At 30.8% G+C, this 68,751-nt stretch overlaps 5 protein-coding genes across 5 annotated transcripts; all 5 read right to left on the reverse strand.

Annotated features, from left to right (window-relative positions):
* Positions 1–9,064: 9,064 nt before the first annotated feature.
* On the reverse strand, positions 9,065–10,032 carry LOC123217784 (plant UBX domain-containing protein 2-like; the record flags this gene model as incomplete). The annotated part of the gene is given in 3 exon segments (XM_044638911.1): positions 9,065–9,454; positions 9,456–9,535; positions 9,748–10,032. Coding segments are annotated over 3 exon segments (477 nt in total), but the record flags the coding sequence as incomplete, so codon positions are not given.
* Positions 10,030–14,845, reverse strand: LOC123217228 (plant UBX domain-containing protein 2-like). The gene is made up of 2 exons (XM_044638072.1): positions 12,496–14,845; positions 10,030–12,377 (listed from the first exon to the last, which is right to left on the reverse strand). The coding sequence occupies exons 1-2, from the start codon at positions 12,769–12,771 to the stop codon at positions 12,336–12,338; spliced, it is 318 nt and encodes a 105-aa protein (XP_044494007.1). The 5' UTR covers positions 12,772–14,845; the 3' UTR covers positions 10,030–12,335.
* Positions 14,846–14,980: 135 nt separating this feature from the next.
* On the reverse strand, positions 14,981–15,733 carry LOC123217227. Its single transcript, XM_044638071.1, has one exon. It carries the CDS (start codon positions 15,610–15,612, stop codon positions 15,220–15,222), a length of 393 nt encoding a protein of 130 aa, XP_044494006.1. The 5' UTR covers positions 15,613–15,733; the 3' UTR covers positions 14,981–15,219.
* A 14,565-nt stretch (positions 15,734–30,298) lies between these two features.
* On the reverse strand, positions 30,299–33,825 carry LOC123216249 (plasmodesmata-located protein 6-like). The gene is made up of 3 exons (XM_044636652.1): positions 32,965–33,825; positions 30,896–31,024; positions 30,299–30,634 (listed from the first exon to the last, which is right to left on the reverse strand). The coding sequence occupies exons 1-3, from the start codon at positions 33,695–33,697 to the stop codon at positions 30,615–30,617; spliced, it is 882 nt and encodes a 293-aa protein (XP_044492587.1). The 5' UTR covers positions 33,698–33,825; the 3' UTR covers positions 30,299–30,614.
* An 11,363-nt stretch (positions 33,826–45,188) lies between these two features.
* On the reverse strand, positions 45,189–46,479 carry LOC123217712 (probable peroxygenase 5). Its single transcript, XM_044638816.1, has 5 exons — positions 46,155–46,479; positions 45,986–46,071; positions 45,721–45,815; positions 45,514–45,639; positions 45,189–45,388 (listed from the first exon to the last, which is right to left on the reverse strand). Exons 1-5 carry the CDS (start codon positions 46,321–46,323, stop codon positions 45,256–45,258), a joined length of 609 nt encoding a protein of 202 aa, XP_044494751.1. The 5' UTR covers positions 46,324–46,479; the 3' UTR covers positions 45,189–45,255.
* Positions 46,480–68,751: the final 22,272 nt, after the last annotated feature.

Below are 68,751 nucleotides of genomic sequence, written 5' to 3' on the forward strand. Positions count from 1 at the left end.
CAAATGTATAAAACTTTTCCATTGTCACTTAGGCAACTTTTTGGAGGCAATAAAAACCAACTTTACTCCAAATTTGATTTAACCTAAATTTAAATTGAAATATTTAAATTAACTCGAATTCAACCTTTGATTTGAGTTCATATGAGGGGTATGTATAGTATGGTTTAGTGCGATTTAAAACTTTTTTCAAATTAAACTGAAAAAAAAAAAAGGTTTAGAAAACCAATCTATTTAGAGTTTCAAATCAAACTAAACTAAATTGAAAAAGATATATTTTGGTGTGTCTTGGATTACAATTTGAAATTATTAAATCATTTATTTTTAAATATATATAATTTAATAAAATTAATTAAATTATAGTTTTATAGGATATAATATAAACATATATATATATATATATAAATAATATGCATGAAAAGATAATGACAAAATAAATATGAAAAAAATAAGTTATACATTTAATTATTTATTGAAAAATCATGTCAAATATAGTTTTATATATATATATATTTTAAGCAATTCAATCATATTTTACCATTTGAATCAAATTATATATATCTCTAATTCATTTTAAACTGGTTAACTTTAACTAAACATGATAATCTTGGCTCGAATTTAAGGTCTCTGACCTTAATAAAAAGAGGATTTCTCTATAAAAATAAGAGAATGAGAATAATGATGAAAAATATCTCCGTAATTGGGAATGGGTCGAGGAAAGGGATAATGTGTCATTGCCCTGCCCTCGTCTTCATCTTCACTTTTTTATATTATTATTTTTACTTAAAATATTAACATATTCTTATAGTTTTAAATTATTTATTTTTCTAAATTTATTTATATTTTTATTATACAAATTAAAGTGGTTAAAATATGCTACTTTTAATATTTGAAATAATAAATTGATTTTAATTTCAGTTAATTTTATTATTTTATATATTCATATTATTTTTAGAAAATATGAAAATGAGATTTTTTTTTCTGTTGGTGGTAGAAGATAAGAAGGAGATACTTCTCCATAAGGAGAGGATTGGAAATTCTTTATCATTTCCATAATAAAAATGAATTCGAGATAAAAATTGATATTCTTTATAGAAACGAAAATGGAGAATAGAGTATCCAACCGCAACCCTCTTCATCCATTTCTAACTCTGGCCTATCTAATATTATAATAAAACAAGAGAAAATGAAATTTTTACCTTTTTTTTTTTTACCGTGTATACAAATGTATCGCTCATCTCAAAGCTTAAACAAAAATACCATGACAGTATTTTATTTTCCTAAAATACCCTCATTGATGTAACTTATGCTAAAAAAGATTGATTCGAATTAAACTGAGTTTAAAATTGGGTCAATATGAGTTCATAAACTTGATTTTACTTATATTTTTCAATTATAAGGCTTTGGAAAGAGAACTAAAAAAAATAAATCCAGAAGGGGGGTTGGCGACGCCACACCCGCCAACTTGTTCTTCGTCTGAAAATTTTCTAAATTTAAAATTTTGTATTTTATAACCATTAATACAAGTTTATAACAACTTTAAACAATAAAAACAACATTAAATAACAACATTAAATAATCTAACAACATGAAATCACAACAAAATTAAATTTCATATAAACTCATGAATATGAATCTACCATACATAATTTGATTTTTAATTGTTTATAAAGAAAAATATATAATATACAAGTTTTATTATTCAATCACGTGTCTTCTTTGTTGAAGATTCTTTTTTTATACTGTAGTGATTCTTTCCTCATTAAAAGACTGAGAAAAAAAAGATAGATGATACTCTATCTTTTTATATGAGTTATATCAATAAAAATATTTTTAAAAAATATAATACTATTATAATATTTTTATTTAAGTTTTAGAATGGGTGATGTAAATATATATACAATAAAAAAAAAGATAAAAACTTCGATAAATCAATCCGGAAACCAAAAATCGTCAAATGTGGGTATAAAAGATCAGAAGCGTGTTACCAGCCTGTAAAGCTTCTTAAATAACAGACAACACGTGTTTTAATTTAGAATAATCTATTGCTTTCACTACTCTCCTGAGTCCTGACACATGTAAGCACGCAGTAGGTGGATAATTAATTGTCCACAATTTTTTTATCTCACGTGTTTTTTTTTCCATAAAATAAATAAATTTTATGATTGATAGTTCCAAGGCCAGCCCGGTAAGGTTAAATATTATGAGTTTTCTTTAATTTATTTTAAAATCATTATCATATGATTTTAGTCTTTTCACTATTTCTTAATCGTAGAAGTTATATCCACATGCTAAATCATCGTATATAGATGACAATATTAATAATATGTAATTCCTTATTAATGTTTATGGTGGTGTAATATAATTGATAGAGTTTTAAGTAATTTTTTTTATATTTAAATAATTTTACCAGAATAATTTATTAGTTTATAAAGATTAAAAAAATAATAAATAAATAAATTTTAATGACATATAAATAAAAATTAAAGCAATATAATATCTTTGAAAGCTTAAGAGAATTGGGTTTGAGGGTAAAACGGGGTGTAAGATTTATTTAGTTGTTAATCCAAATAAATTTAATAAAAAATTATGAATAAAAATGAGAAATATAAATAAATTTTGTAATAGTTTGAGAAATCTTAATTGATATTTTGTGTTATACTGTATTCTCGTACATGTAGAATGTCTCTCTGAGATAAACGAGTTCAAGAAAATTTGTTTGAGCAATCAAAATAATTTTATTATCGTAAATATTCTCTTTTAATTAAATTAAAATAATCAATAATATTTTTGTCGATGTTACTATAGCCTAATTTGCACAATGTCTACAATTATGTATTTCAATCGGCAATACAAAAATCTCATCAACGATTTGATTATCAATTAAGTAAAATTACAAATTTACACGTAAAGTAAATAATAATATTATGTCTCTTAATCAGCAATAATTAATATTATAATATCTTAATCAATAACCTAAACACATTAATTAGTAAAGCAAGTTTTGGTAAGAAAATATAAACAATTCATGTAAAGTGGCAATTGACAATGATAAATAATTATTTTATAATAATTATTATTGATAAAATTTTGAATAATTCCCAAGACAATGACATGGTTAACATGTGCAATCAATCAAGCTAGTGTTAAAATATTAAATTTATTAAAAGATGCTTTAGGACCAAGTAATGGTGTATGCAATAAACAAAGTTTTATTTAATAATAATAATAATAATTATACTATTAATGAAGATTATTATAAGTTTAATTAGTAGGTACAATCAAGGTGATTAATTTATTAATTTATATGTGATTAATTTATTAAATTATATGATTAAATTATAGTAATTGACAAAGACAATGCCAAAGCAACAATTTATTAATTATTTTATTGCAGCTTTTAGGATTAGACATTAATTAGATTAGAAATCATGATTAATTAATGTTAATTGATTCTGATTTTTTATCTTACATCTCAAAATAATATTTTTCAATGTAAAAATGTTTGAAATTGTAGTTTTCAAAACTATTACTTGACTAAATTAACATGTGTGGTGTGGGTAATCAATAATTTCTTTATCTGTCAATCATAATTTTATATATATCTATAGCAAGAAGAATTTAGCAAAATAGCATTTATCTTTAACATCAAATTTATTTTCCTATTTATCTCTATGTTTACGAGGGAAAACTATTAATTTTTATCAAATCACGTTCATGTTGTTAAATGTAATTATTTTATTTTAGTTTAATTAGAATAAAAATAAAATTTTTTATTTTTTATTGTTTAATAAAAATATAATATTAAAACTATGGAAAACATAACGGGATGAATCTAAATATGATGAAAAGAAAATATGTTGAAATTAAAAAAAATTGGAGGACCAAAGAAGGTGTAAAAAACCTTAATTAAGTTTAACTTGGAAAAAGAAATGTAAAACAAAAAACCTAATTACATTTGATTTGGGGAAAAGAGAATAAAACCAAAAACCTAATTATGTATGAAATTGGCGAAAATAAACCTAATTATATTTATATTTAATTTAATGAATATGGGTAGAATTGAGTAACCCATTACTATATGATTATGTTTATTTTATTATTAATTTAAAATTATTTAATTATGGTATATGTATGATGTTAACTGATAACCTTAGTTGATCATATAATATGAACTGTTTTAATAATAGGCAAATAAATTAATTATATATATCTATTTTGAATATATAAAAATTATATATTTGATATATATTATTATATAATTAAATAATTTTAAATTAAAAATGAAATAATATTTAATCATTTAATAATATATATAAATATATACCAAGAACAAATATGCATAATATTATTTTATGGTAAATTTATCTTATTATTTCAAAAAGAAAACTGAAGATTGTGAAGTCTAGGATTTAGCTTGTATGTTCCAGCGTCTCCACCTGCCCTTTGATATTCCTTGCCAAATCAACTACAAAAAATAAATGATAATCATTAATTAATTAATACTTTTTATTTATATGAAAATTAATACTTTATTAGATAATCATTAATTAATTAATTAATTAATTAAAGATATTGTGATAATGACTTTGACTGAGCCTGATATATGTATGATAATAACAATAAAACTTGCTTTTTATAATCATCTTAAATATATTAAATGCTTCATTCATACTTAAGAGCGAGCTAATTTGTTGTTTTACATGTCTGACTGACTATACTTGCAAAGTTGATGAGGGAGTGCTCAGCTTGACCTCACAATAAAATCAAAAGCACAATAATTTCATAGGGGACTTAGTTTTTGCAATGAGTAACCCATTTGAAAATTAACCAACTTTTAATACCATAAGGGTCAAATCATGCTTCACCATTTGCCAACATGTAATTATTGTACCCTAAATGTTTTGGAAACTAACTTTTTACTTACATTATTATGACCCTTTTTTTTTTTTTTCTTTTTTTTAAGTGGATGGTATGTGGTATTTATGATCTTGATCTTTGTATGTTACAATAAAATTATATACATAATAATAATAATATTCTATTTAAATACAAAATTCTTTCAATATATGTTTATCAAAATTCTTTCGTAGATGGGTAGTTGAGAGACTTATGCATGAGTTTTCTTGTATACATTCATCCTTCTTCCCATCCCATCCCATCCCATCAAAGAGCGTAATTGCAAGGGAAGTGGAGAGATGAATACAAATCATCTTATCTTATGTGTTGGAGAGCAATTAAAGAAGAAGACGAAAAGTCAAAAAATACTCTCTCGCTTTATTAATTGCTTATACAGAGAAGAAAACAAAACCATCCGAGGTAGGTCGTAAGCCCATAAATAGTTTGACCTTAAGCCATGAAAAAGTCTATTAAAGCTGCTTGTATAGACTTTAAAGATATGAGATGAGACGTAGTTAGGTCTAATAGGAATTCGGCATGGCATTACTACTGGTTTCACCCATCAATATCCAGTAAAACTTAATTAATCTACACTTTTATTATATCAACCCAAACACGTAATGTTTTCAAAATTAAATTAGATGTTGATATAATAAAGGGGCGGGTTGATTTGGTCTAACTGATAATCACACCTTTTGATCAATGATTGAATAAATTAACTGTTAAAAAATAATATTTAAAATAATTTTACATAATTTATTATTTAATATATAATATGAATTATTTTAATATCAAAATAAACTTAAATTAACTTAATGATATACATGCTTAAAATTGATAAATAAGTTCAAATTCTAATAATGAAATTTAAAAAAAAAATTGACTTTTATATTGACTGAGTCAAATCTAATTTTTTACTTAGTTCAATCGTTTAAACTATCCAGTTCAATCTAATCTAACTCTAAAAGTAGTTTCCAAACAAATTAAAACCATTTTTACTAGTGGGTGATGACTCAATCTATCAGATCGATTAATTCAATTCGATTTTTAAATCAATGTAAACAACTAAATAAATAGGTGAATTGTGTTTATTTTGCTAATAAGGTAGAACCCAATTTCATCATTGGGCTAAATTACTATCCCTTTATATTAAATAAAAATATAATTAATGAAGTAAATTTTCCAAGAACAATATTACAAGTATATATTTTGAATATACAAAATAAATATATAAATAATATATTATTATATAATTAAATATTATTTTATTTTTAATTTAAATTATTAAATTATATAATAATATATATTATTTATATATTCAGTTTCCAACACCCATACCAAAATATTTTTATATTGAAAGCCTTGGCATAGAGAACTTCACACGCTTTGCAAATGTCAACTTCGTTGTTTAATTTTTTAAACTATTACTATAATTAACAAATTAAATTATGTTATTAATTAATTAATTAATTAATTAATCTCTTGTGGTCCACACTGAGTTGACCAGGCACCTGAATTTTTTATTCTATAGGCAAATGGGGAATTGAAATGACAAGGAAATTCAAGCTCAATTCTTTTATATTATCAAGGTGATTATAAAATTTGTAAATTCATTAATTTATTTTGGGTGGGTGAATGAAATTTTATAATTAATTTGCTACTTCTATAATTTAATCCGGGGTGGAAGGTGACATTTTTCAAAGTTAAATAACCATAGAAATTTAGTGTAATATTTTAATAAATAATATTATATTTATAATTTATAATACAAACAAATTAGTTATGGTGTAATTAAATATTATAATTATTAATTTAAAATTATTTAATTATATAAAATATATTAATTTATTTATATTTATAAATGTCGATAGACTGTTTATATATGAGATACTATTGTATTCTAATGAAGTTAAGAGGGAGGAAATTTTTAATAATATTTTTCGTTTCCAAAAATTAGGGCAAGTTAACCACTCCAATTAAAAATATATAGATTGTTGAAAGAGGGGGTTTAATTAAATTAGTTAATTACATTATTACCCCTGAGGCTTGCTTGGGAGAAAACTTTTCTCCCTCTGATTATGGAAAATTTACTCTAACATCTTTAGATAATGGTCCTGACCATTAAATATGAGTAATTTTTCGAGTAAATATTATTAATGGGTTTATATAAATTGATATATTATCATATAATTTAATAATTTAATTAATTATTTATTTATCATTAAAAAATATTTAATTATGTAATAATATATTATATATTTATAATAAGTAACCATTTGAATATAAATAATGATATATTATAATATTATTAAATAATTTTAAATTAAATACAAAGAAATATTTAATTATATAATAATTTATCAATATTAATATTCAAATTAATACTTATTATAAATCCAGTTAACGGATAAAAACATAGTTAGACAGTGGTAGCATTCGTTTTTCATATTGGATTTTTTTTTGGTCAAATTAGGAATAAAGAAAGATTATGGCAAATTAAATAAATAATTAAAATGTGAAATAAAAGAAGCTTGCTAATAATATTTAATGTCACATATATAAGGTGGGTGACAGCAAGATGAAAGAAATAAAGAAATAAAGTGGTATAAATTATCTACTATTAGAATTCTTGTTGGCAACTTTTTCCATATGATAACGATCTCAACATGTCATTGCTTGAACTTTTAAGATTCATATCTCTCTTTTCAAGGGGTTGGAGTTAAACCAAACTAGTTGGGTCTAAACTCAAATTTGGATTGAGCTAGTCAATTTTGAACTAAAAATTTGACTACTTTTCATATGTGGGTCGAGTTTTAGACTCAATTTATTGATTTTAAATTAATGTTATGTTAACTCTTTTAAATTTCAATCATTCTCAAATTAAATTTCATTTGAGGTACACTCAGATGTTGTCAACATTCTTGATTGTTCTACCATTATATTTGAAGAGTTACTAAGTTGGTATTATATATTTTGTGATGATATCATATCTAGAAGTAATATAAACCAAACTAAGTTTGAATACCTACAACTTAAGTTTGACACAAATAAAATAATTTAGTTTAGGTTCATTGAACCAAAAATTAAAAATAGTTTAAGTTTAATTCGAATAAAAAATGATTTGGCTTGATTCAATTCGAGGTTAACTTAAATTTATGATTGAAATTCGTAACTCATATTCATAGTTTGAGTTCGTAATTTATTGATAAAACGATATTGTTTTATCTAATAATAAACAATATAACATTGTTTTGTAAACGAATTACAAATTCAAACTATGAATTTGAACTGAAGTGAATTGAACACCCCTTGACTTGAGTTCTATTTGATTAAAAAACGAATCAACTCTTTTGAATTAAATGAATTTAAATCAAATTAAATTGAACCAAATTGACTTAATATAGCTCTAATTATATCATTTTCATATAAAATTTCTTGGGAAACAAACATGTTTTTCAATGTGCATTGTTGAAGCAAAGCTAGCTGGTTTCATGAACTGTCCACCTAAACCTTTTCTTCAATTGCTTTGACAAGGCAAAGAAAGAGTATTGGCTTGAAAAGGCAGAAAAGCAAAATAATTCAAAAGCAAATTGAGCTTCCCTTTTGCTACAATTGAAAGAAAAGAAAATGTTATCATAGAAAAAGGATAATCTCACTGAACTCAACCCATAAAATTCAAAGTATTTTTGGCAGATTCCCTTATTTTTTGGGTCTCGAGGAAATCAAATTCAAGAAGATTTGGCATGTGATTCGACCATTTTATGATTCAATGTTTTATCATTTCTAGTTTGTCAATTTTGCGCTTGTGGGTCTCTATGATTTCTGCTTATAATATTATTTTGATTTGTGGTCTTGAAATTCTAAAGAAAAAGGAATTTTAAATTATTAATTTGGTTGGATTGGTTGTTATGTCATATTTGTCATGATTATTTTGGATACTTACTAATATTTAGAATTCCATTTTTAATTAATTAATTCACAAATAATCCAAACATCATCTAGCTTGATTTTGATTTTGAAACTAAATATAATTTTGGGAAGCAGTGGATTCAATCCAATCCAATCCGTGTTTAGATTAACTTAAACTCAAATTGAAATCATAATAACCAATTTGATAATGAATACATACGCTTTGAGTTTATTCATGATATCGTTGAAAGTCTATTGATGAAAAATGAATAATATTATTAAATAAACAAATATATTAATTTTGAATGGAACTAAAATTCCAATTCAGTTTTTGGTCCTGGTGAAGGACATATAAATGATACAAATGCACAAATAATGAGAATTTACAGTCTAGATTCTATATCTACAGGGTCCAACAAAAGATCAGACACAAGCAAAATCTGCTGAAGATATGTGAGATCAGTGCCGGGAGGCTATAGTAATGTGATGTGCCCCATTTGAGCAACAGCGAAGAATAATACCGGAGCGATTTCCACATCATTCCAGGGGTTCAATAATTTCCACAAGTTCATTACAGAGCCCTGTGAAGACAACTGAATCTGTCTCGACAGGTTTGAATTTGATCAGTGCTGAAGGGACCAAATCCTGTATCAATCACTCGCCGTTTGATTAATACAGGATGTAACAGTTCAAATTCTAAACCGGGTTCTTTCAGTGTCAAGCTCACAAACTGAAAAAGAAAGAGAACCATTTATATCATTTTAGCATTATCATGCAAAATCGTATTGTCTATTCTTGAATTTAGTAAAATAGAAAACAAAGCTCTATTGTTAAGCAAGCTCCAGTCTGAAATTTTTATCCCAGTACCAGTTAAGTACATGAGACTCGGTTAAAAAAAATGTGCACTAATAAAATTTCTATCGCATAACTGTATTTACAGACCTCATAGAGAGCGGTTGTTTGCTCCCAAGGGCCAAAAACACCTTGGAGCACCCCTCTGTCAGGAAACTGGACAAGGATAATAGTTCTGCTGTATCTCTTCTCTGCAGCTTTCACCTGCTTCTCCCTGTAACACCTAGGAATCAAAAGCTGCAATTCTTCAATCATGTTTTTCCTCGCATTAGCTTCTCTCTTCATCTCCAAAGCTGATAGGTTGTAGAAGGAATCTGGCAGCTTGATTCTTGCTGCCATGCTTTCAGGTACAGAGAAAAAGACTCGGATCCAAAATAACCATATAAATGATTATTTCATATACTTTCACGATACATCGTTACAGGACATGTTGACAGATAATTTAAAAGAAAACACAAATAATTTAAAGGGGATTTTATTAAATATAAAAAAAACCTACTACACTCACAGAGCAATAATATAGGGAACACTGTTAGATTTACATGTGCATCACAAAGCACATATCGCAGATAATATCACGGCCATGCACATTATATTCAAGACTAATCTCGGAGATCAAAGAGCAGGCAATGAGTGGTTTAAAGAGTCTGCTAAAAAATAAGATAGATTATAATATAGTTTGATGAAGTTTTGGAAACTCTTCTAGACAATGCTTGAGCCAATGAAATTTATAGCCAATTTCGGCGAAAATGATGGTCCAAAAATGCACTGGGAAAGCAATTTGATAAATTCAACCAAAAATCAAATAATTGACTTTGATGTTACAAACTGAGCAATTCACCCCACATAATCATATCAAAAACATTAGTGGTAGGTAGCTCTCCAGCAAATCCTCTTGTCTCGTTTTATGGATTTTTTTACAAGACAAGATCTCAGGCATTACTTAAACATCGAGCACGAATACTCAAGAAAATTCTCTAAATTGGAATTTCATTCAATTGAAGAATCTGTTGGTTATAGGAATAATGATATGCCCAGTTCTGTTCAAATATTAGCATTAAACTTCAGTGTCAGGAAGACGTCATCTCTTTGTCTTAGCAAGAGAGTATACATATATTTAAGGTCAATGGTGGTGGAAAATCCTCAAAATTGACACATTCATTTAATTGGAAATGTAAAGAGATATTTCAGGGGCAATGATACTGCAAATTCTGTTCAGATTCTAGGCATCACAATCCCTCAAGCCAACCTCTATGGAAATCCTTCCAAATGATCTCTTCAAAACAACTTTGAATTTGGTACTCCTAGTCGTATTCAGTTCCTAGTCTAAGCCTTAGATTTCCTGATGTATATAACTTCAAACCAAATGTATGATTAAGATATCCAATAATAGCACGTTGCATTTTCTTATTTAGTTTTCCTGAAAATCATCAGAATTTGTCTTCAATTTCCATGCATGGATAAACCATGAAATATGAGTTCTTTGGGTTAAAAATGTCAATGGAGTAAATTATGCTGTCCCCTTGTCCAAACTTGTTTTCACAAATGGTAATTGAAGGGGAAAGTGGGTTTGGAAAAAATAAGATAAATATACTCCACTATATTCAAGTATCTTTTAGACAAGGCAGGTGGACAAACTTTCAAATCTTTAAAGCATATTTTAATTTGTATCTAATTTGGTTCACTCCTTTTCTACTTGAAAAAGCAATCTTCCTTCATCTTGTGAGCAGCCAATCCCATGTTCGATTGTTTAAGTAAATGTTTGACCATTACCCTTATATTTGATCTTAGACTACAAACAGCAATTCTACATCATTCCTAGACAAGTGCATAAAAACTTATTTTGAAGTCTAGAATGATGCAGGAGGGCAATAGTTGGACATTTACTTGAACAATTGAATTTTGATTGGATTTGATTCAAAAGATATAAGAATATTTCTAGTTCAAATAGAAGAGAAGGAACCAAATAAGGCACACATTAAATTGACTTTAATCTACTTTCAAACTTTTAAAGAACTGTCTCGTGGCAAAATTTGAAACACATACAGAAATTTTAATCTACTCTAAAATTTTGAAAATCGATTAAAGCCAACTTATTGTGTGCCTAATCCAGTTAAATTACAAATCTTTCTTTATCTTGTGGGCCAAATCCAATTAAAGTTAGATTGTTCTATTATATATTTGATCACTGCCCTCTTACATGTCTAAAAATGATTTAGGAGAGTAGTGATCAGACATTTACTTTTAAATAGTCAAACTTTGATAGAAATTTTCCCTCAAGACAAAGAAGGATTTCTAATTCATACTATGTGTGACTTCTCTTAAATGGTAAATAGCCATTTATTTTACAATATGTTAATCTGCCACTCATCACACACTGTGTGGCTTCTCTTAAATGGTAGAACAATCAACAAACACATGTAACATGTAAGACAAAAATTGAACTGTAAAACATTGAACTGTACAACATTGTTTCTTATCTTTGTAATTGAACTGTAAAACATATATTCTATTTGGTTTAATCAGCTGTTTAGGAATTTTTTTTTTTGTAAAATTTGACTTAGCAAGCTTCAAAAGACAAAAATGTGGGATACAAAAACCTGCTGAAAATTTCAATTTGTCATACGATTATTGTGCTACCATGTTTAAAACCTCATATAAAATCAGACAACAAACACTCAAGTAAACATCCTTCCTAAATCATTAACCTGCGGTGTTCCCTGTTATAAATTCAAGAATAAATCAGACTCAGCACTATATGAAATCATAGACTCATTTGAATATTGAAGCTAATAAACATCAATTCATCATCTACAAAGTACAAAACAAGCCATGTACCTGTCTATCAACCTTGATCGGCTCAATGTGTTCCACGGTCTCATCCTTAGCTTCCTCCTCCTTCAACTTCTCAAATTTGCGAGGCACTTCAACCTTTTTTGGAACCAACAACAACTCCACTACCTTACCAATCAAACCAATCCTCTCCTCATCAGGAACCTCCATTACTGCCCACATTTCCCCGCTTTCTTCCTTCAATTCAAACCCAAGAAACTTCAGTAACTCAACTGCTCCAGGAACGTTGCCAACTGCCTTCCTGATCTTTGGATCACTCATCTGAAGTCTCCTAAACTTGGTATTCTCCGGCTCCTTCACTACATTACCCAACAATTTCCGCACCACTTCAACTGACCCTTCCTTTGGCTTCCCAGACAAAAACACACCAACACAAGTCTCCAATTAACTCCTAGACTCACCCAAAACACCATCAGTATGACCATTATTATTTCTATCATCAGTTGAACTGCTATTATTACTATTATTCACACAACTCTCAACATGTAAAGAAACCTCTTCTTCAGTCCTAAAAGCCTGCCCACAAATCGGACATTCAAACAAATTTAAAGAATACCCATGTTGTGATCGCTTCCCTGAAGTGATCAACGAACCATACGGGTCAAACCCATTAGAGGGTCACAAAGCCAGACCTACCACTCTCTTCAGAAATGAGCGATTTCTGAGAAACAGGAGAAGAAGGGTTTGGCAGAGGTTTTGGCTTTGTGGCTCTAAACCAAACTGACCCATGACTCAACTTAGTTTGAGTCACATTCATTAAGTTCAAATTTGAACGGCTTCAAATTAAAAGATTTGATTTATTTTTTAAATCAAACTAAACTTCAATTTTTAACATGACTCCACTCAAATTTATGACTAAAATTAGTGATTCAAATTCGTAATTTTGATTTATGGTTTGAGTTCACAACTTATGTATAAAAACATCACCGTTTTTGTCAATTATTTGATTAAAATAATTTTATCAATAAACCATGAACTCAAATCATGAATTCAAATCAAGTCATAAACCAAACTCGAACATAATCAAGTCAAACCATTTTTTATTCAAACAGAACTCGAATCAGAAGATGTTTAGGCTCAATCCGGTTCATATACTCCGTAGTGTGCATATTCCTTGTAATTGCAGGATCTTCAGAAATTTTCATAGCAAAGCAGTACATAATATGCGCATTAAGAATGTAATTTAAAATATAGGCTTTCATTAAGTCGTTAATAACTTACCTATGAAAACTTTCAACTATAAATTGGTTCAAATTATAATTTACACAACAAGATTCATGGAAAAAAAAAAAATGGGGTCTGGCTTCAACGAGAAAATGACTGCAACAGACGATGTGAAGCCAAGTTGCCAGAATGAACTACTCCAATACTTCATCTGTAAGTTCACAATAAACATGATAATGATGGGGCGACTCCAGACCTTTTTAATAACCTGAATAGAAGTAATCCATTCAATATTTATTTTTGGCACAGACCCTGCTTTGCTTAAGAGTTAAGATCATAAGCAGACTGAAAACAATGCTAGTGAACCACCTTGATTATATTTAACCAATGTCCAACATACCATCAAAGTATCTGCCACAATCAGCTAAGAGCTAATAATATTCTTCTTCCTTGTGGTATTTAACTATCCTAGACCTAGACGAAACTCAGAGAGTCATCGAGAAACTTACGAAATTGAAGTGGCAGGCGTGACAAATGTTCATACAACTTAGCAGACAAGGAAAAATGAAGATTCTCATATGTTGAGACTCTTTTAAATGTTGCATCGACAAAGCAGCAACAATGAAGTAATCTAACAATCCATTCAGAAGTTTAGAAAAAAAAAAGCATAAAGAGGATGCAAAAGAAATCTTACTAGCATGAATTTATAACAATAACAAGATACCTTAACATCAAAAACCAGAGTACCACCCAGAATTTTCAGCTGATCTTGGCATCAAATATTCAATTGAAAATATCTAACTCGGCACACCAAGAAACCATAGCAGTAATACCCACTATACTCCAACAATTTTTTGACTATGTTGTTTGATCATGCCTAAAAGACATAAGTGGGAGTGTAGCCCTCGCAGCCAAGGGTCAAGGGGGTGAGCCCCTCGGACCTAAGTTTAATGAGAGTTTATTTAGAACTACATATATAAATATGTATATCTCTTGTATCTTATAACCCTAAAAATTAATAAGAAACCTATATCAGTGTGAACATATGCATTGTTTATTGAACCACATAAATCAGTCATTTTCTGTGTGCATTATTTTGATTTCCAATTTTTTTTTTTTTTTTTGCTTGATTTGTTTCCTAACAACAACAGCTCTCTATACTAAGCAGAGATTATGAACAAACTTCTCACTATCAATCAACTCCCAATCATAAATATTAAACTAAACACTTAGCCTTATCAAATCAATACATAAAACACTAGACTGTAGCAACTTAACTTTGCAACATACAGTCAATAATGCCCACTATCAAAAATCTATTGCAGTGCATTTTTTAAAATTCTAAACTCCATTGAATAATACATAACAAACAATCCGAAGACTGAAGATTGCCCTGAAACAAGCGAGCACTGAAACAAAGTTATCACACAGAACGTCTAGAAATGAAACACCATTCAGTAAATAAAAGTGAATTCGCTGAGCTTATCTGAAAGCCTCAATGTAACTTTTAAGCAAAGACAAAGGAAAACAACCTCAATTAATCACTCAATCCTTGTTCTTGAGCCTCTCGATCCTCTGATTCAACAGCTGGATCCTTTCCACAAGATGCGTGACGGAATACAGCAGCCAATAGAACAGCAAAGCCGACGCGATCAAGAGCGCGTTGCGCTGACTCTTCATGATGGACTTCTGGTGGCGCAAGTGCTCCGACGGACTACATGATTCCTCCTCGCACGTCGGGCGCGTCTCATACTTCCAGTAGATATCCATAAGCAGAAAGAGACAAAACGGGACCACCGAAAGGAACGGCTTCAGGAGATTACGCGTCACCGCGAGAAGTCCTCTGCGTAGGCCGTCGAGGCCGGGGATGGTGAGAAGAAGCACCATGACCGCTTCTGCAGCCGCGGCGTACCCGAGCACAACCCATTCGAGAGCCATGGAGGAAACCTAGAATAGATCTGCAAAACGGAGCGTTTCTTGGTCGGTACGGGAGGAAATTTTCATTTGGCGATGAAAAAGATGAGCGTGAGATGTTTGGGTTTATATCGTCGAGGAAAAGTGTGGTGACACAAGGCGTGAAGAACCTGGAAGGGGCCAAAGAAGTTTAAGAAACATTTGGGGGTTGTATGAAAAATGACACAACTTATGGGTTGGGCTAAGATACAAGTTTTGATGGCCTAACAGCCCAATCGGGCAGTGTTATTGAAATGGCCTAAAAGCCTAATTAATTTCTTTTTTTTCCCCTAATCTGAGGCATCGGGCTTTCTGTTTCTTTGTTTGAAAAGAGTCAGGGAGTTTTGGGCCTATGTTGTGAAACCCGGACTTGATTGACCGATTGAACCGGCCCATCCGAACCGTGGACAGTCTGGTCTGAGCTGAACGTGGAGACAATTCATTGATCCGACTTCGGGCCGAAAAAGACTCAGACTAGGTCTTGCTTAGGTAAAAACCTGGTTCAGGTTTTAATATACTAATGTTAAGATGTGTAACCATTAAATTAAATTAAATTAAATTATGATTAATTATAATATAAATATAGACAAAAACTGTTATAAATATTATTTAAAAGTTTCATTTAACAATACATCAATTGGTTTTTGACTGGGTCAAAGCCCGGTTTAGGTTTTAAAACATTGTTTTTAGCTATGGAAATGAAACCCAAATTGAATTGGTTATTTGAAAAAAAAAATGTAATTGTTAATTGTTGATGGTTGATATTTGAACCATCACCTTGAAAATGAAGGTTGAATTAGACAAAATGTAATTTTGATTAATCTTAGTATAGATATTATACTTAATTTGTTGGATATAAATAAATAATTTTATCTATGTACAATCACAAATATACAAAATAGAAGCCAAAATATTTATAATTTCGGAATATAAACATGAACCTCCTGTCATTGTTAGATAATTTGTTGTAGAATATACCACTGAAACGGGCTTATATGTTGTGTCTTCTGGATGATCTAATTTTATAGAATATGATGTATGTATATTTTTTTAAAATCATTCACCTAGGGATCTTGAAAATGATTTAATATACATCATACTGTAAAGGATGTAAACTAAAGAATATGAAAAGAAAGGAGTTACGCACCACTCAACCATTAACTGCTTTAAGCAGTTACCAAAATGATAAGGGTAGTTATCAAAATGAAGGGAAATCGACATAATTATCAAATAATAAATTTGTTTTGAATATTATTTTAAAATTTATTTAGACAATTAATCAATTGGGTCATTGGTTGAGTCGAATCCCGATCTAGGTTTTAAAACATTGTTTTTGGCTAATAAAATTTTGTAATTTTTGAAATTTGAACTTACAAATGAAAGTTGACATAGGCTTAAAATTAAATTATTTTTAATTCAAAATTTATATTTAATGATTAAATAGTAAATTTTTTAAAATATTATTTTAAAGTTTATTTAGACCACCAGTCTAACCACTTGAATCGAGAAACATGGAACCCTTGACTAGATTAAAACCTGATTTGGGTTTTAAAAAATGTAAAAAGCTTGAACCAATTTGAATATTAATAATGATGTGCTATCATCTGATTATACAATCTTTTATACTTAATTAAAAATTACTGTATCACGTAGTGATGCATCATTATTAACATTCAATTTAGTTATCATTTTAAGTGTACAAAGTTTGACTGCAAATATAAAGTTTATTTTTTATATTTTGTTAAAATGAAATATAAATGGTGTATTTTCATTTCATTGGAATATTGAGAAATTATATCATGTGAATGAAAAACATATATATTTAAAATACAAATATAATCAATTAATTGAAATAAAATTATAGATTTAAAGTGAATTGAGAAATATGAAAAGGAAAAGCAAGAAGAATTGCAATACTTGCGATACGACAAAAATGCAATAGTCACAATATAACAAAAGTAAGATATTATTCATTTTAAACTTTTTAATTTGCCCCTATAATGGATTTACTATTTGATAGTAGGGGTGGATATGATATGGGTTAAATCGAGCTTGGATTGATATTTAGCTCAAGATCAACCATTCATTGATGTTATTTTATCAAAACTTGCTTTATTAATGATTTTTCTTATTCTTCTATGACGATATTGTTTAATAGTCAAGCTCGATGTTGAGCTAGTTATTCAATCAGTTTGGGTCAAATTTGAAGTAACACTTCTTTAAGATCAATTTAGTTTAAATTTGCTTAATTTGATATTCAATTTGGAATGAGTCTTACCATGCTGCAAGCCTGAGCATCTTCTTCTTCTTTTTTTTGGGGTACCATCTTTTATAAAAGAAATTCGGTCAACCACTTTGCCTAACTCATTCAAACCACATATACTTTTTTCTACATCCATCTAATGTTTTTTAACACTTTCAACACCAGAAAGATGATTTAAAAAAGAGAAATACTATGTATATTAAATTTTGAGTACTTAATTAAGTACCTAGATGATATATCATTATGTGATTTACTGTTATTTTATTTTTAATTCAAAATCATCCAATCATATAATGACATATTATTTGAATACTTAATTGGGTATTCAAAACTGATACACGTCATTTGAATATATTTCCTCTATCTTATTTTGGAAGCCATCATATTTATCTTATATTTTAAAAAATATATTTATACTCATAATAATTTTAATATAACATTTATGCCTTTAATTTGTTACATTCTATTTATTTTTTGGGGTTTAATTGTGATTTTTGAAACTTTTGAGGGGCATATTAAAAATTTAAAATTTTCAAAGAAAACCCCAAACTTTTCTAACATTTCTAAAATTCCTTTAAAAATTTAAAAAGTGTTGGTGTGACGAACTGAAGAGGAAGAAGCGTCGATAGTTCGAATCGAAGAGGGTCATCGTTATTTCCTCTAGTACTGACTTCGTTTTCCATTGATTTGCATGATGAAAGCTTCTTATGGAGTTGATTCGACAAAAATCAAAGCCGATGCTAGAGGAAAACACAACAACCCTCTTCGATTCGTGTTGCTAGAGTTTCTTCCTCTGTCATGGGTCATCGTTGGTGGTGGTAGTAAGAAGGAAGGATAATGGTGGTCGTCACCGTCATAGTCGCCATTGTCGTTGTCGTTGCCGTCACTGTCACCAGAGAGCAAAAAACCCTAAAGGTTTCTGGGGGTGAAATATTACTTTTCCAAAGTTGAGATGGGGTGAAATGTTACTTTTCAATACCTGAGCGGAAAAAATGAAATCAAAATTATATATTTTTAGTACAAAAGATAAAATAACGATTTTACTTTTACATTTAACTGAAAATTTTAATAGCAGTTAACCCATAAGTGGGTGTTTAGGTTTTTTAACTGTCGTGAGTATATTTTTGAGATTTTACTAAAACTTAGATGAGAAATAGTTATTTGGCCTCCATTATAATAAGAATAAAACTATATATAAAAATAAATCATACTAATTTATTAATATAATATCTAATTAAGTGATGTGTGATGATTTATTTTTTCTCTTTCTTTAAAATCAATTTTAATTATTTATTGTTATGTCAGTTTGTATAAATAGATTAGTAAATTTTGTTTTTATATATAATATTACTTTTATAATTATACTAACTTTTTATTTTATTTTTTTTATTATTATCAAAAGTATATACAAATATGTTATAGTTTCATTTTAGCTAGTAAATTTTGTAATATGAAGCAATATTTTCATACTCTGACCAACCCGTTGAATGGTCCGATTTGGATTTTTTTCCGATTCGACGAGTCAAATTGAGACATCAACATTGTTTATATATATATATATATATATATATATATATATATATATATATATATATATATATATATATATAAAATTAGATTTGTGACTTGATGATATGGTGATTAACTCCCAATTGTCGGTTCCAATAATTACAAAATTTTTCATTTTCCTAATCGCAAAATGGATTAAATAAAAATTAAAACTGTGTAACCAAGTGCGGTGTATTTTCTGCCTTGCAATAGTCTATTGAAAATTTTCATATTTTCATCTTAAAATAGATTAAATAAAAATTAGAATAACATGGTGTTCTTCTTGCCTTGCAATTGTGCATTGGACCTAGATTAAATCGGCGGTTGAATTGCATCGATTCAACCATCATTTGAAGTAATCCAACAACTTAAATATTTTAAAACTTCAATGGATTGAATTGACCACACGTCCATTAGACCCAAAGTGAATCAACAATTAAACTACAACCCAATGAGATTTGACTGATTCAATTGCATTTTGAAGCGGTCAGATTATTTAAACACTTTAAAACTAGAGCAATGAGAAGTACATTGAATAGATGAAATTCAGTGCAAACAATTATGAATAGTATAAAGTTTTTAACACGTTTTAGTTTGTTACTTGAAAGCCTACATTCATAAATATGGTATTGATTGGATTGAGAAAATTCTAGTATGAATGCAAAAAATTTCATCCTTAAGCCTCTTTACAATCTTGCATTTATCGGGGAGAAGAGACTAGAGTTACATGTGTTATTGAATACAAAATCTGTAATACAATGGATTTTGATAATTTTCATTATTTTCGAGAGATCATGTGCTTTTGATATGGTAAAGTAATTATAATCCAATTATAATTGACGGTTGTGAGAAGATTGTGATAATAATAGTGATTATTAAGTTTTATTCTTCCAACTATTTTTGAATGTGAAAGTTACACACAACCAACTTGCATATAGGCGATATGTTTGGTCATTGATCATGCAATTTATTACGATCTGATGAGTAATCGTCTCATGGGTGTCAAATCTATAAATTTGATTAAGAACGAGGTTTGAACATAAAACAAAAATCTTTTGTTTATTGTAGGTGCTTTTTAAGGGATCTCTGAGCGTGTTTTGTAGGACGAGCTTTAGTTGTTTCCCATGGCCTCTCATTGTTGCATTTGTTTAGTTAATATATATTTTAGAGAAGAGATTAAAATGTAAATGTAATGGTACAAAAGATAATATAATTGAATATTATTTTATTTATAATTAAAAATTATTTAATTACTATAAATATATAAATTAATACTATTTATCAATAATTTTATTGAACCCAAAACGACAAAAAGGATGTGGACAAGGACCGGATTAGGACAGATTGAGAATACCAAGCTAAAAAGAAATTAAAGCTAAAAAGCAAAAGAATAATTGATGAGAGAGAACATTTCCCCCAAAAAAAATTAATATAACCCACTTAGTATCAGGATTCTGTTTACCGGTGGCTTAGTTCCATTCTAATTATCCCCTTGAATTTATTATTTAATCATGGTTGAACGACTATTTCTCACCCTTTAAATTTATATTTGATTTGATTTGGATAATATTTTATTATAAAAATAAAAAATTATTAAAAACATAGTTTATTTAAAAAATTATTTGATGTAAATTATTATTATATTTGATAAAAATTGATAAAAGATAATAGATATAAATAATTATTGTGTTTAATTGGATGTAATAAAAGAATATCAATATATTATTTTATTTAAAATATTATTAAATATAATTATTTTTAAATATTCTTTATCATATATTAATTGAAAATGAAAATATTTTTGTCTTAAAAAATTAATAAATAAAAATAAAATTATAATAAATTCAAAAATATATTGAAAATATTTTAATACATAAGATAAAGTTAGTAATCAGATTACCTTTTATATTACTTATCACATCACTATTAGTAATATATTACTATAATATTTTATTATTTATAAATCAAATAAAATAATTTTAATAATAAAAAATATGTTAATAAAGTAAACTTTCGTTAGCTTAAGGGAGACAACCCCTAAGTTTTAAAAGTCACCCAACTTCTCCTCTACTTCTCATCTCTGCTTTCCAAGTGGCATTGAATTCAGTCATTTTTAGGCCAAACAGTTATTGCCACTTGTCGAGACCTTGTCACACTTTTGAAGAAAACTTTGATTTGAGGTTTAAGGGTGGAGGTAGGTGATTTGATGAAAATTATTGGAAATTCAATCCAATTATTGTAAAATCAACACAGGTTTGAATTTACACACCCGAAATATAATTTGAGCAAATTGATGATGATTCAAAGCCTAATGATTAAATTTCTAGAACCCATCAATTCTGTGTGTGATATTTCTTCTGTGAAAATGCTAGAGAGGAGAAGCAGGAAAATTCTTGGTTTGTGTGTAAGGTTAGATTCGAGCCGAACCGAGTTCAGCTCTCAACCAGTTTGGGCTCGGCTCGATTTATTTATGGGCGGCTCGAGTTCGGCTCGACTCAGCTCGAATTCAGCTCATTTTTGGTTCGATTCGGTTCGGCTCATTTTTCATTATTAAAACGACATCATTTTTAATATATATAGAGCAAAATGATGTCGTTTTGTATAAAAAATTTAAAAACAAATTACCGAGCCAACCTGAGCCAGCGCCAAGCTCAAACCGAGCTCAAGCTCGAGCTGACTCGGCTCGAGTCTAACCCTATTTGTGTGTGTTTATTGCATTGGCAGTTGAGCGATAGTTTTGGAACTTTAAACAATGTCTCATTTGCCCTTCACCTCCCTTAACTATTATGGCAATAATGTAAAGTAACACACATTGCCATAGGTCAAGTTATCTATCATGAGTGGACTAAACCTAATATCTCTCATTTATATGTGATGGGTGATCTAAATTAAATACTTAAACACAGAAATATCATACAATAGTATAGTTTATATTTACAAATATATCGTACGACTTTACAAATAACTTGTATTTGAGAGCTAATTACTATACATATATTAGGAATAACATAGTCATTTTAACCTAGAAAAATATAATAAAATGTTTGTCTTACTATACTTAGACTTAGTCGATAACATTAACTTTTCTAATCCTTCAAAAAATAATTGTGTTATCTTTTTATGTATCCATGATCAAGTCATATCTCTCATATGATCGACAAGATCGACCAACCAATGGATACACGTAATTCATAAGTTTTTCTCTTTGGCTCGAAATTCTCAATTTAAACTTAATTGTTTTTATAATCATGTTCCATAGATTGAATCATACGTAGTTATAGGTATCAAGCTAAAATAGCAAACACTAAGAATAAATATTGAACAACAATAAAGAGTTTAAGGGTACCAATATGAGATAAACATCACAAAGTCTCACACAGTGAGAAAACAGAGATTCATTCACTTACTACTTCTATTGGTTGACTTATGCACACATGGTATGAAACATATGCTATAGTGTATATTTTCCATAAATGTTATACATCAACACTATGTAGATCTAAGTTCAATTGCTACATCCAACATATAACTTGAGTTCTTAAACATCTTCAAACTTGCAGGTATTTATTAAAAATTCACATATGACATTCACAAGTTATTTGGATGTGAGGAATCCAAACGATCATTGTCAAATATATCTATTTATGACCTCATCTGAACTAATCATTAAGGTGACATTTGAGTTTAATAATTCTTTCATAAGAAATATGTCTCATCTTTACTCGTTTTTTCAGTGTTAAAGACGATTGCTTATGTGAGTAAGTTGATCTATAACTTGTGTGACTTATAATCTTATTGAGCTTTCAAACAAAACAATGTGTATACAATGAAACACTAAAAATTTTCGAGATACAAGTTTAAAACAAAATGAAGTTGAATTCATGATTTTTAACGTTGTATCATAAGTATAATAAATATGCTTAACAACTTATAAATCATAATCTATGCAATCCAAGAGAATTAACATATGCAAGATATAAAAATCTCGAAACATATTTGGTTAAAGGATCAATAACCATATGATACATAGAAATATACTGTACACTTACTTCTTTTTTGGAAATGATGTCCCTTACAAAATTATATCTAGTGTCGATATATTTGGTTCTACTATAAAATTTGGAATCCTTTATAAAAACTATCTCAACTTGTTATGACATTGGACATCTATTGCTTCAATAATATCGTTTTGTATATCCAAATTTATAAAAAAATTTTTTAACCAAATAATTTCTTACACAATCACCGAACAAACTATATACTGAGCCTTCATTGTGGATAAGACTATGCAAGTTTGTTTTTTACTACTCCTAAGACATGTCGCCCTTTTGGAGTAAAAATGCATAACCAAAAACGAATTTGTGTGGTCTAAATCACCTCACCAGTTGACATCTAACTAGCCACACAAATTTGATCCTTGATAGCACAAACAATAATCCATAGTGTTTTTAAATATCACAATATCCTCTTTATAACCTTTTAGTAGTCTTTTCCAAGATTTGACTAATTTCGACTAACCAACCCAACAACAAAACAAATGTCTGTGCACGTTCACACTATAACATACATAAGATATCTAATGACATTTGAATAAGATACTTTTGACTTTTCTCTTCTTTCAATTTGAGTTTTGGGACACATTTCTTGGCTTAACCATTCGCCTTTTAACACAACATTATCAATGGGTCTATAGTTTGTCATATTGAATCGTTTCAGAATCTTTTGAATATAATACTTTTGTGACAGAGTTAAAAGTTTCTTAAAATGATCTTTCTTGATTTTAATACCCAATAGGTAATATGTTTCACTGATATCCTTCATATCAAAATTCATAAATAACCATCTTTTAATGACAATCACATACTTCAATTTGTACCCAACTATTAACACATCATTTATGTATAGAGATAGAATTACAAGTTTGTTATTGAACTTTTTCAAATAAACACAGTGGTCTTGATTGATCATTTTAAAGTCATAAGATATTATAGTCTTTTAAAATTTCAAATATCATTGTTTGGATAACTGTTTTAGATCATATATTGATTTTTGAAGCTTGCACACTTTATGCTTTTGACTCTTAACAACGAAACCTATAGGTTATTCCATGTAAATTTTTTTTGTCAAGCTCTCTATTAAGGAAATCTACCTTGACATCTATTGATACAACTTTAAGTCCAAATGTGTTATGATAGCTAGAATCAAATAAATTGAAGTAAATCTCACAATTGACAAAAATGTTTCTTTGTAATTTATACCTTCTTGTTAGATATAGCCTTTCACCATAAGAAAAGCTTTGTATATATCTATTGAACCATCCGTCTTACATTTAATTTTTTAGAACCATTTATTCCCAATGGGTTTTTGACCTAGTGGTAAGTCAATCAAACACTAGACTTGGTTTATTTCATGGATTTCATATCATCTTTTAATGCTGCCTGCCATTTTTCCTTATCAAGGGAGGACAAAACTTAATATATTAGGTTTGGTCCACCCATGATGGGTTGACCTGACCCATGGCCAATATATGTCTTTTGACATTGTGATGGCAGTTAAGGGAGTTTGAAGGTAGTTGGGACTTTATTTAAAGTCCCAAAGTTGTCGCTGAACTCCCAATGCAGTAAACACATGCAAAAGCCAAAAACTCTCCTGCTTCTTCTTTCTGGCATTTTCATAGAAGAAAAAACACACATATAGAATTGATTTCTATGGATCATTGAAGCAAACTGGGTTGTGGAAATTTAATCATCTAGCTTCGAATAATCATCAATTTGCTCATATTATAATTTGAGTACATAATTTCAATCCTATGTTAATTTTACAGTAAATCAGAGTTTGGATAGTTGATGATTAAACTAAAATCATGTTTGTGTTTTTGTAGAAATTATATTCTGGATTAAGTTAATTTTTGGCTTAAATTTAATTAAATTCGGACTTAGGGTTAATATTCAATTAGTATAAATTATGTGAAATTAATACTTAAAATCATGTTAAGATAAAGTCTGAATGATTTTTTCATGATTTGCATTGAAAATTGGGTCAAATTTAGCCTTGAATTGAGAAAGTCAGAGGCCAAAATTTATTGAAAAATCATGACCTTTGATGCCTTGGTTCCACTGGATTTTGAGGAGTTATTATTAGTAATTGGTCTGAATAGGACTATCAGACAGAACTCTTCAAAAGCCTAACCTTTAGTCACTGATTGATGGCCAAAAGATGACCAATTTAACTAATCGAAAGTTAGGGTTCTTCATGCGCACAGGTGGCAATCAAGTTGAAAAAAATCGATTGTCTGACCCGTTTGATTAATTGGATCTTGTTGGTCAATTGGTCAACCCACATAGTCAATTGGATGACCTGACCTGAGTCAACACCCACAGGTCAGTTGACTGGTCAATAGTCAATGTTTGATTGATCAACAGTCAACAATTGATTGATCAACAATCAACAGTTGATTGACAACGATCAAAAGTTTGGCAACGACACGCGATAGTGTGTCTAGGGAGCATGTAACATTGTTCCAATGCATGAAAGTGCGTAGAGACATTGTTTCAAAGCATGCAAGTGTGAGAGAGTTTATTCTGACATGTGGAACCATCCCATTGACGTGTAACAATGCATTCAAGCTTAGATCGGTGTGTTGGCTCAAATCTAGTAGGTCTTATTGCATCTGAAAGTTTGTGTGACCTTTTTTTCGTCTTAAGCAAACACATAACAATGTTTCTAGGCACATGTTTTAAATGATACAATGCTAAATAACATGTTAACTTATCTTTGTTTGTGTTATTATGCATGTGTAATTTAGTTTGTCTATTCATGTATAGGATGGATATGTTGACTAAGAACTATTATTTGAACTATAAGCTAAGGCCATCTCACAATCTATTGGCACAAATTGGGACTATAAATAATAGATATAAAGAATTAAAACATGATTGCGTATTCTTATTCAAAAAGGAGAGGATAGTTAGTCTATTTGAGTCCTTGCCGGATCATTGGACTCTCGTAATAATTAATCTTGTCTAGGACAAGAATGTGAAGACCTTTTGGGATTATGTGAAAGGATTGCAACTTGCTGAAAAGTGAAGCATTGTAAGGACTGTAAGAAAATCCACAACTCTATCTATTTTCCCAAATTAATAGAGTGTGAGGCATGCAGATTATTGCAAACAACATAGGAACTTTATCATGGATAAAATAGCTCCAAAAATTGTGGGGGAAGATGAAATGGCCTTTCTTGATTTCGAGTCGAGATCAAACAATAGATCTGAAGAATAGTTGACATGTAAAATGCCTTGTTTAAATGATTATAAGTCTCGGATTAAGAATAGTTCAGAAATTATTCCTAGTCATAACTGAAATGATTATATTTCATATATATAATCCTATATATTAGAAATGCTATTTGCCTAGTTAGTAAAAATACGAATAATTCATCTTCTCGTTTAGTTCATGTATTAAACAAGACATTTCGAATTTTTAAACCCAAAGTTTATTAAATATGTATTAAACAACTGTTTTATTAGTTCTCCCTTTTCTTGAATTTTTGAAGAAATCCAAAATGATGCCATTTCGATGCCCAAATCTAAAGTATGAAAGTGTTCCCTTAATTTTCAATTAATTATAATGCCAAAAAAAAAAAAAAAACCATTTGTTTACCCTAACCTCTCCATTTATCGCATTAGATTCATATTCATAACATTAGTAAAAATTTTTTTACATAATTTTTTTACACCAAATTGGTGCATTTCTTTTTGTCAGGCTTAACTCTTTATCTTCATTATTCTCCAAAAAGGTTAATTTTCATTATTTTTTCCTTTGTTTATTTGTAACTTCGCCATATTTGTAATTTCTTTAATGTTTGATATACAAATTGATTTGAGGCATCAATTTTTTATTACTCTTGTTTGAATTAAGAATAAAATAACACAGTCATATAATGACACATATAAATGTGCGTTTATTTATATATTAAAAGTATGTACGCATAGTATTGCTTTATGTTGTACAATACAATTATGAGTATCCACTTTAATAGTAATTAAATACTTTATATATAATTTATTATATTAATTTTAACTAAGAGATATATGAAAAGTACTAAAATTATTATTGATATTATCATTTAAAAAAAAATATTATTAACGATATGTTATATTAAACTTATCTATACATATTATGTATTTTTTTTACCTGAATTTTATGAGTATTTTTTTACAAATGCATTTTTCACCATTCGTCGTATTATGTCTGTACAATTCTGATACTATTTATTTCTCATTCCCATATTTATTAACTGAAACTATTTGTAATGAATGTTATTAAATAATACACACACACAGAGTTATTATTATTATTATTATTATTTTGTTTGTTCATCCAACAATTGATATGTTGCTTTGTGAGAATTCCGATATTGGGGAATTTAAAAAAATTCTTATTTAAAATTAATATTGCTGTAATTAGATTAAATTTTAAAATATCAAATATTTGAATCATAAAAGATGATTAGAAATATAGTGAACTTTTGATTTTATATCTTATATAAGATATTTTTAATTTTAATGCATGATTATGACAATAAATTTGTATATATCTTCAGTAGTTGATGTTGTGTTTAATATGTTTTTGTTTTATAAATAATGACATCCAAAAATATTATTGCTGATTTGAACAAGGGAGAGAAATTGAACAAGGACAATTATAACATTTGACATTTGAAAATGCATTATGTCCTTGACAAACAAGAGGCGTTTAAGGTTGTGAATCAGGAAATGGGGGAGCCTTAGCTAGCTGAGGGGCAACATCCTAACAATGCCCAATGCAAACGTGATATGAACATATATCATACATGGAAAAAGAAAAACTCGATTGCTCAAGGAATCTTGATAAGCTCTATGAACGATGACCTAACATATGAGTACCCACGATATAAGACTACTCAAGCCATGTGGATGGCTTTAAAGAGAAAGTTTGGAGGAACAATTGTCTCCAAGCTCAGACAGTTAACTATCAAATTTGACAATTATGAAAAGGTCTCTAACTAAACGATGACATAACATTTGAGAAAAATGTCGAATGTGATAGTAAAGTTGAAAATGGTTGGACATAATCTAACGGATGAACAACAAGTTCAAATTGTTCTATGATCTATTTCTGATAGTTGAGAACATACGAAAGTCAACATGACTTACAATGAAAATATTAGGACATTCCCAGACAAAAATATTGTGAGATATTTAGATATATAAATGAATGAGATTTCGTTTAGAGGGCAAAAATTATAGGGTTGGTGAAGAAGACAAAGGCAAAATAGAAATATATGGAACGGACAGGGAGAAAAGCAAAGTACTTAAAATATATTTTTAAATCTCTCTTTTTAAAGTTTGTGCAAAATAGGCAAGAGTGCAAAATGACCTTATTGACCCACATAATGATTTTTATTAACACAAATAGTCAATAGATGAATAAATAGATTTTTTAAAGTTAAATGATATGAAATATTATTTCATCAAAGCTCGGGTGAAAATACTCTTTTGGTCTTTGATCATTTGTCACTTCATGCAAATATATTTCACCAAATAAAGAAAATAATTTTGTCTTGGCCATAGATGAAATTTCAATAGATATCTCTAAATAGAGTAATAGCATGTGTATTTAATTTTGAATATCTAAATGATGTATTATTATATAATTGAATGTTATTTTATCATTAATTTTAAAATCGTCCAATCACTTATTGACATAACATTAAGGTATTTAATTGAGTATGGTTTTATTCTTCGAATACGTTTCCTTTGTATGGTTTTTCCTTGTGTAATAACTTTATTCTTCAGTTAAAACATCCATCAGTGGAAACTCAAACTAGGATTATGGTATGCCATTTTAACCATTTCCAAATGACATCATGTTAACCATTCCAAGACAATGTCGTTTTGACCATAATTTATCATTGAATTGATCTGAGCTTAGATCAAGTTGATCCGTCAATGAGTTTGTGAACTGTATCGAGTTTAGAAACTCCCAACTTGAGTTCAAATTGGTAACACATATGAATCCAAGACATGGATTGAGCTCAAATTCATCTGAGCTTGATTCAAGCTCGGTCGAATCGAACTGAGATCCAAGCTAGAGCCAACTCAACTGGAAACCACCCCTAATGTAATTATTATTAAAATATTTACTCACGGGCTTTTCTCTATCTATCACATTTCTAATTTTATTCAGAATGGAAGTGAAAAACTGAGCTACAGGAACCAAATTTCTGTAACACTTAACACTATATCAAGCTATATGTCAACAATTGAAGTATCTGATCAATTTGTTTCAGGATAAAAACTGCTTAAATTGGTCGATAACTGTGTATAAATTTTCTCAATCCGAAACCTTCTCAATCTAGTTTGATTCAGTATTGATACTGAATCAAATCACAAATAATATGAACAAGATTCTGAACTCAAGTGGATATTGAATTGACAAGACAAGAAATTGAACAATCAATGCATATAGGGGTGAGCAAAAGTCCCAAGAGAAATAGAATTCATCGCGTACCTAGTATTTCAATTCTGGTTTCTATTTGAAACTGACCTTTCCGAGTAAGTTTCAATTCCATATATATGAAATTGGCCGATTTAAGTCACCATTCCGACTTTTTAATAGGGTATTTAGAATCACTTACCCACACCCACACACACACACACACACACACACACACACACACACACACACATATATATATATCATAAAACTTTTGGATGAAATAAAATTTTGCCAACTCTTAAAGGGAAGTAAGCAAAAAGCTAAAATTACGCCAACATCAAAAGCACTAGAAGTATCTAAAAGACATCACAAAAAGAAAAAGCACTTCCAAGAAAAGTGATTAATTTCACTGCTTATTATTAGTAGTAATAGTACAAGTAACTAGAGACAAGCCCACTTAACCTGGGTTAAGAGATGTGAAACCTACTTGTCTTTTTTCATCACCTTATTGCAACTTTTGTTTTACTTATTTGTTTTGAGTATCCAATTACGTACTTGGAAGGCATTAAAAAAAAAAAAACTTATGAAGGAGAAAAGAAACAAAAGAGAAAGTGGAAAATGGACCACCGAAAGTAAAAAACAATTTGATTTACCAAGAGAGTTGTGAGAGTTTTCCTTTGTGTATCTACAAATTGTATCATTTTCCATCTGCACAATCTAAAGAGTTGAAGGAAAAATAATTAGTCTCTTTACAATTTTAATGTTAAAAGGAAAAAGGGTAACTTTCTTAGTTTAATAACGGTATTGAATCAATAACATTAAAACTAATACGAATACCAGTAGAAATTTTAACATATCATCATATAATTAAATGTATTTTATTTTTAATTTATAATAATTCAATCATATAATGACACATTAATAGTTTTACTTATTGTTTAGTCTTTACTTTGAATAAGAAAAGGTGGTGGGCATTACCTTTTTCTCCGTCGCATACTTCTATCAAGAAAAAAAGAAGGACAATGAGAAGGGCAACCCCAGCAAAGGCTCCAATTAATATTGCGAGTGTCTTCTCACTTTCGTCATCGTTGTTGTCGTGGTTGTTATCTACAATGAAAATTAATAATTAAATAAAGAGAATACTAATATCCAACAATGGACAACCAATTTAAAAAAATGGCCATGGAAATATATTGTGTTAACTCAAGAATTTTCCAATGAATAATCTAACGACACTTTCTAAACAAACAACAAGAGATTTCGATGTCAATTTTGGTCTTGAGCATGTTCACTTGGGTGTTAATAGAGATTGAATTCAATCTAAGTTGAACATAAGCAATGATCGGCTTGATATTGGCTTGCTTAATTAGTAATAGAACGTAATAGTAAAGAAGAAGAATAATAGACAAGACGAGCTCCGATGTAAACACACTGGTGAGATATGAACTTGAGATCAATGATATGAAATTTCTTAGTTTAAACTTTATTTATTCAGGTTTGAATAACTTGAATCGAATCTATCCCTACTCGTTACCATTACTTGGAGAGTGCAAAATTAGCATTGGATACTTTCATTTGATTTCTAAGAAGACATTAATTCAAAGTGGGCCTTATAATTTCTTTCTCATTTCATGTATGATTATAATTTTGGTGTTTTACAGGCAACTTTGAGTACTATAATTTAGGGTTTAAATACAAGAAAGTATAAACTACTTTGACTCTTTTTTTAAAGAGTTTTCCCCAAATACCCAAATGGTCAAAATTATGGCTTTATAGTTTCAACAATGTAATGTGCACTTAATTTTGAATAATCGATTAAATATTTAAATGATATATTATCATATAATTATGTGTATTTTATTATAAATTTAAAATCATTCAATCACATAATATCACATAATTTGAATATTTAATTGGGTATTAAAAAAGAGTAATACTATGTGTACTCATTTTTGGTATATAATTTATGTATACAGTGATGTGTCATCATGTAATTAGGAGATTTTAAAATATGTCACTATATGATAAAGAAATATCCAATCATATGATGACACCTCATATGTGTACACAAATTATGTACTAAAAATAGGTACATATAATTTTATTAATTAAAAAATAAATACACATAATTTTATTGTTATAATACTAAAACATTCATTCGTTGACACCGGATTCAATTTGAAACATAGAACTCAACCTTTTTATCAAACAATAAAACTATGTATATATTTTTAGTATAAAATTTAAGTACACAGATAATGTATCTTCATATGATTGAATGATTAAATTAAAAATAAAATAACATTTAATCACATAATGATATATCATCTAGATATCTAAAATATATACATATAATATTATTTTTTTGTCAAATTAAGGAAAAAATTTAACCCAATAAAGTGGAAATTTTCAGCCGTTCAAATTACACTCAACTTTGTTTCATACGACCGGTACGTATATCCACTGCCCTTTAGAACCATATAATTTTAACACGTCACTAAATATGTATGCAAATTCATAAAACAAATCTGACCCGTGATGAGGGTCAAAGGGGTCAATTGACTTTTTTACTTTCAAAATTTTTTTACTTATTATATATAAAATATGGATAATTTTTTTTAAATTTTAAATTTTATAGATTTTATTATTTTTTATTAACATTTTTATATTTTAATATTATTCAATTTTAACCTCATAAATTTTATTTATGATTTTGCCAATGTTCACAATATCATATATATGCGAGAAAATCAATTTTCTTTCTATGAGAGGGGATTTGAATTTAACACAAAGGGATGGTTAATTTTTAAGCAAAGTAACTAATGAGAAATTTCATTTTAGTCCCCCACACTCTAAAACTTTACACAAGAGACCAAACCACCATGCAAACTCAATATTAAATAATTATGAACAAAAATTAAATTAACACATATTACCAGAAGCATTTAAAAAAATTCTTAAAATCCCACTAATTTAAATGAAAAATAAAAATAAAATATTACCGAAAACCAGAAACCACCACCCAACAAGGTGGTGAAACCGCTTACCGTCACCGCCGTTCGACTGATCTCCACCTTTGGAGTATAGCGCGTAGCATTTGGCCAAGTACATGTTACCCCATTTGGAGGCCCCACAGTCAGTTTTCAGCCGTCCGATTGCGTCTGACAAACAATCCTGACACTGGCTCGCACTCAAATCTCCTACGCACTGCGCCACACCGGCCACATCCCCCGACCCGGCAACTCTGTACGGCTTGTAACTCCCATCACTCGCCGCCAAAAAACCCAACAACGCATCACGCCGAGTCAACGCGTCAGAGTCATACGCAATCGACGGCCCACATTTGTTCACCAGTACGGTCTTGTCCTCCACCCCTAAAAACGTCGTATTATCGTACTTTACGAAACAGCCATCCAGCTGCAACGCGCCGCCGCACGAGTTGGCACACATGTTGCCCAGTTGGCTGACGGCGTTGGCGACACAGCGGCCGCAGTCGGCGTTGTTGAGGTCGCCGCGGCATTGGAAGAGGCCGTAGAGGGCATCTTGTGAGGTGGAGGAAGGGATTGTGAAGTTGTTGTAGGTTGTGAAGGTGGCTGAGTTGACTAAGGAGGTAAGCATCGAGTTGACGCTGTTCTCGTAGGGGGAGCCCTGGGCATATTTAAGCTGGGAGCAGCCGCCGAAGACCAAAGTGTCGACCGCGGAGGAAGATGAAGTGGGGAGGAGAGAGAAAGTGAGGCAAAGAATGGGAAGAAGAAGGAGAAGTAGAGGGATTAAAGACATGCTTGTTAAGTGTGATGGAAGGTTGAAGAAGTTGCAGAATTCTAATGGAGGAATTGAAGAAAAGAAGAAAGCTTTCTGCAGAAGAGAGAAGTGGAGTGGAGTTGCTTTAAGCCTTTCCTTTATGGAGAATTTACGTATGGAACGGAATAAATTGGGGATAAATTTTAAAAAACAATGTTTTAATAAAAATATTAGTGATATTATATGGGTAAATAATATATATAAATAAATAAATAATAAAATAATATTTAATTATATTATAACTTATTATTATTTATGTATAAAATTATAATATACATAATTTTATTGTAAGAACACATGATAATAAATATATATCAATTTATATTTGTTATCGTATGTTGGTTATATGATTATTTTTTTAATTTTTTATTATTATTTTAGTAATTAAAAGATAGTGTGACTATTAGATTTATAATTTTAATATGGTATAATTTGAATCAGATAAATTTAAACTCAAATTAATGTTTAAATTGAATAAATTAAATTCAAATTGAAATTTTATTTTGATTGATAGTGTAATCGAATCAAGTTAAACTTAAATTCAAATTTAAGCTTGTCAAACTAAAAATTTTTTGACTTGGACTTGCTAGAAGAATTATTGACCAAAGCTTTATTTAAAAATTTTGTAAGCCCCTTATAATTTAAAAAATTACATTGAAACCCTATAAACTTATTTTTTTTTTTTCAATTAACTCTTGAAATTCAAAATTTATAAAAGAAAAAATTTTAAGGATGTAAGTGCAAGATTTCAAATTTGTAATAGATTATTAATATTTTACTTGAGTCAAGTTGCATGCTTACTAAACCAACCTACATAAAACTTAAGCTCAGCTTGAGAGTCAAATTTAAATGGTTTGAACTTTAACTCAAATAAACATTAATTAAAGCGAACCAAACTATGAGCAACTCAAGTTTGAGGGACAATTATTTATCGAAACTCTTCTTTTTAAAATATTCTTCTTTTATAATGATTATTCATTATTTTTTTTTTAACAATTTGTCGTCTTCTCTAATATAATTGATTATCAATTGATATGGTGCTTTATTAAATTTTAATCAAGTTCAATTCAGTTGAATTTATCTATAATTTTAATTAGGATAATGGATTTATTACAAGTAATTGAGAGATTATGTAGGAATCTAATCTATATACATTAATTAGAAGTTGATAATCTTTTCTCATTTTATGATTCTATTAGCAAATAACAAATTGAATAATGGACACATGTATCATTTTAGTAAATTAAAAATATGGGATTATTAGGTAATTTAATAAAAAATCAAGGAAAATCTGTTCGGAAAAATATAAAAAGTAATTTGACTCAAATAAGCTTTTAAACTCAATTATATACTGATTTGAGATTCTTAATGGTTTATCACAGTAGTCTCTAATCAAAAGGCCAAATAACCATTTCCCACTCAAGGTTTGATCGAACAGCAATAAACCCTAAAAACTAATAGTTTTTCTCTTAAATCAAGTTTTAAAAAATGACATTTCCCCCCTAAGGGTTTAGCTTTAAATCTCATACTTCAAATCCAGAGATTGAAAACTAAACCTGAGGGGAAAAATATTATTTTTTAAAACTTGACATAGAGAACAAATTTTTAGTTTTTAGAGTTTAAGAGAGAAAAAAAGATTAAATTTTAATTTATTTTTAATATTACAGATAAAATGATGATTTTACCCTTGAAACTAACATACTTAATCTTTCATAAGTAAATGCTTGAGATTTTCATAATTAAGAAGGAGATATTTGAGAAAACAGGATACTTGGGGTGAAAATAAGCCCTTTGGCCATACAAAATTTAGTTTTTTAAAATTTAAAAGATAAAAATTATCATTTCTATCAACCCTTGGGTGGGAAATAATCTTTTGGCTGTATCAAAACCTTATAAACTTTTGTCAACGGATACATATTTAACTTGTTGACGACGACATCGTGTAACACACTGAAATTTTGGTCAAGGGATGCATAAATTTACAATTATATACTTAATTTTTTTTTTTTAATTTTAAGGGGGCCGGTGCCCCCATGGAGTACTTTATTATTAATCACTAGACGTTTGAGGGCTTTAAATTATCAAAATTAAGTGAGATTTGGTTTTTTTTTTTTTCTTTAAAGAGAATTAAGTGGGATTAGAATTATTTAAGTACTTATGAAATGCGCTTGAATTTTTATTTGATATATTTAAATATTTTACACCAATTTATCTTTCATTTTTTGTCAACTACTTCAAAAATCTTAAAAAAAAAAATATGTCTTAGATTGGGAAAGAATTAGAGAAAAAATTACATTAAAAATTTAAAATTTAAATGCATGCAAAATGAATTAATATGATATTTGATACCATTGAATTCCTAATTTTATACATTAGATTGAGAATAATGAGATGATACTTCAACTTTATTAGAAAATAATTTAATTTTAGATTTCATCCATATTAGTTTGAATATTAATATTTTAATTAATTTAAATTTAGTTTAAATTCAAATTTAAACTTAAATAGATTTGCTTAGTTCCAGTGACTTTTGTTTTTTTCATCTCAAATCATACTACTATCAAGGCAGCCTTTGGAATTGACATACTTAAAAGTATAATTTGATGTGGAACTTGCAAAATACTTCACCTTTAATAGGATTAGAGATGTCGATGGGTTATGTTGAGCTGACTTCAGCATGGCCTATTGCGTTTTTAAGGTGTGTCGAGACAAGACCTACACAGTTACGGGTTTTTTGTGCTAGGACAACCCACAAAAATTGATAGACCCATGTTGTGCGAAATCTTTAACATGTTAATATGTTACTTAAATAAAACTAATATTTTTTATTTTATTAATTAAACAATTAAATATAAAAATCATTTTTTAATTGTTAAAACCGAGGATAATACTTTAAATATTTTATTGATAATCCCTCGCTTGTGGTGAAAAAATACCATGGTTATATGATGAAAAATATTTGAACATATTGCAAATCAATTCATTTACATAATTTACAATTACATATATAAGTACAATATATATACTATCTACTAGTCCTCAACGTCCAAATTGTTAAAGTCTTTAAATGTATCTTTTGCGATCTAACTCTATAACTTAAAGTCAGATTTCACCCAATTCTTTATACATATGATCACTATAACCATGTTAGAGTGTAAGTTGGATTGTTTATGGACCAACATGCATCCACCTACACTAAAAGCAAATTTCGATGCTATAGTAGAGGTCAATAGATTTTGTGCCATGATGGAAAGCACAAGAAAACTTTCTTAATTTGCTTTCCACTATACTAAAACATCTAATTTGTCACTATCACCATATTGTTTTATAATTTATAGATAACAATAAATATTAATATAATTCTAAAACTCACCATAATTTGTACTCGGACCCACAAACAACATTACCTTTGCACAAGAGGGATCCTATATGTGACTTTCTTCTATATGAACTATCAGAGCTTACCTTAGGTTCAGAACTTTCTGACCTTCTTTCATATTTATTTTCATAAATACTATACATTTCAAATAAGAATTCTTGAACATCGTTTACTCTATTATCATTTTTAATTAATAAATTTTCATTAATAACATCTAAAAAATTTTGTACTCTTAATAATTTTGCCCTCAGATCTAAAATAGTGGTAGCAACATAAACTAAAGGAACTTCGTTTCAATATTTTTAAAATTTCTCTTCCATTTTTCTAAACATATTTTGGAAAATATTATGATACTTATATTCTTTAAAAATATCACTAATTTATAATATATTATATAATATTAAACAAGTAGTTAGATAGTACACACCTAAACATTGGTTTGTGGTTATCTTAAAGAGCTCTAATATTTTCATTGGAACTATGACAATATCCTAATCATATTCTTTCAAAAAAGGGGATTTTTCAAATCATTTGGTTGGGTTTGAAGAAACATGTTATAACTACTTCATACCTTTTGTATGCTTTCAATATGAGGTATGCTTGAACCTTCTGCTGCATTGACGTTGGCTCTAATGGATCATGATCTAGTGAAGTTATTGCCCTCTCATCTTGTGTGGAATTTTTTTATAATAATATGTAATATGTTGGCGAAGATGACTGATGCCAATGGAATTGACACATATTAAACATGAGCTGTAGTGTTTGCACATTGTTTGTCGAATTATTCTTCCTTCAATCATTTCTTGTATTCAATCGAAGTGATCTCCCACCATAGATTTTTGCTTCCTTTTTCTTCCTGTCAAGCTTGTGGTTGTCCTAGTTTCACCTGTTGGTACCTATGCTCTTGTTCCACATGCATAGTCAATATTATCATTACTATCATAGTATTCAGATAGATTAAACTCATTTGAGCTTTTGAATCCATTTGTAATATTTTGATGAATGAAAAATAATGATTGATTGACTACTCATAAACCCAACAATTATTTAATTTTCAAATTCCTCGCCTTAGTTCAATTTAAAGAATATATCCTTGATTATAAATATTATTTTTCTATACATGTAATAATATTCTTGAATCAACACTTATAAGGCTAGACACTAGCTGAGACACCGACTTGAGTTGGTTGAACTCTACTTGAGTTTGTATGCATTGTGCTTGTGTCAAAGTTCTAGGATCGACTAGAGTAACCAAGCCAAATTCAAGCTGAAGGATATTCAATTTGGTCTAGCTTGCAAGTCAATTAATCAACTCAAATCAATTTGAGTTTAGCTCATAGCTCATATCAAGTCGAGCTGAATGATAATCAAAACTAAATGACATAGTTTAAACAATGGGAAAAAAAAATGTCGTTTTGACTATTATATGAAAACGATGTTGTTTTTATAATGATTAAAATGACATCATTTTAAGTGTCATCGAACCAATAATACAAATTGAGCTTCGAGCTTTGAACTTCACTATTGAGTTTAGCTTGAACTTCTGTTTAATACAACATGACTAACTCAAGATAAGCTCGAACCATTATTATCCATTCAAGTCAAATTCAAGCTAACTCATTATTGGTCGAGTTCGGCTTATATCCAAACCTAAATACTTAAGATAAAATTGGTGATGGAGATCTTATATTTCATTTCGGCTTCTTTCTTTTATATTTAATAGGTATTGCAACAAGAAAAATAACTAATTAATGCCTATAAACTTATAATTTTATAGTAAAATTAAGAAAATATATATTAATCAAATGATAATAAATATTGACTCTGCATGATTTGCTAATAATGTGCCCATATTTTTGGATAAAAACATTTAAAAATTGAAATAGTTGTGATATATATAGATAATTTTGATCAGCATTCTACAATTGGTTTTTCTTGGAATTTTTCATTTGTTTTTACCTTGTAATAATGTATTCCCACAAGACCTTTTTTTGGTACTTTAGTATCGTCCAATTCTATGAAACTGCTTGGAAATTACATCCTGCTTCCATTGACAAGACTTGGATGTCTTACTTTAGTCATCTATGTAAATTCATCGTCAAATTATGAAATAAATAGTTCATTTATGAAGATGCTACTGGGGTTGGGTTTGATCTAATCGAGCTCAAGTAAGGTTTACTCCAATATTGGTTTGAATATAACAAATTTAATTGAAGATCCGAGCATGTGTTGATGTCAATAACCCTAATTCAACAGGAAACAAGGGATTTGGGTCAATATAAATTTATCGTCTCTTTCTCTTTCGCGAGATGTCTTTCAAAGACAAAACCGCAAGTTTAAAGTAACTAAAATAGAAGTGTAATTGAGCTTGAATAAATCACAAATAATTCAATTTGTTTACGCCCTTACCTTTAAGTTAGCTTTTAAAATTATACCAACTGATGCCTAATAATCCTATTTATAGAATTTTAATTGTTTGAAATAGTTTTTTAATTATGTAAATATGGTTCGATTCCTCACTTAAAGAAAAAAAAAAAAATATATTGTAAACAAGATTGATGGGTCCCTTTCATGAAAATCCGGAATTGACGCTGCCCAAAGTGCACGTAAATTTGACTGACTTACTTGTAGAAATGATAGTCTTTCCAAATTTGTCTCTCTTGACGACCAAAACAAATGCAAGTGAGCTTCGTGATTGAAATGAAGAGTCATGAAGAAGTCTACAGAGTGAAGAAGACGTTGTCGTTTCGGAGAAGCAACACGTTGTTGTTCCATCAAATTAAATTGATGTCGCATTCAATAATAAATTAATATCATTTTAGTCATAATTTTATTTTATTTGTTTTTTAACGATCATTTGATGAGATGTGAGTTTATTTTTTGTTGGTATTTTTATACAATTTTTTTTTCTGCCCCCAAACACTTTACGAAAATTTGGTTTTGGATTCATCTAGATTGTGGTGTGAAAGTGTGTACAACAAGAAATATTCTAAAATTGACAGACTTGAATGCAAGAATATAAACTGATACAATAATATAAATAAAAGACAATTAGACATTTTTGTGACTTTTAGAAGAGAAACTATCCATCTTGAGACTAGGGATGACAACAAAGAGGGGTAGGGAGGGGATTCTAATCTCTGTCTCTATCCCTGTCTTTGTTACGGGAATGATAATGATTCTTTATCTCCTTTCTGCGAAGAAAAATATTCTCCTTATCCATATGGGAAAAAAATCCTCTTTCATATCCTCGGAAAAAAATCTCTTCTTCATACCCTTTAAACAAAACATAAATATATTAAATAACAAAATTAAGTAAAAATTAAAACAAACAAACTATTTCAAATGTTCACAAATATATATATTAACCAATTTAATATACACAATAAAATTTAAATATATTTAAAAAATATAAATAATCTAAAATGATAAAAATATGTTAGTATTTTAAATAAATGTATTAATATAAAAGGACAGAGACAAGGGTGAGTTGAAGACGAGACACATGTATCTCGCCCTCGATTGCAGAGATTTTTTTGTCTTCATCCCCGTTTTTGTCTCTTTTTTTTTGTTTTTATTGGGAATTCTCTTACTGTAAAAGTCGAAACCCCTAAATTTGGATCGAAATTATTATCTCTACATAAGACTTATTCTATAAATTATGATCTAGAATAATACATATTCATTGACGTTTGTCATTGTTTGGGATGTATCCGTAAATTGACTTAATGAGAAATTTTTACTACATAACAGTTTGCGTGGCTAGGTCTTGTCCTTCACATAATGTTTCACACATTATTATGTATATTATCATATAATTATTTCTTATGTAAAACTTCTACCATTTTAAATCGATTTGTTTTAGGCGGTGATTGTTTCTAGTTGAGAGAAGCACTTTGCTTTCGAAGAAAAAGTTTTCATATAATTATCCAATTTTTTTATTTTCATTTTTATTGTCTATTATATTTTGAAATATATGCACACACATTTTTGAATATACAAATATTTATACAGATAATGTATCATCTTGTGATTAATGTTACTTTATCTTTAATTCTAAATCATTAAATCATATGATAACACATTATTTATGTATTTAACTATGTACTCAATAATGCATATATATAAATATATTGTTATAGAACATAAATAAATTTATTGTTATAGAACATAAATAGAAAAAGGAAACCATGCGACGAAGAGATGTCTCTTCTTCACACCACCGTGCGACTAAGAGATCTCCATCTCTTCTTCACACCGTGGACGAAGAGATGAAGATCTCTTCATCGCACGGTTTTTTGATGCACTATGAGAAGGAGGAGGCCGAAGATAATGTCAGAAGGGATCTGAAAGCTAAACTTGAAGTGGGGGTGTGCTGTTTTTGAAAGTTCTAGGGGTAGTTGTAGTTTGAAAAATATGGAAACCCTAGGTTCGGGGCTGAAAACTTCCACCATTTCAAATTGATTTTTTTTTTTATACGGTGACTGTTTCTACTTGAGAGAAGCACTTCGAATTCAAAGAAAAAGTTTTCATGTAATTATCTAATGTTTTTATTTTCATTTTTATTGTCTCTTATATTTTGAAATATATACGCATATATTTTTGAATATACAAATGTTTACACAAATAATATATCATTATGTATTTAAATATTATTTTATCTTTAATTATAAATCATTTAATCATATAATGATACATTATTTATGTATTTAATTATATAATAAAAAATACGTACATATAAATTTATTATTATAAAACATGTAATAAAAAATTGAAAGCAATTTGTATACCCTCATGTTGTATACAATCAACAAGTCACCTTAAACAATCACATATGGTTGGTTGTTTATATATGTTGTGTGGTCACACTATTCCTTAGAAAAGAATGCCCGAGTTGCATTAAAGAATTATCTGGTCATTAGAAGTGAGCAATTACTTATACAATTAACATATAATGACTAATTATATCATCCATATGTAAGTTCACTTCGAATAAGAATAGAATTCCTTCTATCTAAAAATTGGTGGGATGTAACACCCACGCCCACAAATAAAAGAGAGAAAGCAAAACAGAAAACACTTAAAAAAATATTTGGTTCGACCAACCGTAAAGAGGTATTCTTAAAAAACCCAATCCACTTATTAATCAATCAATCATTATAGCTATGTGACTTTTGAAAGAGAAAAATAAAAATAACTCATTTTATCTATTAAATCTTAAAAGGCTTTTAGCATCTTGTTTGAGTTTGGCTGGCTCAAATATGTCACTATCTAAAATTGGATGCTGGTGTATTAAACCAAGCCATACCTGAATAAGTTTGACAATTTCAAAGCCAATAAAGAGGGTTCAATACTTTGGGCTTATACTAAGAGTATGCGTAACTTAATTTAAATTATAAAATCAAATTAAATTATTTATAAAGGAAGAAGGACTATTTCCCACCCAACTTTTGATGTGTTCTCAAAATGTCACACACGTCAGATGAAAATCCAGTTTTCCCACCCATGAGCCGTTAATGTGGATGGTTTCTGTTTGCATAAGGGTAAAATATCCATTTTACCCTTGTTAGATGAAATGACAAAAATACCCCTCTGCAAAATTCATCCCAAAATTGATGTGAGGGTTTTCCTTCACCCCCCTTAGGTTTTAGAAACTAACATTTCACCTTACCTAAAGTTTTTAAACTTTGAAAACTAACATTTTCACCCCCAAACCTAGGGTTTCCAAATTTTTCAAAAAAACAGCCGCCTCCCATAACTTTCAAAACTAGTAGTTTCACCCCCATTCTTCAACTTCATCTCCCGACGTCGTCTCCGGCGTAGTCACCTGCGTCCTCCTTCTTCTGGTGCGACGGTGGTGGTGGCCGAAGAAGGAAGAGACGGAGATCTCCTTCTCCTGGTGTACGGTGCGACGAAGAGATCTCCTCGCACAATGCGACGAAGAGACAGAGATCTCTTCGTTGCACCACCGTGCGACGAAGAGGTCTTTCTTCGTCACTCCACCCAGACGACGAAGGACGACTCTTCGTCGCTCGTCGCATCGTTCAGACGCTACGACGAAGGACGACGAAGCGTCGTCCTTCGTTTGTTCTTCCAGATCTGGACGACGCTTCGTCGTCCAGATCTGGGCGACGAATGGTCGTCTTTCGTCGTCCTTTGTAGTCGGAGATCTCCCATCGATCGATTGCAGCAGCCGTCGGTGGTGGCCGGAGAAGGAAGCAAACCCTAGGGGGTGAAATTAAACTTTTCAAACTTTGAGGATGAGTTAGTTATTACTTTTTAAAACCTGAAGGGGGGAACAGTAAAATTTTAAAGTTTTAATGTTTTAAATAGTAAATGACGATTTTTCCCCTGTTCCTAACTGAAAAAATGGACGACAGTTTCGTCATGGGTGGGAAAACTGGATTTTCATCTGGCATGGGTAGCATTTTGAAAACGCATCAAAAGTTGGGTGGGAAATAGTCCTTCTCCCATTTATAAATTATAATTTGATTTAATTTAATTTGTAAAATAGTTTGGTTTGAGTTACAAAGTTTCTAAAACTTTTTTTCTAGTATGGGTTGTCGTTTGTTGGAAGATTTTCAAATCAAACCACACTGTAAACCATATATTTTTAAAATTCATATATATAACTATATTCGATAAAATTTTTAACAAGTAATTAGGTGTGTAACTTGTTTTTTCATATTTATTTTGTCATTTTATTTACATGTATATCATTTATATTTCATATTTATTTTACATATTTATATTATGTTTTACAAAACTATAATTTAATAAATTTTGTTAAATAATCTATATTTAAAAATGAATAATTTTAATAGGTTTAAACTATACTCTAAGTCATACTAAATGATTTTTTTTTTTTAGTTTGATTTAATTTAGTTTGAAATCTCAAATAGTTTAGTTTGATTTGAAAAATTTTAAACTATTTTTTTTATTTAATTTGAAAAAACTATCAAACCACGTCATATTAATCTATGTATACCGTATTTTAAGAAATACTTTATGTATTTAAAAAAAAAGGAAACTAATGAATAGTAATTATATAATTTGGCTTAAACAAAGAAAAGTGATAATTAATTTTTTAGGGTGTTACGATTAGAGGTGTCCTCGGGCCAGTTTTTGTACTTCAAAACAAAGTCCCCTCCCAATCTAATCTAAGGCTGGCTGTCCAGACAGGAAGGGATTCACAAAGAAAATTCTCATGGTTTGGCCCACAAGTAACTCTTGCTAATTATTAATAGGTCTACTGAAAAAACGGAGAAAGTGACCAACTAAATCAAAACCGATGAAACCAAACCCAAAAAATCGGTTAATTGGTCCATAATTCTGATTTTAGTTATTTCCGTTTTCGGTTCAGTTTCAAATTATTAAATTGGCTACAAGACTTATTTCCACCCAAGGTTTATTAAAACCCAAACTAATATCCTTTAAGTATAAAAAATCCAAATTCTTACTAATAAATTATTGAAATTAAAAAATTCAATTAATTTTAAAAATAAAATAAATATTTAGCTATAATATTTTAAAAATAATAAAATTTTATTTTATTTTTTTAATTTATAAAATTAATAATTTTTCTTCAAGATTAAACTTTAAAAAGTTATATTTCCTCAGGGTTCTGTAAAATGCCCCTTTATGGAAAAAACTTAAATTGCAGGTAATGACTAGCCAGAGGCAGCACCCTATTTACTACTTGACAAGGACTGTATAACATATAATTAAATATCATTTATGGGTTTGGGGATATTGCTCAATGGGACTTTATATGTGTTAGTGTAACACTTTAGAGACGAAGTTATCCCCTATTGCTCAATAAATCATTTATCGTTGATCACTCACGTGTCAACAAAGAACTCATTGATTAGTTTCATTTTGGTACATGCATTTTTCTTTGGCTAAACTCAATTTCTATAATGATCTATCACAAATATCTTTTTTTCTTTTGAAATTCATTGATGAGTTAATATTCTCTCATAAAATTTATTTAAATTTCATAACAAGAAATATAAAATATATAAAAACATAAATCAATTAACCTAAAATGCTAGTGGATCATACAGTTTATTTAAATTTCATAAGAAGTGGTGAAAAATAAACGAAAACATATCACTAGTAACACAAAATGCTAGTGGATTTAGGCTTTTTTTAAAGCTTATTTTCTCCCCTTCTCTAATTGGGAAAATAAGCTTCCATCATAAATAGCTCTTACTGTATCTTTGTGCAACAATCCATCATTATCTTTACATAGATCGTAAAAGGGTTTCCATTCTGCAAAACTTACAGCCCTGCAATAATTTGCATCAACTTTTTATTTTAAATTTTGCAGAAAAAAATAATAATTGTAACATTTTTTCAGCTGAATAATCGATTTGTTTGTTATATACGAAGAGGAGGAAAGAAGAAAACTAACCATCCTTGGAAATCATTAGGTTGTCTGTTAGCCTTGAGCATTTCCATTAATTCATCCCATGTTAAAGAGTCACTGTGTGCATGTGCATGCTTGCTGAAAATTTCTTCAAATTTCTCAGGAACAAACCTATTTATGTAAAATAATTAGACGTATGCATCCATATAACCCTCCCTCCCTCATCAATTCAGATCCATACGTAAAATATACCTTCCTTGAGCATCATAGGTTCCGGTGTCGCTACCATGCTTGGCATTCACGACATTTTTAACCACAATTGGGAGTTTAAGATCGGGCAATTTACTCTGTCATGTTTAATTAATATTGCAATTAAAAAATAGAAATGGAGGACAGTGATGGAGATTAAGTGATTGACCAACACATTCATGAATATCCAAATTAAAAAAAAAAAAATACTATAATTATTTCAATTTGAGTTCTGCGAAATGGAAAACGGGATAAAATTAAAAGTTACCTCGATAGTTTTAGGACTGATTGCCATGTGGATCTGAGCGGCACTAGCCTTGGCTAACAAGGGGTTGAGACCGATTGCTATCATACCTTTAAGATCATCAAAAAAAAACTCTTTTTGGCAGAAAAAAAAAAATGAAGCCTAATTAAGATGAAGAAGAAAGTAGAAAGACCTTCAGCGGTTTCCCAAGGATAAATTATCCCGTCATGATCCCGATCGAAGAAAGAAACGTGTCTCTGCAGAGCGTCTTGTTCTGCTGGAACATATTCATCAACTTCTGCAGAAAAAGCGTAAGAAACCATGAAGAAGAAGAATAAAAAGGAGAAAGCCCAGAAACTCATTGTGGTTGGAAACGATGGGATAATTGTAAATTTGTATCAAGTTTCCTTGTATGTATATATATTAATTAATCTAGTTTCCTTATTTAGATTTATGTTCTTAATAAGTTGTTAATGGCCATATAAATTTTATTTGTTATGCCAAAGATCTCGTGTATTTCGTTATTTTATAATACCTTGGAAGAATTAACGTTAAAGCAATCGATGATTTTACTCTTTAGTGTATATCCATATATAGTATACAATTCATATGTTAGTTTTAAAAATTGACTTTTTTCTTGGAATTAGGGTTGCATCCTTTTTTTTCTTGCAACGACCCAACCATAACTTTGAAACTCGACGTTTTCTCCCACTCTCTATATTCTACCGTGCCTACAAGAGAGAGAGAGAGACACTATTTCCCATTAAACTATATCAAAATGAGTTCTCATCCTCCTAGTCGAAAAGGATATTTTTCCACTTGTCAAAAGTCAAGTATTAAAATCCCACCCGCTAAGTTGGTTTTGAACGTTATTGATCTTGTTGACAGATACTGTGAAAACAATGGCATCATTGCTCAGGCTAAGGAGCTAACATCTTACCAATGGTCCAAACATATTCTTAGGTGGTCTCATCTAATCAAAGAGATTGTTAACCGTGGAGATGTGCAAATATGTAAGATTTATTCAAATGATAATATAGCTGACCTTCTAATGAAGTCTCAATCACAATAGAAGTATGATAGACATGTAAAATCATTTAACATTAGACAAATGATCAATTGATTATAGTGCAAGTGAGAGCTTATTAAAATAGGTGTTGTAGAGCCAATTTATTATGGTTATTTATGTAATAATTATCCAAAAGTTGGTAAAAGTTTGATGAGAGGGGATCAACGTGTAGCTTAATTGTATGTAACACTTACAAGTACGATTTAAGGTTAATTTAGTCATTTTGTATATGATAGGTGTTTATGGATTAAAAATTGCTAAGTGTTAATAAGACTATGAATTTTGGCTTGAGGAATGTTTATGCATGAAAAATGCTCGCTTATTCATCAATCTATCATGTGGACGATATGGATAATGTGCGACATAAAAAATGTTAAGAGGGATGTATGATCGTGTATATAAGAATGCATGATCGAGACATTGACTATTGGCAGGTTTCATTAAGTGGATCACCTTTACTATATTGAAGGATATTGGATAATATTTAATAATGTCCTTAGCCAAGATTTAAGGTGTGTTCTGTTTTCCAATGAATAGAAAGATTATGACGGACTTTGCTGGATAAAAGGTAAGTAAGACTTGTATTTACCTTCCAGTGTATTTGTCACCACGTCATTGCTTGATATGAATTTCTCATGCCACATGATGGCACTAAGCATCCTACTTAGTTAACCTGCACAACACCCAGAAAGAAAAACACACAAAAGACAATTTATCCTAAGGCATTAAACACATGGTGGGATGCGTATTTCATGGAGTTGAGCCACCTATTTTCATTCTTCGATCGACCATGTTCTTCCTGCCCATATTCCCTGCTTGAAGTACAATTCATGGCATCATGGATCTATTCTTGTGCAAGTCTCTGCTCCCCCATGTTCTTTGACTTTATCCATGTTTTAGGACTTAGTTTGAGGCTTGAATTAGGACTTAGCTTGGGTGTTCAAGTTATCCCATAGTCAAAAGCCCGTAGGTGTGTTTTTTCCTAGTTTGGACCAGTTTGCCTATACAACCCATCTGCATGCCATGCTCATTGTTTTCCCTAGTTGCCATTTTTGCCTATTTTTCACCCCCCATATTTGAAATAGGAATGCCAATAACATTTTTAATAATTCCCAAATCTCTTGAACCCATTCAGAAGTGTCGTTACTGATAGTGCATGAACCTTCGTGCTCTTGGGATTGTCTACCTTTGCACTTACCTTGTGAGAGTTGATGCACGATGTCCATTCATGCCGCTTTTGACTCGAATTACATGCTGGGAACTTTCAAACTTGTACAAATTAATATTTATAATCAATATATACAATATGCCATGCCTCGCCCCAAGCATGGTTTTGTCTCGGCTCGTGCCACCCACACACAAGCACGTGCCACAATCAAAAGCTGCTGACAAACCCTCACCCCCTTAAATGGAGCCGATGTCCTTGTTGGGAGGATCTTTGATTGAGCTGAAACCTGACCCGCTGCTAACTGCTTGAATTCACCCATTGTGAGCAACTTGATCGTATGAACAGTGAAGTATTAGGGATGAATAAAATTGATTTTGAAAACGAAATTAAATTTTCGATTTTATAGAAATTATGAACTGAAAATAAACCATTTTACACATTAATCGATTTATAATCAAACCAAAATTATTGGATAACCGATGCAAATTTTCAGTTATCCGATTTTGAACCGAATTTTAACATTAATATTTCAAAATTTATTTTATAAGGAAATGCGATGAATGTTGTGCATTTTGCAGTTGTATTTAACAAAACCTACCCTATTGATTTAAGAAAATCTACCCTTTAATTTATTCTATTTTATTTTATTCCTTTATATAAGTTTAATTCTTTGTATTTGTAGAAGGTATGTTAGCAACAAAATTTCTTCACTATTTAATTAAACTACATCAAAAATTTGAGAAAGAATATTACTTGATTTGAAAAAGAAATTTTTGTTGATGTTGTTGGAAAAAGGCAAGATAAATATCGTCGAAAAATGGCAAGAGCCTAGTTGGCTATTGAGGTGAGCTAGTGAGTGTTTAAATGAAAATAAAGAAGAATAAAAGATGAACTTTGTTGCTTTACAGTGAATATTGTTGCAATAACAGAGAAGAGAAGATGAAAAAAAAAGAGAAAAAAAGATGAGAAACCACGTGTTGAGCTTTGGTTGTTTGCTCTTTGTTGCAAGTCTGCAACAACTTTGCATTGTTTGATTCTACACACTAGTTAGCTGGAGACATCCAAGGAAAGGAAAAGAGAAGTCCAAGGAAAGCAAAAGATAAAAAGCATGTATTCCTTAAATAAACATTAGACTTTTATGTTAATAGAAAAAGACAAGTTTGAATTTTTACTATAAATTTTTTTATTATTTTTTAAATTTGAAAATCGAACTAGTTACTAAGTAACTGATTTCCCAATTTGAGCAAACCAAAAACCGAATCAAAATTTTGATTTTCTTAATATTCTGACCTGGTAATTGAATCGGTTTTATGGGTACCATATTTTTCAGTTTGGATACTAATTTGGTTTGATTATTAGAAATTTTTAAACACTTTTATAGAACATTCCTGCATTCTAATTTTGGCCTTTCTGAACACTGATGTATGCAACATTTTGAGCACCTAAAAATCAACCTTGTGACTTCCCTAAGCACTATTTTTCCCCAGAATTAATTCTTGCGCATAACCCCGCTGATAGGTGTTAGTGCTCCTTAAAATTAGTTTCTGTGAATGCCTTACGCACCTCTGCTTGCATTCAACAAACCTAACAACACACATCGTCCTAGTGCTCAACTTTTCAACTCGGCCATCCATAATAGAATTAAAATTAAGTAGATGAAGTTACCTAACATAGCACGGGCGTTTGGACTGAAAAGCACAAAGACCCTATACCTTGTAAGCACTGTTACTTGAACTTCTTCACTGGTACAAAATTGCAACTCATTTTTGGTACCCGATGCTTTCCTGTAATAGTCTATCATGTTTGTTATAAGTAAGTACTGGTAAAGCCTTCTGATAGTAACCTCATTTGGTACAACATAAATAAACCAAAAAGGTTTGCACTATCTTTTCTAGACTAAAATAACTCCATCTCGCACACTTTTGACGATATCAAAAACTTTGCACCTAGTAAGTGATCTAAGTGTCCCCATGACTCCTTTAGACCTATAGGTGGAAAATAACACAATAAGACATTTGCTGAATATCTTGTGCTTAGTTCATCTTTAAGTTCATGAACTACACACTGTGGCAATTCTGTTGGCTTCTTGGGCATTGTCTTGTTCACACCATTAGGACAATCTACTCCATCTATTTCTAACTCCATTAGAGCAGCTGTCATAGACACTTCACCTTTGCCTGATTTTGGTCGGTTGTATAGTTTGCCTACCTGAACTTGTTTTCTGCTTAGGCTTGCCACTATTTGGCCTTGCATACTCAGTCAATTATCTTTGGACTTCACCTCCCTCCATAGGCACTATTGGGTATGGGGTTTGAGTTAGAAGGTTGGCTCATAGCTCTCGCTCATTGTTATGCTTAGCTCTCCTTTGTGGCAGTCATATCTGTGGTTGTCTGTACTACATTTTGTTACTGAATATATCCTGCACTTTAGCCTCGCACTTTGGCATCTCGACCCCTTGGTTTACCTTAATTTTCACCAGTGTTGCTAGCATAATTTATTCATCCTACTTCTTACTCAAACTGACGTACACAATATCTTGCAACATTAACTTTTCTGCACTTTGCCCACTACTCTTTGCGCGAATAAAACATGGATTCCTCTCTTCTGCAATAACCATCCCTTACAAATATGGCAAAACCAGAACTTTCACATTGATAAAGAATTCCAAGCCTAAAATCAAGTCAAAATCATTTAAGGGTATAGTCAAGAGACCACACTCACCTTGTCGTTGGTCTACCTGCAGTAGCATTATAGTTTTGCTTTGAACTTGTTGCACCTCTATGTTCACAGCTTTGATTCAGCTTAAGCATTTAGAAACTGTTAGCCCAAGTTTCCTTATAACCTACTGTGCCACAAAGTTGTTGGTAGCTCTCGTGTCCAATAAAGCACGAACAAATTACCTACTGATCATCACTTTCACAAATATTAGCTTGTTGCACATGCTGTATCTGTCCCTGCTGATGGCATTAAGCAACTGAATGAGGTTTAGCCTCACGTTCTCATTTATCTCCACATTAGAAAACTCCTATGCAATAAGGGCAGTTAATTTTTACTTCCGAGGGTAGTCCCTCGTTCGATGAGGCTCTCACAAAAGAAATAACCACTATTCTTTTTTTTTAGGGACTTTTACCCACTACTTTGTAAAGATCCTACTGCACTCTTTCCCTTGTCTTTCTTCCCTTCCTTGTTGAAATTTTGATGTTTTCCCTTATTTTTAGCCTTTTTCTTATCATGGTAATGGTCAGAATTTGAAGTCGACTGGGCTATCAACACTTGCAATAGCACTCGACAAGTTTTTCACCTTTTGTTATCGTAACTCTACTTGTGCCCATGACTGCAAATCTAAAATTAAGTTAAACAATTTGTCCCCTTCAGACATGTTTTTGATGTCCAACATCAATGAGCTGAACTGTTTCACATATTTACACATTGTGCTTATGTGTTTCAGATTCTTTAGGGCTTTTCTTACCACCTAAATTGAGTTCAATGGTAGGAATTAATCCTTCAACTTCTTTTTAAGTACTTCTTAAGTCTCAATTTTTAGTTGCCCCATACTAGGGTCATCATCCAGCCTAGTGTGCCACCACTACTTAGCGTCACCTTATGAGATACATGTTGGTAATAGTGACTTGTTCTTCTTCGGCAACTTGGGTAACCCTGAAATACTATTCCATATATAATATGTGGCTCTAACACTTTCATTTTTTTTGAACTTGTACCACCTTTACCCTTACTTGAGGACCCAGTAACGACCTTCTTTAATAGGCCTATTTCTCCCTCAATACTAGTAATATGCTCTACCATGTGGTTTACCATCGAAAAAAACTAAGACAAAATATCATAGTACCTATCAACCATTTCTCTTTATACACACCATGCAAATTATCACAACTCGATAATTGCTTTAGAATGTAACATTGGTTGCTCTGAAAGAGAGGTTGCATCTCTTGTCAGCTCACCCACCAACACCTCTAGAACTCTCACTTGTTCATTGAGCGTTGCCATCACTCAACTAGGCTCTGATACCAACTTGTCAAGAGGTCACTACTTGATATGAATTTCTTGTGCCTCGTGATGGTACTAAGTGTCCTACTTAGTCACCCTACACAACACCCACAAAGAAAAACACACAAAAGACAATTTATCAAACACCTGGTATATGAAAAAACCCAACCTTTTTATTAATATTAAAATACAAAGAGAGTTTACATTAGATTTTTCCACTTTTTGCTACTACTTTTCATAGTTCAATTTATAGGCATCTAAATATGGTTGACATCTGCAACCATTAGGCAACATCCTAAGGCTCTAAGCACATAGTGGGACATATGTATTTCATGGAGTTGAGCCACCTATCTTCATTCTTTGGTCAACCATATTTTTTCTACCCATATTCCTTGCTTGGAGCACAATTCATGACATCATGGATCTATTTTTGTGCAAGTCTCTGCTCCCCTATGTTTTTTAAATTTATCCATGTTTTGGGACTTAGTTTGAGGCTTGAATTAAGTATTTTTGGGCTTGCAAGTCGTCCTATAGTCAAAAGCCCACAGATGTGTTTTCTCCAATCTAGACCAGCTTACCTGCATAGCCTATCCGAATGCCATGCTCCTTGTCCGCCCTAGCTACCATCTTTGCCTATTTTTAAGCCCCCATGTCTAAAATAAGAATGCCCATAACATTTTTAATAATTCTTAAATCTCTTGAACCTATCTGAAAGTATTGCTACTGAATGTGCATACACCCCCGTGCACCCAGACCTGTCTGCCTTTGCACTTGTCTTGTGAGAGTCGATGCACATTGTCCACCCATGCCCCTTTCGACTTGAATTTCATGTCAGAAACTTTCAAACCTGTACAAATTAATATTTATAGTCAATATATACAATATGCCATGCCTTGCCCTAGGCATGGTTCTGCCTTGGCTTGTACCACCTGCACATGAGTGCATGCCATGGTCAAGAGCTATTAACAACATTCTCTTATTAAGATTTTTGTGCCTAGTCATTATTCTGGTCATTCTTTTTTGTTAAGTTGATGATATGAAAATGAATTGTTGATTATATATGATAGAATATAATGGCATGATCTTAATGAAACTCTTGTTTATGTTGTGTTGAAAAGATTTGATTTGTAGAATGGAATAGGATATATAAGGTGTTTCTATGTAAAATTTATGTATATAATGTGATTATTATGGTTTAGAAGTATTGAATATTTGAGACTTTAGATTAAACCAGTCTGATGGTTGTTTGAGATGTGTTTTACATCATTTAGTTATAATAATGCATTGAATAGTTAATAATTGTGTTAAAAGAATTGGTAAAATATGACTAGATGGTTTGGTTATGTGAATCCAAAATGCGATGTAAATATAGTTGTCTGATGGACAAACACGACCATATGTCTGTGCAAAATTTAGGAATATGAATGGGTGTATGCTCGTGTAAAAGCTTATGCATGATTGTTCACTAAATAGGATAAAATGTTGATTATCGATGGATGTAGGAGCCGTATACCCATCCATGACACGTAGGATATTGTATGATGAATTGGATGCTTGATGAAGTTGACAATTTCAAAGCCAATAAAGAGCGTTCAATACTTGGGGCTTTCTTCTCTTTACCTCGCTATGTATTAACAAAATAGATACTTACTAATACTAATTATATAATTTGACTTAAATAGTCGGGTTAACAAAAAAAAGTGATAATTATTTGTTTTGGATGTTAAAATTTAGAGGTATCCTTAAGCCAGTGTTCGTATTGCAAGACTAGGTCTCCTCCTGATCCAATATAAGGATAGTTGTAGACTTGATGTCTCCTCCGAGCCCAAATAAGGGTTGTTGTAGACTTGATAGTTTATATGATTGAATTGTATTTATATCGTATCAATTCAGATTTTGTGTCAATTCAAGTTTTATGTCAAAGACCTTCAACTTTATTCTGATCTAAATTAGAATTATATCAAAATTTTTTTAACCATCACCTAACTCTTTAATATTCGAATTGACTTGATCCAACCTAAATTGATTTGGAATTATCTATTGTTATCACCCTCTAAAATATTTTTATCGTTTTAATTTTTTCACTAAATTATCCCAATCTATTATTAATAAAACACACAATATAACATTTTGTCTTATTGACAAATACTCTAAAAATTTGCATAATAAGAGTTTTCAAAAATGTTAGTAATTCGACTAACTAAATCAAATTCTTACACTTAATAATAAAATAAAATATTTAAATAAAAAAAATATGAGTAATTATAATTATATAAATATACAATTATATGCAATTTATAAAGATTTCAAAATTTTATTATAAACATACAATGTATTATTATAATATGAGTAACACATTTAAAATACGTTTATAATCAAATCAAATCAAATTCTTACTATTTAATAATAAAATAAAATATTTAAATAAAAATAAATAATACTATGAGTAATTATAATTATATAAATATATAATAATATACTATCTATAAAAATTTTAACTATTGTTAATATTATTTTTTAACAGTTATATAATTTAGCTCTAATAAATTCTATTAAAGTGACGTTTTTTTCAAAACATTCGAATCGATTTGGATTATGTTTGATTATTTTTGTATAAATTCTAATACAATTTAATTTAATTTTGAATTATATCAGATCGACTTAAAATAAATTTTATGTAATAAAAACTCAACTCTAATCTAAATTTTTTTATATCATTTATATTAAATTAATTTATTATATTAAAAATTGCCAACTTTACCTACCTATATATACCAAGCTTGAGGGACAGGTAAAGAAAATTTTCCAGGTTAGCGTAGGGGAATCGAAATCTAGACCTAGCCCACATGTAACTGTTGCTAATTATTAATAGGTCTACTAAAAAAAGCCGAGAGGCTGACAAAACAAACCAAAACAGATGAATACGAGCAAAAAATAATTAATTAATTGGACCATCAATTTCGATTTAGGAGGCTGTGCCACGGGCCTGGACATTAGGCCCATGGGCGAGCCCATCATAGTGCAAGTCATTAAAATGTAAAAATTATAAATTTTTATAAAAAATGAAAATTTTAGATTTATAAAAATGAATTGAGCTTTTTAAATCAATTTTACATATATAAAACAATCAAAATTTAAGTTTGGTTACAACTTGATACTCAAACATTTATTGATGGTAGGTGAATGAAGTTGTTCTAATGTATCTTTTAAATATGAGACACTTTTACAAAAGTGCAAAATGTAAAAGTGTCCCACAATTAAAAAATATAATTAACAACTTCCTTCACCCACTATATAAAAATGCTAAACAAAATATAAGTTTAAAGTAAATACAAGTTTTGGGTGTTTCACATAGGTGAAATTAATTATGAGAACTCAATTAACCCATTATAAATAAGTTTGTTTTCTTTCTAATCACAATTCAATTTTTTAACATGTTTTCTTTTATTAAAAAATAATTTAATAAATTATTTAATAAAAAATATTTTTTTATTAAATAATTCAAATTGGTTTGGTAAAAGTCTATAAAGGCATGACCCCAGGGGCCTTAGGTTATGTCACGGCCTAAGAGTTTTAGGAGGTCGACTTGACTCGTAAGATTTGTTATTGTGCAGACTTAGACTTGGCATAACCTATAAACATGATGGGTTATGTTGAAGCCAGTTTGATACAACCCATTGCATCATTTACACACAAGTGTCATATTTGGAACTAAGTAATCATATTAAATTGGGTTTTAAAGATGAAGTTGATACAAAGAGATAATCTAAATAATGTGAAATGAATAAGAATGTATAGACTAGAAATCACTTTGTAAGTCCCACAAATAATTAAGGGAAATTTTAAAAAATGGCCAAAATACCCTCCCATTAAGCAAAAATACCCAAAATCACTATTTCCAAACCAAAATGCCCAAAATCACTGTTAAAAAAAAATGCCTATGACTTTTTTTGAATACCAAAATTACCTTTCTCCTCATATTTATATAACTCTCCCACTTACTATGGCGGTTAAATGTAATTTTAGATAAATATAAGGGGTTTTTAGATATTTTACATTATAAAGGCATTTTGATATTTATTTATTTATTTCAAACTTTTTCTAAAATGTCAAAATTACCCTTCCCTTCATTTATATAAATCTCCTCACTCACTATGGGGTTAAATATAATTTTAGATAAATATGGGAGGTTTTTGGATATTTTACATTATAAAGGCATTTTCATATTTATTTATTTATTTCATTACTTTTTCTAAAATATCAAAATTACCCTTCCCCTCATCTATATAAACCCTCCTCACTCATTTTATTTACACACACTTCTCATATCACTCAAACACTCACTCACTTTCATTTTTTTTCAACATCAATTAGTAGGGATTCGTTTGGACGAAAGAAGTTCGTATTTCTGAATTCAATTCGAATAAATACTATTCATCAAAAAAAGGTATTTATGCCAATCTTAGCCTAAAACTTAATTTTATTTGTTAAGTCTAGTTTTTATGTCATAATATAGGGGTTAAATACAATGTTTGACAAGTATGGGGGGTTAAATGTAATTTTAGATAAATATGGGGGTTTTTGGATATTTTATATTATAAAGGCATTTTCATATTTATTTATTTATTTTATTACTTTTTCTAAAATATCAAAATTACCCTTCCCCTCATCTATATAAACCCTCCTCACTCATTTTATTTACACACACTTCTCATATCACTCAAACACTCACTCACTTTCATTTTTTTTCAACATCAATTAGTAGGGATTCATTTGGACGAAAGAAGTTCGTATTTCTGAATTCAATTCGAATAAATACTATTCATCAAAAAAAGGTATTTATGCCAATCTTAGCCTAAAACTTAATTTTATTTGTTAAGTCTAGTTTTTATGTCATAATATAGGGGTTAAATACAATGTTTGACAAGTATGGGGGGTTAAATGTAATTTTAGATAAATATGGGGGTTTTTGGATATTTTATATTATAAAGGCATTTTCATATTTATTTATTTATTTTATTACTTTTTCTAAAATATCAAAATTACCCTTCCCCTCATCTATATAAACCCTCCTCACTCATTTTATTTACACACACTTCTCATATCACTCAAACACTCACTCTCACTTTCATTTTTTTTTTAACATCAATTAGTAGGGATTCGTTCGGATTAAAGAAGTTCGTATTTTTAAATTCAATTCGAAAAAATACTATTCATTAAAAAAAGGTATTTATGCTAATCTTAGCCTAAAACTTTATTTTATTTGTTAAGTCTAGTTTTTATGTCATAATATGGGGGTTAAATACAATGTTTGACAAGTATGGGGGTTAAATGAATTTAGGATAAATATGGGGGTTTTTGGATATTTTACATTATAAAGGCATTTTCATATTATTTATTTATTTAATTACTTTTTCTAAAATGTCAAAATTACCTTTCCCTTCATCTATATAAACCCTCTTCACTCATTTTATTTACACACACTTCTCATATCACTCAAACGCTCACTCTCACTTTCATTTTTTTTTTAACATCAATTAGTAGGGATTCGTTCAGACGAAAGAAGGTCGTATTTTTTAATTCAATTCGAATAAATACTATTCATCAAAAAAAGGTATTTATGCCAATCTTAGCCTAAAACTTAATTTTATTTGTTAAGTCTAGTTTTTATGTCATAATATAGGGGTTAAATGCAATGTTTGACAAGTATGGGGGTTAAATGTAATTTTAGATAAATATGGGGGTTTTTGGATATTTTACATTGTTATGGGGGTTTTAGATATTTGACAATGTATACAGGATTTATATAACATGTTAAAAATATATAAGTATTGATTTGATACAAGACAACATATAAAGATGTTAAATAAAGAAAGAGATAATTGAGGGGTCAAATGAAATGTTATTAAAATTAGGGCGCATTTTCATATTAATCATTATAGGCGCATTATAATTGAAATTATAGGTTTTTTCGAGTTTCACCGCTTTAAGATATATCAATGCGCATTTTCCAGATTTATGAAGAATTTTTCAATTGTTGCCATACTAGGGTATTTCAACTTTTAGATTCCGAATTTCAGTTTTGTTATTTCAAATTTCATCACTTTAGGATATATCGATTCGTATTTTTAGATTTCTGAAGAATTTTTTGATTGTTGTCATTCTATGGTATTTCAACTTTTAGGATTCAAATTTCAGTTCTGTTTTTTTGAATTTCATTATTTTAGGATATATCCACTAGTATTTTTCAGATTTCTGAAGAAATTTTTTATTATTGACATTTTAAAGTATTTCAAAGTATAGAATTTGAATATCTATTTCAAAGTATAGATATTATAAAAACGTTTTAAATGGAACGTTACAAATAGATAGAAGCATTTTGATATAAGATAACATACAAAAGTGTTATATAAATTGTTAAATAATTATAGGGGAATAAATAAAATATTAGAAAAATATGAGGAGTTTTTTTAAGGCCAAACGACTATTTCCCACCCAAGGTTTAGCGTTTTCTCAAATGTCCCCCCTTTAACTATGGAAACACCAAACACCCACCCATAGCTGGTTAGATTTAACAGAACCCTAACGCCTAAAATTTTTATCTCTTTTTGCCCCCCTAAACTTTAAAAACTAACATTTTTCCTCAGCCTAAGTTTTAAAAAATCACAGTTTCACCCTAGGGTTTGGTTTTGAAATCTCTGACGACCTCTCCGGCTCCGTTGCCAATGGTCTTTCCTTCCCGAAGCAACCTCTCCTTTCGGTGATCTCTTTCCTCCCATTTGGAGGTCCGATCGACGTCAGAGACTCCTTGGGAGATGAAGAACTCGATCCAAACTGCTTGAACTTGAGTTCTTCATCTCCTAAGGCGTCTCCGACGTCGATCAGACCTCCAAATGGGAGGAAAGAGATCACCGAAAGGAGAGGTTGCTTCGAGAGGGAGAGACCATTGGTAACGGAGCCAGAGAGGTTGTCGGAGATTTCAAAACCAAACCCTAGGGTGAAACTGTGATTTTTTAAAACTTAGGCTGGAGAAAAATTTTAGTTTTTAAAGTTTAGGGGGGCAAAATATATTCTATTTTAGTTTATTTTTAATATTATAGCAAAAATGATGATTTTACCCCTACCACCGTTAGGGTTTTATTAAATCTAATCGGCCATGGGTGGGTGTTTGGTGTTTCCATAGTTAAAGGGGGGACATTTGAGAAAACGCTAAACCTTGGGTGGGAAATAGTCATTTGGCCTTTTTTTAATTATTAATAATTGTACGACTGATTTACATAGTTATTATTGATTTTTTTTAATTATAAATGAATAATTATCTTAAAAAACTTGTCATTGCAGGATTGATAATTAAAATGGATGGTTATGCATCGGTTCGTTACCAGGGAGAATGGATTCAAGGTCGTAACAACATAATGAAATATGTTGGAGGAGCCAAACAATTGATTAAAATCCCTTATGGAACAACATTCGAGGGATTTATTGAGCTTTTGACGGAGTCTTGCAGTATTGATCCAATGAAAAACTACATTCAAGTATCAATGAAGCCAAGAAAAAGTGAGCTCGACTGTCCCATCCAGATCCAAAATGATGAAGATGTCCAGGGTCTTCTTGATATGTCCCAGTACTTTCAGGAATGTATTCCTGTTTTTGTTACATGTACCCCAATTGAAGGGTAGAAGGAAGAAGATGAAGATGAAGATGAAGATGAAGATGAAGATGAAAGGGAAAGTAGTTAGGTCGAAAAAGAATACGATTTAGAAAAGTTGATTGATTTCAGTAATGACCCATTGTATATTGTAAACTCATGGGCTCATGGAGAAAAAGATATAGTTCCCTATTGGGGTGACTTTGATGGAAATGATATGCCCGACATTCCTTCAGAAGATGTAGAGCCTGAGTATATGGTATCAGTTACCGAGTGTATGGATAGTTTGCAGCTTGAAGATCCTACTTCAGGTGGTGGAAATTATTCTGGGCCATTTTTTGACAATGTCCCCACTGATTCATTTAGGTGGCTTATTGATTTTCCTCCACAGCCATCAGCATCATCAAGTGGTTCTAGATCAATCCGAGAGGAGAATGGTGTCAAGATTGGTGATATTTTTCATAATAAAGTCCAATTGAAAGACGTTGTGACGTAATTTGCCTTAAAGAATTTCAATTTGGTGTCAAAAAGTTTGACAAGAAACAGTGGGAAATTAAGTGCAAGGCTAAAAATTGTAAGTGGTATATACATGCAACCAAGTCCACTGTCGGTGATGTGTGGGGGATCAACTCTATGAATCCTACCCACACATGTTTAGTTGATCAAATTATGCCACATCACAGACAAGCTGGAGCCCGAGCTTTAGGTCAATTAATGAGATCAAAGTTTGTGATGATTGATAGAATTTATCGACCTAAAGAAATAATTGTGGACATCGTCGATCGATATAAAATTTATATTTCCTACTCACAGGCTTGGCGGGCAAGAAATTGGGCTATCAATTCATTGAGGGGTTCACCGGAGGAATCATTTATGCTTTTACCGGATTATTGCTACAATATACAACATACTAATCCAGACACCGTTACTGCTATTGAAACAGATGATGACCATCGATTTACGAATTTTTTCATGGCATTAGGATGTTCCGTTTGTGCATTCAGAGAATATCTTCACCCTGTTATTTGCATTGACACTGCTTTTCTTAAAGGTCGATATCTGGGGCATTTATTTATTGCGGTGGCTCTTGATGGTAATAATCAGATATATCCTATTGGTTTCGGTGTCAGCAAAAAAGAAGATCACGACACGTGGTATTGGTTTCTTATGAGAATTAAAGAATGCATCCCTGACCTCTCTGAGCTTGCAATAATCTCAGATCGACATCATGCTATCTACTCGGCAATGGCTGAAGTCTTTTCAGATGTCCACCATGGATGTTGTTGTCATCATTTTTTGTGTAACATGCGGGCAAAGTATAAACGAGACTCAAAGGTATAGTGTAAACAAGTATTTAAATTTATAACAGTTTATCTTTTTCATACATTTTGCTTATACTGAGTTTTCATATTTATTACTATTTTACAGGTTGCTGGTGCATATTGGAAAGCCGCAAAATCATACACAGAATCTAAATTTGGTTCGATGATGCAATCCCTTGACTCAATGAACCCTCAAGCTGGAGCTTATCTACGGGATGTTAGATTTGAGCGTTGGAGTAGAGCATACTTTCCAGGACATCGATACAACATTATGACCACAAATATTGCTGAGTCATTTAATGCCCTTGTCAGACATGTATGGGGCCTACCTATAACCATGCTTTTGGAGTTTATTCGTGGTACCATGCAACGATGGTTTTACGAGAGGAGAACCCATGCAAGTAAGTATCAAATCGATATTAATTAAAAGTTGTCTCATGTACTTTTTTCCACTTTGTTAATCATATTACCAAATGTGTTCTTAATATCTGTTTCAAATTACAGATCAATGTCATAACTTTCTCACCTTTGGGCGGAAGATAAGACCAGTAATCGTCTATCAAAGTCTACAAGTCTGGATGTTCGACCAATTGCACCTATTCGGTATCAGGTTGTTGGATTTGGTGGATTCATGGGTATTGTGGACTTTGGTGACATGTCTTGCACGTGTAGAAAGTTTCAGCTTTCACGTATTCTGTGCAAGCATGCCATTGCCGTTGCACGACATATGAGACTCACGAATGTGCACGCATGGGTTCATCCATTCTTCTACACCAACATTTACCGTGCAATATATCAAGAACCGATCAATCCTCTTGGAAATCAATGTGATTGGTTACACTCACCGGAAGACAGAGTTATATTGCCCTCCGTCTTCGATAGTCGTTGTCCAGGTTGTCCATCCAATAGAAATTGACGTCCATCGCAAGGAGAAATTGTTACACCGAGGATTTGCAATTGTTGCCATAAACCAGGGCATACACGAACCCAATGTAAATCCCCAGGACCGGTCCCGAGCTCCGCCCTGCAGCGTTCACATACAAAAGGCAAAGGAACGAGATCTTGACATGCTTATACTCAATTTTGTTTGTTATATGATTCTTCATTGTTGTACTTCAGTTTTATGTAACCGATGTATTTTTATTATTATTTCAAACATGTAATTGTATTGTCATTTGATGTAATAAATTTAGTATTTCGTATGAGTTATTTTAGTATTACTTTATTTTCTCTAATTGTTTCAAGTGTGTAAATGTTTAAGTAATCATACGTTTTTATTATTTTTTTATGACAAGATTATTTAAAAAATGAAATCAAATACGATACATATCCATATATAACCACAAATAAAGTATATCATACACATATGCACATACAATAAATATATACATCTAAACATAGGAATAACGATAAATATACATCCGTGAGCTACTCAATACAGTGAAAATACAACTGCGTCGCTAATCGTCGACGCATAGAGGTAGACGACTCTCGGGGAAAAACGTAGCTCCGTGCCAACGCCAAACACTCAAAAAATCGTAACATAAAGATGCCACAGTCATCGGAGCCCAACCCCTGCTGAGGGACATCTGACACTCGATACAAAGTGAGGGGATCACGTCATGGAGTCCTCCTAGAAGCTGTCCAAAAAGTCTCACCTCTAATAACGCAGGAATAAAAGTCATGTACGGTCGTATGCGCTGCTCCAGAGTCTCTATATTCCCCGAATATGAAACCTCTAAATAGTACACCGTAATCGACCACTCACAAAAATCTATAACTCCGACGACCCAATGTGCGTTCTCGAAGTTTATAGGGATGAAAACCTATAAACAGTGAGACATTTTAGTTACTTATCGTTGTCGTTAACCAATTGAATGTAATAGAAATATATATTAACTATACCTGATCGACCATCCCCCATGGTTTGTACAACAATCCCGGGGTGTACGCTGCATTAACCATCCTCGTGAAGAGCCCCGAAAACTCAAACTCGTCAATCGGTGTGGACTGCCAACTCTTCCAAGCCATCTCAATATGGCCTCCAAAGAATGTGTGGGCAGTCGTCCAACGCTGTGAGATAGTCGACTAGTAATCGTCATGCTGCTGATGTAATAAAGCCAAAAAAGAATCCACATGCTAAAATGGTATAAACAAGTTCACGTGTTAGTTATTAATAAATATATCTAGCTTTTTACCAAATTATATAGTATAGACAACTCACATCGTCGGTCAACCACTCGCGCAACTTCACAACAAGCCTCCAAAAATTGTCCTTCGACTTCGATCCTATGAAGTACACATCATGTGTGTCTAAAGCTACAGCTCTGGTATACCATGTGAGGAAAGATTCCTCATGGTCTGGCGCAGAGGATGGAATCGTCCTGAGTTGTTGTTTCGCCCTCCCTCTGAGTGGATTTGTATACGGGGTGTGAACCAGTGGACCCTTCCGGATGATCTGACCACGTGCTGTACGAACCAACTGCATGTTACAAAAAACTATTAATTCATTATATCATTCAACAAAAACATACACATTATTCGATTTATGTTACCTTCTCTATGTATGCGGGAGAAGGTTTAACTGGAGAATCCTGAGAAGCGGTCAAGTCAACAGCGCGTGCTCCGTCGACAGACTGGATAATTATATATTAAAACATTTTAGTGACATATATTTATCAATTATATTTATTTAGTAATTATAATTGACAAACCTCAATGTGAACAGTCTCAGAAACATCCTCTTGGAAGTCTTCCTCCTGTGAACTAATATCCACAAGCTTTTTGGTCGAGCTCGAGATATCAGCAAGTAACCGGAATCGCTCATCCTGAAAAAGAGACAAAACATCATTTAAAAAAATATATAATATTAAAGACAAATTGATCAATGATATTTCTTAAATCCCCATAACCTGAACTTCCAGGAAAGGTGTTCGGAGATAACCCTCGATCGATGATATGTCAATGTCGAGTCCCTATATACATTAAAAGGAAAAAATGGTTAATGATATTTAATATAAAATATCATATGAACAATAATTTTCATACCTCCAATGGATGATCTAAAATGATAGGAGATCCGATCGGTAAACCCTTCTCATGACGAAGACCCTATACAAATATATACCATGAATTAATCGATAACAAAATAGTATTAAAAATTAAGTTATAATGATAAGTGACATACCTCAGATCGAATCGGTGAAGTCATCGAAGGGTCAACTGGTGCCTCATCTTGTCGACTACCCTAAGATAATAGTAATATTAAATCTATTCAGTGACAAGCTTTATATATAACGATATTGTAATATAATAACAACATTGGGCATTAAATATAAATTTGAAATTATATACGTACCTCATGTGACTGATGGGATGGTATTGCGGTATCAATGGGGGAGGTCATCCCAATAATGTTGTCCCTTTCCTGTACGAATGTAATAATAGTTGTCAGAATAATAACATTGAACACATTTTATATAAGTAATAAATTAGAAGTAGTTTTACAACCTCAACGACCGGGGCTGGATATGTACGCGTGACGATGTACTCTAAATAAGTCATACGATTCTCTAATCGAGTCATCTGGGAATAGATATCGTCACATAATCGAGTCATCTGAGAAGAGATATCGTCATGAAAACTCGATATCTCACGTAAAATCGTAGCACCCCAGTGCGCTAATGTAGCATCTGATGTAGAAATACTGGATGATATGAATAGGGACACTGCTCAGTGGCATGATAGGTAGTGCAGTCCTCCACGCTAGGGTGGTCTTCCACTCCAGGATGGTTTGTCATCCGTGGGCTCTGAACAACAGGGGAACATATAGGCTGCTCCATAATAGGAGGCTGAATAGGCTCCTCATGTATCTCAGAAGTCTCTATGGGTATATTTGAAGGTCTCGAGGATAGAGGAGCCCTGTCTCCAGTCACGGTCGGGATCGAAGAAGATGAGGAGGAATCAGCGTCAGGTAAACTGGTGTACTCACGAATCTCAGCGTACCACGATAAACCCTCCTCGATCACTGATGAACGAAGAGGGAATGTGACATCCTCCTAATGATGAAGATATATAAGTCAAAATAATTGTAACATATAATGAATTAATCGACTTATTAATTTACTAGTATATACTGGATCACCAGTGAAAATACGATCGATATGAGTCCAAACAAGGACGTCTCGCGTACGCCACCTCAACATCCGTGGGGACGCATAGAGATCGATAAGGTCAATCCAATCGTGTAATGTCTCTAGAGTCTCATATATCCAATACTACAATATAATCATTTACGATGTAAATAAATCAATTTATATTTTTGCCAATTAATATATATAAATAATAATATAAAACTTACCTGAAATGCGAAAGGAAATCCGTAAAGGTCGTATTTATGGATTTTCTGCATCCGTCCGAAACAAACTCTCTCACTCACCTGTGACATAGAATCATATGTCATCTGTCATACAGTGACGCCCCAAAGGTAGGAATTAAACTTGTCCAAATGATCAACTAACTGTAAGTACTCCGTAGACACCTTCTTTCGTCGATCATTCCCCAACAAAACCATGTGTAGAATATACAACAAGGCAAACTTGACAGTGTCAATATTGTCATCCCCCCATGGCCTCGACAAGAAAACATGCTTGATGTCGTGATACTGCACCTTCGGACAACCACGAAAGTACGTAGATCTGATCCTATGTCCGGAGGGGCGAGGAATATATGAAGAAACATCAGTCCAACGGCTAAACGAAAGCCCTGTCACCAACGTAAACTCAAACGGGCTAAACCTCACATCAACCCCGCTAATCCTAAACCAAAACTCGTCTTTGGCAAAGGGTGGATGTAACTATCATAGTAGAAATGCATGAACCAATATTCCGCAGAATTTGGTTTCGGGTAAACAAAGGAAAGACGCTGTGTTGTAACAAATCTCATCCGGCTCCCCAACATTTTAAAAAACCCACTTTACCCCCCAACTAACCATGCCCAATACGCTGTCGTGGGAAAATTCGTCTTGTCGTGAAAAACGTCGTTCCCACGGCAAGACTTTCGATTCATTTGGCAGCCATTTTCGACTAAATTTTGGTCGTTTCGACCTCCGATTTTCACATACATCAAAGCTAAACATTGTATAATATAAAACCCCTCAATCAATTCAACCAAAACAACCAAAAATCGAAACATTTTAAGCATTGTTCAAACCGTAAACCCTAAAATTTCAAACCTAAAATTCTCAATTAAATCTCAATAATATCAGTAATAACTTGATCCAAACAAGATTACGGGAGATATACTAACCTTCTTTGCCATTTGCGGTTGTCGAAAAGCAAGAAAATCGCCGGAAATGACCTTTGCTGTGGGATTGACGTGGGAGGTGGAAAGCTTTTGGAATTTTCATGGAAATGCACAGTGAAAACACTGAAATGCCATGGGAAGAAGTGAAATTTTGCTGTGAATATAAAGGGGGGTAGTTTCGTAATTTTGCTTTTCCCATGACAACGTGCAAAATTTCAAAAAAACCCGACGTGGGCTAAGCATTTCCCTGACACCCCAATGTTTTAAAAAACCCACTTTACCCCCCAACTAACCATGCCCAAAACGCTGCCGTGGGAAAATTCGTCTTGCCATGGGAAACGCCGTTCCCACGACAAGACTGTCGATCCATTTGACAGCCATTTTCGACCAAATTTTGGTCGTTTCGACCTCCGATTTTCACATACATCAAAGCTAGACGTTGTATAACATAAAACTCCTCAATCAATTCAAGCAAAACAACCAAAAATCAAAACATTTAAGCATTGTTCAAACCGTAAACCCTAAAATTTCAAACCCAAAATTCTTAATCAAATCTCAATAATATCAGCAATAACTTGATCCAAAAAAGATTACAGGAGATATACTAACCTTATTTGCCATTTGCGGATGCCGGAACTAAAGAAAATCGACGGAAATGACGTTTGCCTTGGGATTGCCGTGGGATGTGGGAAGCTTTGGAATTTTCTATCGCTTGTACAGTAAAAATTTGTTGACTTTATATATGGGGGCAGTTTCATCATTTCACAAAACCTAGGCATTTTTGCTTAAATCTAAATTTTTTGGGCAATTTCGCTTTGACCCCTTTAATTTTGCCTATTTTTAATAATTTCCCTAATTAAACACGGACAAAAAAAATATTAGAATACAATAATTAACATTTTCCCAATCAAGGTGTAGAAATACTTTTCCACTTGTAATTATTATTAATAATATTTTGTTTGCCTAAATTGTACCTCTGTTAATGGAAAATTTTAAATAAAAAGACAAAAACATGATTTTATGTTAATAAAAAGGCCAAACGACTATTTCCCACCCAAGGTTTGATGTTTTCTCAAATGTCCCCCCTTTAACTATGGAAACACCAAACATCCACCCATGACCGGTTAGATTTAACAGAACCCTAACGCCTAAAAATTTCATCTCTTTTTGCCCCCCTAAACTTTAAAAACTAAAATGTTCCCTCAGCCTAAGTTTTAAAAAATCGCAGTTTCACCCTAGGGTTTGGTTTTGAAATCTCCGATGACCTCTCCGGCTCCGTTGCCGATGGTCTCTCCCTCCCGAAGCAACCTTTTCTTTCGGCAATCTCTTTCCTCCCATTTGGAGGTCCGATCGGTGTCAGAGACGTCTTGGGAGACGAAGAACTTTGTCTTCCCAAGGAGTCTCCAACGCCGATCGAACCTCCAAATGGGAGGAAAGAGATCGTCGGAAAAAGAGGTTGCTTTGGGAGGAAGAGGTCATCGGCAACGGAGCCGGAGAGATCGTCAGAGATTTCAAAACCAAACCCTAGGGTGAAACTGCGATATTTTAAAACTTAGGCTGAGGGAAAATTTTAGTTTTTAAAGTTTAGGGGGACAAAATTATGTTCTATTTTAGTTTATTTTTAATATTATAGCAAAAATAATGATTTTACCCTTACCACCGTTAGAGTTTTGTTAAATCTAACCGACCATAAGTCGGTGTTTGGTGTTTCCATAGTTAAAGGGTGGAAACTTGAGATATCATCAAACCTTGGGTGGGAAATAGTCGTTTGGCCTAATAAAAATTGATAGCTTTGGATTCAATTCACACTCGTTCCCAATGACTATTGTTTCATCTAACATTGATGACTTTAAACCCATCTTTTTCAACTACTTTTATGTTCATTTTGTTAATCTCTTATCTTTTATATGAAATTATATATTATCATATTGTCTTAGTCAATCACCTTGGATTCATGATTGTCAATTCTTTCCAACACTTTGTCATCTCCGATCATCGTCTCTTTTACCACTATCATTGTTTGGTATTCTCATCACCTTCCATTTGCTATCCTTGTGAAGATTGGTTTGCATTTGTTGGTTGATGTTAATTAAGTGTGAATTAATTTTTTTCATTGAAATTAGAACAAAGTTGAGTTGATTGGTATATTTACGGTCGAATAGAAGTTCATTTCGATCTGATTATGGTTTGATCGGTAGTAGAGAATTTGATTGAGTTGGTTTGATTTTGTGCAAATTTAGTGTTTTTAGAATTTGGGTAAAAAATATTAATTAC

Source organism: Mangifera indica, chromosome 5, assembly GCF_011075055.1.
Source record: "Mangifera indica cultivar Alphonso chromosome 5, CATAS_Mindica_2.1, whole genome shotgun sequence".
NCBI lineage: Eukaryota > Viridiplantae > Streptophyta > Magnoliopsida > Sapindales > Anacardiaceae > Mangifera > Mangifera indica.

Excerpts from the sequence above, each read along its gene's own strand:
- LOC123217228 (XM_044638072.1), bottom strand. The coding sequence starts at position 12,771 with ATGAGTGATCCAAAGATCAGGAAGGCAGTTGGCAACGTTCCTGGAGCA. Across the intron at positions 12,378-12,495 it reads CGATCAAGGTTGATAGACAG|GGAACACCGCAGGTTAATGA; the intron begins GTACATGGCTTG and ends AATTTATAACAG.
- LOC123217712 (XM_044638816.1), bottom strand. The coding sequence starts at position 46,323 with ATGAGTTTCTGGGCTTTCTCCTTTTTATTCTTCTTCTTCATGGTTTCT. Across the intron at positions 45,816-45,985 it reads TCAGTCCTAAAACTATCGAG|AGTAAATTGCCCGATCTTAA; the intron begins GTAACTTTTAAT and ends TAAACATGACAG. Across the intron at positions 45,389-45,513 it reads CCTAATGATTTCCAAGGATG|GGCTGTAAGTTTTGCAGAAT; the intron begins GTTAGTTTTCTT and ends AAATTATTGCAG.
- LOC123216249 (XM_044636652.1), bottom strand. The coding sequence starts at position 33,697 with ATGTCTTTAATCCCTCTACTTCTCCTTCTTCTTCCCATTCTTTGCCTC. Across the intron at positions 31,025-32,964 it reads TCAGTCGAACGGCGGTGACG|ATAACAACCACGACAACAAC; the intron begins GTAAGCGGTTTC and ends TTTTCATTGTAG. Across the intron at positions 30,635-30,895 it reads AGTATGCGACGGAGAAAAAG|ATTGTGCAGATGGAAAATGA; the intron begins GTAATGCCCACC and ends TCAACTCTTTAG.
- LOC123217227 (XM_044638071.1), bottom strand. The coding sequence starts at position 15,612 with ATGGCTCTCGAATGGGTTGTGCTCGGGTACGCCGCGGCTGCAGAAGCG.